The sequence below is a fragment of the Pinus tabuliformis genome, chromosome 3_1 (assembly GCF_031772625.1).
Source record: "Pinus tabuliformis cultivar Carrire ecotype Pingquan chromosome 3_1, CPIR1, whole genome shotgun sequence".
Classification (NCBI taxonomy): Eukaryota; Viridiplantae; Streptophyta; class Pinopsida; order Pinales; family Pinaceae; genus Pinus; species Pinus tabuliformis.
In genome coordinates, this window is record NC_142301.1 from 684,967,254 (window position 1) to 685,039,342 (window position 72,089).

Here is a 72,089-nt window from a genome sequence, read left to right on the forward strand (position 1 = left end):
CTAAAAATAGACTTGCGCCAAAAATAGCCTGCGGGCCCACTTAGTGAAGGCGACTCTTTTCACTAAGCTCCATCATCTTGTTGCACTCTCAACAAGCATTTCTTGTTGCACACTTTTCAACAAAATTTATCTTTAATAGTGAGCTTGTTGAGCTTTGTATAATCTGAACACATGCGCCATGATCCATCCTTCATGTGCACCAATACTACTAGAGCAGAGAAAGAACTTTGACTAGGTTGAATTATACCAACCTCTAGCATTTCTCCAAAAGAAAGACACATAAATCATTAGATAAATCGCTCTTCAAGAGGAATTCCTGACAAAGAAAGACACGGTGTTGTGAAAGAAGTCTTATCAGAAGTAAGCAATCGAAGGATTGAAGATGTTGGAACTCTATCACAGATCAAGTGTTGAAAAGTTCCGATAAGGGGGCTCTAATATTGGTCTAGCACCACGGTCGCAAAGAATCAAAGAACCAAATGCACAGAGTTGGGGCTGAGCACCAAGAGCTATGGGCTATATCGGAAGTGTTAATATCACAACTCTAAAGTGAAATCCCCAATTTGAAACTTATGATGAGAGGGCTTTGATATTTGGCTAGCACATGGTCAAGAATAACTTAAAGAACAAAGGGCGTCAAGCACTTAACAAAGGAAAAATAGCCCCTGCAAGATCAAAAATGTTGTAGCACCTCAAGGCTAAGTAATAGGTCAAAACCCATGGTCCTATTGTGAGAAATGAGGGAAGGGTTAAGCGGAAGGAGCTCATCATATTGCAAGTCAGTAACTAGAAGATTATAATACTACACCACCATGAAGATTGCAACATGGAATCACTCTAATAAGGAAGTAAATGTCTTTAAAGAGCATATCGGTCAACATCTACAAAGTTGAATGCAGGAACAGAGGTGTTGGTCTCAGGAGTAATGGCGACCGTCAGATATCATTGGGTCAAGGAAACAAGGACCATGATATTTGGGAAGGAGTGTTGGATCTTCCTTGAGGCCATATGAGAGTTGACTTCTTACAACGGAGTTCCATGTAGTCAGGCGATGAAGGACTACAAGGTCAATTATTGTTTCTACAGTGTGGAAAGAAACAGACAGGAGACGCAATAATATAAAGGAAGGCCATGCCTGAGTACTGTTGAGAATCCTAGTTGAGTGTGCGAGTGGACTGAGAATTCATTCTCAGTATGGAGAAACTATCAAGTGCCCACTCTCATGGTTAATGTAGTGTAAGAGATCAAGTCGGATGTGGTAGAAAAATGGTAGAGACATGTTTAGTTACACTTGCGCAATGTGAATGCAAAACAAGGTGGCAACATCAATCGGGGGAGCACCAATGGAACAAAATCCAAGAACTCAGATGAGATAAAGTGGAGGAAGCATCATAGCTTCAAGTGAGCTAAGTGGAAAAGCTCTGAGAAAGTGGATTGTTGTGTAAGGCTAAGAGGGAGCTAGTTTTGTGGAGAAGGTCGAGAATTCCTATGTAGAGGTAAGATAACTCGAGAGTTGCACTATCATGAGTAAAGGTAGAAGTTTCTTATGCGCTCTGTGGGTAAGGAGGAAGTTTCCTGTGTGCTGCTATGAGCAAGACCGAAGTTGTATGTGCTGCATGAGAAAGGACGAAGTCACCTGTGTTGTTGAGAAGGGTCATAGTTGTTTGTGTTGTATGAGAAAGACCGAAGGTGGATGCGCAAAAAAGAAGGTCGAGAGCTGTGTGCGCTATGGAGAGAAAAAGGCCAAGAGTTGAGTGTCTGCTAATGAAGAGCAGAGAATAGAGATGTGTGGACTATTATGAGTAATTTTTGTTGAAGTAGATCAGTGGGATGTTGAAGAGTGAGCGGAGCAAGAAGAGAACAAAGTTGAGACTGGGCAGAGTGGCTGCCAATGATAGAGAACATACAGTTCCTATTTGAGTGTGGGTTGGTGCTTCCATCTCTAGTGGGTACTTGATAAACCTTGGGGGTTGGTGCCTCTTGCAAGTTGGCTTGCAAAAATCCAAGGCTTTACAAGCTGGTTCTTGCAAAAAAATTTGAGGTCGATGCCTCACATGGTGCTATTGGTAAGCTTGACAAGTTTCTACAAAGAGAGGGAGTTGGTGTTTCCTACTAGTTGGTGCTAGCAAATAATCAAAGGGAGTTCCTGCTTCTTGTGAGTGGGTGATCAAAAAATAGATTGATGTAATAGAGTAAATGCTCTTATTTACATCAATAAGAACAACAAGCTTTGGTTGGTTTTTTACCAAAAGGGTTTCCAAGTAAAACCTTGTGTCTCATGTGTATGATGCTGATGGTGTGTGCTTGAATTTTGATTTCGTATTGTTGCTTATTACATGAATGGTTTCCAAGTTTGAATCAGAAAATTAAATTCGCAGAAAACATTAAAATTCACCTTAATAGTCATTCATCTCCACTCTTAGTATTATCATTTGTTTCCAACATTCTAGTATTCTACAAACTTATAAATAATTAAAGGTTAAAACCAATGATAGTTACTGCAATAATTATATCAACCTTTTATACAGTTTTCAAAGTGAAATACTTTCTGAAAAGACATAACTTCTATGTATATTTTATTTTTTTGGGTGCACCTTTGACATCAATCCCAACCCAATTATTAAAGAAATGATATATACTACATAAATATTGCTCTAATCACTTCCACCACCATGTTATCCCATGTGAATATCTATTTATAGGTTATAATTATGTTAATTATATCACGCAAACTAAATTTGTAATGCAATTACAAATAATATCGCAAAGTTATATTTCTCTCATAATTAAATTTAACAAATTAATTTTTTTCTCATCATTGCAATCTACTTTTAAACTCATGTGGAATGGAGTGAATTAGTTTATGCCTAACCAGTTTAAAAATAAAAATAACATTATGAATTTAAAATAATTTATAATGGTTCCATAATTTTAGCATGATTTAAATTAATGATATCCCATAACATTACAATATAAATTTGTCCATCAATCCAATCCATTATATTATGATGTAACATTATTCCAATAGTGTAATGTAATTAATGGAGTCATTATGATGTGTTCAGTCTCCAAACTCTATAAAGTAATCGATGCAGTCATCAATAAAGTATAAGTTACCAATAATATGGTATGATGGACCTGTTCAATTTATAACAATATAATCATTTTATAGAAATTGATGTACACATTACAACCAATTGCTATTTAGCTAAGAAGATGTTATCTAGAACAAAATACAAGTACAAGTGCAAGATCACTTATCATATTTCATGGTCTTCATAGGAAGATATATATGTAGCATTTTAATGGCTTTGATAAGTTATCATTTGCTGCTGAGAAGCACATGTATATATAAATATTATAACTTGAAAAGAGAGTGGTTTCTTCTATGTATATGCAAACTATAACTATATATGAACCAACAAATTCAATTTTCAATAAGGATTTTCATTAATTTGATATGGTCCAACTTGCAATTAAAATCCATTCCCTATCAATGCAACATTAATAAATCATCTATCACCTTCTTATCAAAACTAAGAATGAGTTGCAAGTAAACTGTGAGAATGTGGATGCCTCAAAGGCATCTAGTTAAGTTCGGTCCTTAAGCTTTGCTACAAAACGCAATTGCCGAAATATTGAAATATTTAAGGAGTTTTTGTTTATTTCATAAGAAACTCAGTTTCATGCAGAAATTGTCTATTGTTGAGTGTCAATCATAGAGATGTCTATATGATTATTTCAATGTCTAAGTAGAGTTGTTGAATATGCAACATGGGTGTAAGTCCTCATCTTTGTCAAACTTATTTCAAAGCAAGGATGGTACATAGGTAGAAATAATTGGTTAATGTATTTTGGATGATGGGAGTTTTTTTATAAAAGGAAATACCTCCTTCATTGATGGTCTCTTTTGAGGGGAAGCAGAAGCACAATTCAAAACAATCCCCATAGATTTTGAGATTTCTTCCTTTTCCTTCAACGTTTGGTCCAAGGGTAGTATATATTATGTGAAAAAGGCAATGCTTGTCATCAAGAAGGTTTTCACCCATGCTACAAAATCTTTATTTGAGGGTGACTTCCAAGTAAGAATCTCTAGGAAAATAACCTGAGAGGAATAAAAATCCCACTTTTAGTTGGCTTTGAGAGCTTTCAATGCCTCTAAGGCTTGGTAAGGAGATACAAAGTTCTTTGATGTGCTTGGACTACCAACAACGCATGTGTTGTCTATAGGCTATCATGGGAGCCATTGGAACACTTAATCCTTCAAAATATACCTTCATGGTTCCCTAGGTGGATGGCAGAGCTACTATAATTTGACATTGGCAGTGTCCAGTAAAATATCATATGTTATACTTTTTCTTTCTATCATCTAAATAATTAAATGAATTGATAATTTAATACTTATATGTGACAAAAGGAATTTTTTTATGTTATTTGGAATGTGTTGAAAATTCGAACACACACAAACACGCACACACACAAATATATTTATTTTCTTTGATGGTTTCTTTTTTATGCCCGAGAACAAATTTATTTCACTGATTCTTCATCTATACATATGTACTTATGTTGAGTGATGGATCAATAACGCATTATTTATTATCTGTTTTGTACTATCCTTCCTTATGTGGTTATAGGTACAATTTTCCCACTCTTTAACACTGTCATAGATGGAGATTTCGGACAACAAATACATTGACATTTCAAGGCAACATTCATGTTAAATTGAATAGTTTTTTCCTGATATTGAGCATAGATGGGCTATTTTCAATGGTAGTGAGCCACAATGGATGAAAGTTAGTTTTACCAAGAGTAAAAGTGGGATGTTTCGGTTTGAATTAATGGAAATAATGTGTTCACATTAAAATCCCATGCAGCCAAAAATATCCAGGTTGGTGAAGACTTTGTCCCAATGTTGCTAGCTACTAGCAAATTCCTTTTATTTAAGAGGAGAGAGAAACATCATTTGATTTCACAATAAAATTCGCGAGTCATGACCATTGAGTTTTTAACATTGAATATCACACTAGTAAAATCAAAGGATGACTGATGGAACGATATAAATGCTCTTGATGCTTCATGGGTGATACAAGAAGTTAGAATCCCCTTGACATCAACATTTGTGAGTGTTTTTTCTAGTCTAAAATATGTTATTTTTATTCCATGTCAAACCCCAAAAGTATGTTGCTTGGCTTAATATTTCCATGAAAATATTTTCTTTCGTGTAAATCAACCAAAGAACCTAGGCCTCTAGCTACTCCCATTGCAATTTTAATTCTGGCCAACAATGGTAGATAAAAGGTATAGTTTGATGACCTTCCTACAAGATTGGAGTGATATAATGTTAGTCAATGTCCATGTGAAAGGATCTAAAAACGATAGGCCACTAAAAACTTTAGAAGTTGAATAAGATGATCAAGGTAAGCATGCAACATGAGGAAAATAAAAATTCAAACCCTACATGATAATCAGATCCATTTTGCAATGATTTTAGAGAATTGGATTTGGTTATCCATAATGTTGAAATTGAAAAGGAATCAACACCCTTTGATAAGAAAGGAAATAATTATACTCAACCTCAGGGAACTCAATGGAAAAAATGACAAATATCTGATTTAAATGAATCACAAAGAACCTCGTGAACGAAAAGATAAATATCCATCTTAAAGATAAAGGATAAATGAAATAAACTACACATAACTTGGAAAAAAAAACAGTTGGCATATATTCTAAAGAAGAGAAAGCCAAGATCGACTCTTCAGAATCCAGAATCTAAAAAAGAATCATTGATGTTGTTTTTATTAATAAATTCTTATATGGAGAAGAAAATATGAAGAATCCCCAATAATTTGGCAGATCATAGAAATTTGATTCATATTCCTAAACTTCTCATTTTCACTTTGAAGTATATGTTTCTTGAAGTTGAACCAAAATCTATATTCTAGCTCTCGCTTATGTAGAGATGGGAATCTTGTATAGTTTTTATTTTGTTCCTTGATGTAGCAATATTCATTCACATCTATGATGCTTATTCCATAAAAAACCTGCAACTTTCACTTTCCTTCATTTTCTCATTCCTCGTGTTTGTATCCTTCAAAAAAAAATGGAAAAGACTATTCAAAGTATATAGTTTCATAATGGGTCATTGTAATAGGCAAGGAGAAATCAACATCACTGGTGATGGCTTCAATTTTAGGGACTTGTACAGAGACCATGGGATACTTTGTGTATAGCACTACAACTTATTTGGAATAATAATCAAATGCCACCAAGGTTAGTCAATAACAAACTTGCATATATAGTTCCAAGTGTTAGCTTGATTGGAAGGTTCTTTCGTGCAAATGTTTAAGGAGACTGGTCTTGAGATCAAATATCATTGAATATTTTATAGTTACCAGTAGTGGCTAAACAAGGGAAGAGGGGAAGAGAGTGGAATCCATAAAGAACTCATAATGTGTAGGAAAATGAAAGACTATATTTGTCGAAAAATCCCATTGCAGAAACGAATTCAATATCTCCTGCAGACTTACACAAAACAAAAAAAAAGAGTATAGGAGAAGCCACCATAATAGGAATTTTCCAAGCTTCCATTTGGAAGGTAGTCATAAACCAACATTTTTTCCTCTATACCCCAATAGAAGTATTCGAGGTGAACAATGTTGGGATGTTTACCTTTATCGATTTCTTTAGTTTCCGCTTCAAAATCTTTGTACCTTTACAAACCGCCATTACTAAGTCGCCTTACTACAAAAGTTAGTCCATCTTCTAGAATTACCTTATACAATATAATATAACCACTAGCACCCAAAATATATGGGGAGGCTCTAAGTATCTTATCTAATTCCAAGTCAAGATCTCCATTTAATGTCAGAAAAGTTTCTTATTGATCTCCATTGCTCGATACACTTCCATCTTAGCTCTCATCAACTTTTTTAAGGCAGAGCCACCCAACCCTACCCAAACTCAAAGAACAGTCTCCATTGTAGTCAAATAGAGTATTCCTGGAATTGGTCCCATCCTATGACTCATTATTTCTTATCGTTCTCTAGTAATGGTACATAAAAATTGCGCAAAGGAGGCTCATCCCTCGAAAATCACCAACTAAAATGGAAATTATGGTGCCTTTCCTTAAACCCTTACTTTGGTTGATAACAGGCATGTCTACAATTGTTGAAGGTGAGATGATTTTTGGAGGATTTGAGAGTGTTGAAGGAATTGAACATAAATTTGTCAGTAGGTGACTACAAAGACCTGGATTACCAACAAAAGAATCATTTTTCTGATGCAAAAGAGATACAAATTATGGAATGGGTCTAGCTACATTATTGTTGGAAAGGTCTATACTTTCATTCATTGGAAGATGCCCTAAATTTATAGGCATCATACAAGAAATTTTGTTTCTAGACAAGTTAAGAGAGAAATACATATTTGATAAGTTTCCAAGATCAATACAGATAGATTCATTAAGTAGATTTGAAAAGAAATCAAACAATTCAAGAGCTTTTACATGTGATCTGAATCCTTTCAGTATAGGTCTTGAAAAACAGTTATTTTTCAAAATGACATCTCTTAGTTCTGTCAATGTTGTGATGTTTTTTGGGATGATTCCTGTGAGGGAATTTACTGAATTGTCAAGGTATTGTAAATATTTAAGCTTCTCTATGCTTGAAGGAAAGGTTCTAGATATTGAATTATTGGCCAAACCAATATTTTGAATGTGTTTTTCTTGGAAGATCTCATAGAGAATCACTCCATTGGTCTCACTGCTAAAAATGTCGAGGTGGTGAAGGTATTGAATGCAGAATGAAGTGGAATAAAAATAAAAAATTAGAATAAAAATTGTTAAAATATTTGAGGTCGAATCTTATGATCGAACTCAGTGGAAGATAGAACAATTAATATGGTCTTAACGCAATCACCATTTCTATTATGGTGAACCCTGCATGAAAGAGAGAAGATGAAGAATGTTGACAAGGTTAATCCTCTCTGCAGATAAACATGATCCCTCTAGCCTAATGAGTGGGTCTAGCAACTGAAGTGATAATCAAATAGATATCTTCCTAGATTATAATTGAAAAGTAGAACGAGAGAGATAACCTACCTCGTTCTGATGTTATTCTGATTTCCTTCGTTGAGAGCCTCGAACCGCTTGTATCATGAACTTGTTCTTGCTTCTCTCAGCACTTATGTACTTGCACAAGTGGTCAAGAGATAACAAAGCATGCCAAAACCAATAGAAAATCCAACAATAACATACATATTTGATCAAGGAATTCCAAGCTAATGCATACATGAACATATATATTTTGGGAAGATGAATGAACTGTTGTATATTATTTAAAGAATAAAGGCAAGATTACAACCATATCCTTGATTTTGAAAGGATCCACTTGAGTGGTAATTCAATTCCAAGCCAAGAAACTCTCCAAACACTCCTCCAAGTCTAATGAATAGCCTCTAAGCACAAGCTCAACATAGTGGTGCAAATGGACATAGACCAACCATTTTGGAATGGGAGAGGAGGAATCTAATAGTTGGGAGAGGGAATTAGGACTCCAGCAAAGATAGGATTAGGCCTGCATCTCAAGGAGGTAGCTAATAGGGATGATACCAAGAGGTCAAATTAAGAGGATTCAACCTCATCTATGTGAAACCACCTCCAACTCGCCGCTCTGGAAGCTTCTAGATCAAGAAGTTTCTCATCCTCTTTGGGAAAATTCCATTTTTGAGACCATCGCGGGTATCTAAGGGAATGAAGCGATGCCATCGATCTCTTAATAAGGTGCAACATTTGACCATCGCAGTTTTGAGCTTCATAAGAGAGATGACCCTCATGTTAGGGTTTTAAGAGCTATTTCTTCAGGAAAGATATAGTATGTCAAAGGGAATTGTAGGAGGCGTGACAAAATATTGTGTAACAAATAGTTTCCTAGTCATTTATGTACCTGTGACGTATGTTTACATACATTAAGTCCAATACAAGAGTGCCAATAAATTAACCTAAAATAACAAGACACAGGGGTCCTTAGTTCTAGGGTTTTAACTAAATTTTATGAGAAAACCCTAAAATGGAATCAAAGAATATAAATTAAAAATTCTACCCAAAAATAGCTTTGTGGCTTACAAACCTAGGGACAAAAGGGTTATAGTTAGTATTATAACTACAAGAACCGAAGTAGATGATAAGTTTTTGAAAACATAAATAACTTGGTTAGGTAAGACCAATAAACAAAACAACCAAAATTATAACCAAAAGGGGAATGAATCTTACCTGAGAAGAGATGAAGTCACTTAGATGGAGCTCAACCTAGTCATATAAAGGTAAAAACCCCAAAAACCTTTACGAACCCCTGTAGAAATACTAGATAGAGGGAAAACCCCTCTAGTAAATAAGTGGGGTGTAAAATCCCATTAAATATGAAAAAAATCAAAGTGGAAAAAGAAAGAATGATGGCATGGGTAAAAGTTATAACAACCAAACTTGAAGTAAGTCTGAAAAACTTACCACTAAGGACACATTAAAAGAATTATGGGTAGGGGGTAAGAAGGTGTAATAAATCTAAAAACCCTCATGTTAAAAACCTTGACGGTAATGAATTTCTTAAACAGATTGTAACCAGTCTTACTACCAGGAAGGGAGATTGTGTATTCACTGCAAAGTTTAATCTAGAAAAGAGGATGGCCGAAGCCACAATCTGAACACAACATTTTGTGTTTATCTACCCACGAAGAGTGAACCACCTTTTCAAGTATCAAGGGAAAGGATAAAGCCTAAGTGGAAGGGAAATATCCACCTTATCCACCTTCATAAGACAAAAATTGGAAGTCCACCACACTAATTTTAAAGACCTACAAAACATGTAGATAATTCATAACCAAAAAGGATTAAGACAAAAGAAATAAATTTTCTGTCTATGGTACAAAAAAATGCATGGAGGCAACCTAATAGAAAAACGCTTATCGAAACTAAGCTGTCAGGAACAATCATTTACATTTTGTTCACGCCATGTGGGAGTATGGCTGAAAAACATTTCACATTGGAGGTAAAACAAGCTATTACATAGAAACATAGTGTTAATTTGTACCTTAGCTTAGTGCAACAGAGCTTGCTAGCAGCAAATGGAAAGTGATATGAAGAGACCATTGAACAAAGAAGTTTAGCTTGCTCAACATCTCCTTCTTTTGAACCTTCGAACATCGTTGAGCTTTAGTTCATCTTTTTGGCAATAGAAGAGGAGGTTAGGATAACCTTCTAACATGCACTCGAAGCATGTCTGTCTAGTGAGAGAACAAGAACATGGATTGAAATAGCAGAACAAGTGATGGGAGACAACCACATGGAAATTCATAATTGGAAGAAGGAAGACGAAAATAAACACCTACCATTGGCTTGGGTGAATAGTGTCTCCTCAACCCAATGCCGCAGAGGAAAATGCTAAATGACATAATTAAATACTATGTAGTGGTCTTAGTATTGGTATTTTTCAGTCTTCTCTAAATTACTTCTATGTTCATAATATGTGTGGATCTAATGGACATTAAGTGATGAAAATAAAACTACTACAACTAATGATATAGGGTATAGAGATTGTTGTATTTGAAACTAATTCATATTTAACAATTTCTATATACCATTCCTAAAATATTAGTAGTTAAAGTGAATATCAATAGTTAAATACTACCTAAAAAGGTGAATATTAATCGTCTTTTGATCTCCCTAAATCACTAAAATTCCCATAATATCTGTAGATCTAATAGGCATTGGATGTAGAGAAGAAAACCATGAACTTGATGAGTAGGTAGACTCTAAAACCACAAAAAAACTAATATTATAATGCTTTCCCACACCTATCGGGTGTAGTTGAGCGGAAATGAAAGTGGATCACTATTTTTAAAAAACAGATGGAAGCGATAATGCCAAAGCTTGCATATTCCTTTTGGAGATGGAGGTGGGAGTGCCAAAGGTTGCATATTCCTTTTTCTTCAACTGTTATAGGTTGTCGTTATTCAAATATGTAGCGCAATGGTATTGGCTTTCAACTACAAGGTAAGTTTGTTAGCAAATCTGTTAGTAGCAATGCTCTCACAAAAATTAAAAATCGAATCCTTTTAAATTTTCAAGTAAACTTGTTTGTAAATGTGTGTTTTTTAAGGGGAGTATTAAGTAATCAAATGGTGTTTTTAGTTGTAATTAATTTGGTGATACAATTTTAAGAAAAATGTTATTTTTTTATTTAAAATGTGTTTTGATTACATAAATGAGTTCAACATCTTGAAAATTTGGGGAGCACTTAAAATTTGAAAATTAAATAGCTTATACTTACGATTCTTAAGCATCTCTATGGAATTTTAACAAAATTAACTTTAGAAAAAAGGTTATTTTGTCTATCAATTAGAGGATATTGTTTTTTTTTGTCAGTAGAGCGTTTCCTACTCGGGTGGAAAAGGTACAGGTTTCATACCCTCATCACACAAGTACCACTATAACCTCTACGTTACGAGGTATACCTTGTAGACAAGAATAAGTCTAGGTATTTGAATCTTGAATCTCTTGGTACATAACACATACTTCCCCATTGAAGTGTCATAAAAAAATTATGCTTTTTCAACAGTGCTCTTGACACGTAACTACTATTCATAAACCTCTGACACGTAGCTACTAGTCATAAACATCCTCTTCGTAAATAAGGTCACAAACAATACTATTTGAACCATTGATCAATTAGTTTTCACACATTTTACATTACTTCGATCAGCAATTGAGTTGCCGAAATACTTGCTTAACTATAACAATTATAATTATTAAATTTATGGTTTTTTTATATAATTTAATTTAACTTTTATTTTCATATATATCTGAGTATGGAAAATTTAGAAAGTGAACATTACCATGTGTTCACATTTAATGGTCTTTGAATTATCTTTTAGGTCATACTCATTTGAATGACCTTTTAGGAGTTTGAGAATGGTTAAACCTGTGTTTTATGTTTCCAAATTATATAATGTTCAAAGTTGTATATGCTTTAAAGTAACCTAAAACATTTAATATAATTCACTTTTATTTTTATATGCAAATATAAAATGAGGGAGGACAACATATTCATGGTGTGGATAATTCAATTTCCAAACCTACATTTTAATTATTATTTTTATCATATTATAATTCTTAACAAACTTGCGATAATACCCTGTCAACTCGAAAAGTCCTCGCAGATGCTTTATGGATGTGGGGATTTTCCATTCCTTAATGGATTTAATTTTTGTAGGGTCTACCTTAACATCTTCATGAGATAAAATATGACCCAGAAATTCCACCTCTTGTACGCCAAAGAAACATTTGGAGGTTTTTGCATATAATTATTTCTCCTTCAATAGTTTGAGCATTGTGTCAACATGTTGAACATGATCCTTCCAAGACTTATTGTAGGTTAATTTATCATCAGAAAATACTAACAAAACTTTTCTAAGGAAGGGTTTGAAAATGGAATTCATCAAACCTTGAAATGTAGAAGGTGCACTGGTAAGGCCAAAAGGAATGACCAAAAATTCATAATGATCCTCATGAGTTCTAAACGTTGCTTTCGGAATGTCTTTAGTCTTCATTGTGATTTGCTGATATCCTAAATGAAGATCCAACTTGGTGAAGTAAATTGCTCCATGTAATTCATCAAATAATTCCTCAATGAAAAGAATGGGAAATTTATCTTTAATAATGAGCTTATTGAGCTCCCTATAATCCGGACGCGTGAACCATGATCCATCCTTCTTGTGCACCAATACTATTAGAGCAGAGAAATAACTTTGACTAGGTTGAATTGTATGAGCTTCTAGCAATTCTGCGACCATATGTTCAATTTCATGCTTTTGGTCATATGGATATTTGTAAGGCTTGATGTTTGGAGGAACACTTCTTGGAATCAAATAAATACCATGATCAGGATCACGAATACATGGGAAGCCTTTTGGAGTCTCAGATCTAGAGAAATAGATGATTTCGATGTGGGAACCTCTCATGAACATAATTGTGCAATTACACCCCAGTTTTCTTTCCTTAAAAGCTTTGTCATACTGTTAGAGATAATTATATTTCTTAGTTTCCCTACAATACCCATTAATTCAACTTCCTTTCCTTCTAAAAAAAATTCAAGAAAATTTCTTGAAATTAAAAGCTATCTTACCCAAAGATTTTTGTCATTGGACTCCTAGTACAACATCAGCACCGCCCATTGGAATGGAAAGCATTGAACTATTAAATAAATATTCTCCCATGGATAGCTTCATATTATGCCACTTTCTAGAGCGATTTATGGTTCCTCTATTTGCAACCATCAATTCACACTCTGGTGCTGGATATAGGAAGCAATTCAATTCCTTGGCTATCTTACAATGAATCAACACTATTACCTTTTTATTCTTAATATGTCCTTCTATATTGAGGGTTTTTGGAGTGGTAATTCCTTCCAATGCATTACAAGATATGGTCAAATTCATTTCTTCTTTCTCTAGGGTTGGTTCCTGGTGCATATCCTCTTATTTTGACATTTCTTGTTCTTTTTCTTCCTCCTCTTCAGAATCTATGTAAAATAATTTTTTCTCATCACACTTATGACCTTTAGTGTATTTGCTATAACAACTGTAACAAAGCATTTTTACTCTTTTTACTTCCAATTGTTGTTTTGTCAACTTTGTGGGTTGTGGAAAGCTAGGGGAAACAACACTTCCATATTTAAGCTTTGTAGGTTTTAACCCCGTACAGAAATTACCTTCATACGAATTCTAGAACACAAAAAATAAACAATGCAAGAGCATAATGCATAAAACACATATACACAGAGATTTTCCCTTGGATCCCAAAATCGAGACTACGAGCTTGATTTTTCATTTTATTCCTTTCAATGTTACAATACATATTTATACATGTCGAATCATTCAATACCATGGACCGAAAACCATCGCATCCAAAACCATGGACCGAAAACCATCCCGTCCAAAACCATGTGCGAAAAACATGCACAAAACCATAGGTAGGTCTGCCCAACCTAATATAGGGTCCAAAACCACAGACCCAATAGAGAGAGGTTACCTGCACCCCTCAAACCCCCTGTGATACCCCCCACTACGCAATCGCTGCAACGAAGGGGGGGCTCTGCCGCCCTTCTAACCCCTCGATTAACTACGTGGGCTAGTTGTGGAAAGAATATAACACAACCCAACATTCTTATGAGTGGTATGCTTCCTTGTTTCCATAATTTTTCTTTCAAATTTTCTTGCCAACCTGAATCCGTTCTCCAATGAATCAGGTTCCCAAAGGCAAACCTCGTGTTGGATCTTATCATTGAAAGTCTCGATGAACACATCAATCCTATGCTCCTATAGAATATCTTTTCCCCGTCTATTCAAAATTTGGAAGTCCTAAATGTGCTCCACCATTGAACCCTTTTGTTTGAGATTTATCAATTGGCTAAAGAAGGTGTTTCTTTTTGTATCCTCATAATGTGCTATCATTTCCTCCATAAAAATTTCCCAAGTGACAATTTGTTTACGAGAGAAAATCCATCGATACCATACAAACTGATTGGGTTCCAAATATAAAGTTGCAATGCCTATCTTTTGCGTGTTTTTCACATTATGGAGATCGAAATTTTGCTCCATCTATAGTATCCATGTTGCGGGATCCTTTCTATCAAGCTTCCTCATATCAATATTTGGAACATGGTCAGTCTTCAATCTAGCGTTAGGTTCTATGAAATCATGATTAACATATCTTTTGTTCTCATCATGAGTTTCATCTACTACCTTTTCGCCATAAGGAAGCACTTCTTGTAGCAACTTTTCTATACCTCCTTTCACACCTTCCATGTATTTCTTCAAATATTCAATGCTTCCTATTGGTTTTTCTTCTGAACCATCCATCTTAGCTTCCATGCCATCCATATTAGCTTCCATGTCTTTCTTTAAACCATCCATCTTAGCTTTTGTTACTTTTTGTGAGAGTGAATTTTTTTGCACTTGGTCTCGTAATTTTTATATATCATGTTGCATTTCCTCCTCTTCTTCATGAGTCATGGTAGATATTTCAGGTTTCTTACTAGGTGTTTCTATTTTCTTTTCTCAGGGCATCAATTAATGATAATTATGCTTCACTATTTGCTTTGAATCACTTCAAACTAATTTTTCAAACCAAACTTATGCAATTTTTAGAAAAAGACTACACACCTTTTTTCGCTTTGTAGGAGCTCGATATTGAATATGTTGTATCTCTATAATTTAATATCTCCAAGGTTTGAAATTATAGCCTGTGGTGGCCATCTGAGTCCTCTTTCCAACCCCACAATTTCTATCAAGATTGGATTCTTCAAGAAATAGCTATGCCATATCTCTAAGGATGACCTGATTATAAACTGGTTCAGTAGAGAAAACTTGTACGATGTGCCACGTCTCACTCTTTCGACCTTCGGACCTAAAAATGATACACAAGTTGTAATGAATAGTGTATAAGCACAAGCTCGGCGTAGGGGTGCAAATGGACATAGACCAACCATTTGGGAATGGGAGAGGGAGTTAGGACTCCTCCAAAGATAGGATTAGGTCCACATCTCAAGGAGGTAGCTCATAGGGATGAGACCAAGAGGTAAAATTAGGAGGATTTGACCTCATCTATGTGAAACCACCTCCATCTCACTACTTTGGAAGCTTCTAGATCACAAAGATTCTCATCGTCTTTGGGAAAAATCCCTTTGTGAGACCATCGCAAGTGTGCAATGGAAAAGAGCGATGTCATCGTTGGGTTAACAAGGTGCAATAGGTGACCATCATCGCTTTGAGCTTCATAAGAGTGATGACCCTCATTTTAGGATTTTAAGAGCTATTTCTTCAGGGAAAGATCTAGATATTTTCCAAGAAAAGTTAATGGAGGGATTTGAACTGTATACATGGATGAGTATATTGTATAATGATCATGTTTTGGGAACTTAGGGATATGTCAGAGGGAAGTTTAGGAGGCATGACAAAATATTGTTTAATAGATTCCCCCTAAAGCATGAAGACAAAATCAGGAGTGATTGCTGAGATGTTTTACTATATTTTGGAAAGGGCGAGGACACGCACTGTCAGGAGACCTACAAATCAAGGACGCATATACATATACATATCTGAGATCAAGACATGAATCAATGGCATGGACGCAACAATCTGGATGATGAAGATTGTATGAAAAGATCCATGGTATGGGTGCATCCATATAGATAACAAGGATCATCATAAATATAAAGTCTCACAATATGGTCAGAAGTAGAAACATGTGTACAATCATGAATGACATATAGCTCCATGTAGCCTAAGTCATAAAAGACAAGACTCAAGATCTTGCACTCCATCCTGATCTGATCAATGCATGAATCCTAACATGTGAATAAACGTGTTGAAGTTGAACATGCTAGAAAACCACCTCATTACCGTCAAATGATGTGGACCCTTAATAGGTATGAGAGAAACCACCAATAATGAAAATGGCTCTCAAGGTGCAACAATACAATCTACGAATTTGATAATGAAGTTGAGGTCGAACACTCATGGAATCACCCGATAGAAAGTCAATAATGAAGGCTTGTCGTCAAATGCAAAGAACTGGCCATTAAGGCATGCTAACTCTAAGGTACTGAAAGGGAGTTCCGAAGTCATCTTCCTAGATAAAGAGCTGAATTTGATAGGAAGTGACCCATCGAAGGAGGGAAATAATGAATCCCTCATCATCGATATGAAACAAGAAACAAAGTGGAATAATATTAAGGACTGTAGTAATAAACCAAACAATGTATAGGAAAATAACTGCAGATTGGACTTCTCTTGAACATATTAGCAATGCAACTCTAGAGTGTGGCAACATTTTACTCAACATAGGACTAAAGATCATGATGAGTGAATGGAATAGTCAAACGAGAGGAAAAATGGATCACCCAAACCTGGGAGGACAAGTGACTAAGAGAGGATATCCCAAACCCGACACGATAGCAGAAGAGTGTCATGTTCAAGAGCAACATGATGCCTATATAAAGGATGTCTCATCTTCATTTCCCCCTAATATTTCTAGCGAGTACCCCAATTATTTTTATCACAAGCTTGAAGGGGATAGTATAGCTTTGTCATGTAAGTTCATTCTTTGAATGAATCCATCCTAGTAAGTTTTACGAGCCCTAGAAAGGAGAAGCGCGGTCTCATCATGGTGACAATTCTTTCGTTGTAAAGTTTTAATGAGTTCGATTTAAGAATAACTCAGTATCTTTTTCATATTTAGAGAGTTTGAAAAAGAAACGGAAAAGAAAAGTCCATCATGTCCCTTTTTGTAATTTGTCCATCAAATTCGAAAAGGTAGAAAAAAATATTCGAGGCAACCTCTTGACCATGTCGACCAAGGTGTACCTTTTCCATAAGTAGTCAATCTCAGCCCAAAAAAGGGGTAAACGTATACTAAGGTGATATCGTTTCATTTACTTTAACTATTTCAAAACGACAAGTACTTGACAATCTTTTAAATTTTTGAGAGTCAAAAAATAGTTGAAAGATGACTCGAGGGGGGTTCCTTTTTCGTTTATTTAATGATTCAGAAAAGAGATAAAATAAAACTCGCCAGAATCGGCCAATAATGACCATTGCTAATATTGAAGGCACCTGTAACGGCACAAGAAACACACCCATCACTGATATCGAGAGAAAATATTAAAATATTACGAAAATATTGACAAAATGACTTTTAAGACTTATAAATAGGAAAAAGAAGTTTCATTTTTTACCATTTTACCAAACTGAGCTATGAAAGATCATTTTGTGCCCTAATTCTCTTGATTTTCCTGTGGCTACTGCGAGAGATCTAGGGTGTCATTTCAGAAACCGTCTCCAATAGGTAAGAGCCTCACCCCTTCTCTTGCATTTTATCACTTTTTATGCATTTTAAATGGTAATTTTGATGCTAGAAAGGAGGCTTCCAAAAATTTATGGTGTCAGTGACCATCACAGGTATGGTCGTCGGACCCGCAATGGTCGCTCTTAAGCCTAAAGGCTCACGCGATGCCATCACACTATTTGTAAAAACAGGCGTGATGGTGTCAAGGGCATTTTTTTGAGAAATAAAACTCTCTTTTAAGCTAATGATTTTGACCCATGAAAAAGGCATTAACAAGTGTTGAATGTTGTTTTGGAGGGGAATATGGTCTTGGAGTGGAAAGAAAGAGGCCATGAGGTTGAAGACCATCAAGAAGCTCAAGATCCTAAATGCATAAATGCTCTGAGGACTTGGGGGCTGCTAAAATTATTGAGGACCACAGGGTTAATGGCTTAGATGGAATGGATACCATATCTGATCAGTCTCTTGGATGTATATTGAGAGGCATTCATCACCAAATGCCATTAAATATAATTGGAGGAGATGGATATATACTTCATCACAAGACTGTCCCGACGAGGGGATTTAGTTTAACTCTTTGGATCTTGGCAAGGAGGTGAGAGTACGAGGGGTTTAGTCTAGAGGTATTTTCCTAGTGCCGAAATAACCAATGGAGGTAAGGTGAATATAGCGAAAATCACCAACAACCTTGCATGAGGCTTCAAAATCCCAATTCCAATATGCTAGCGCATGTTTGACACCCACCGTCTTCAAATGGTGTGGAGGCCTTTTGGTAAAGATGAAATGAAAAATGACCAAGGGGAAGCATGGACGTCTGAAGCAATTTGGGTTCAGTTCTATACTAGTGACCTTCTTTTTGGAGTGAGTGCCCTTATTCTAGTATCAGTGGGAAGAGGTTCCACATCCTACCCCTCGAGATCCGAGACTCGTGAGATGGAGTGAGTGCATGCCTTGAGGAGGCATGGGTCAAAATATGCATTATCCACCACTGTTCTTCACTTGGGTAGAATGCCAACTGCCTATGGTAGATGACTATGCTTATGTTGGCACAGATTTTAGGTGGGGTCCAGATCTACCTCTGCCGCTAGGAAAATAGTGGACCGATGGAGGTAAGAACTTGTTTTTTGGATTTTTTCAAGTTTTATAATTTTTATATAGAAGTGTACAATGAAACTAAACTTGTGATAAATATGCAGATGTGGGACTAGAGAGACCACGAGGCATGTTGCCAATAGCACGGCAAGTTGCACAACAGATAGTGGGTGTAGAATACGAGGACGTGGAAAACCTCTTCGCTGAGATGGAGTGTAATTTGGAGGCAATAACTTGTGGAGTCCCAAAGTATGCCACTATTGATGATGTTGCACTGAGTTGTTAGAGGCACACAGTGGGGGTCTTTGTGAGACTGCATCGGCTTTTAGGTTGAGTGATCAAGGCAGTCTCGTGTTATCATGAGCACCGTATAGTTTGTTAGTTTATCTAGTCTTTTAGACATTTTGTAGTCTTTGAAAGCCAAGTGTCCCAAAAAACACTATTTTTTTATATTTTGATGTAAACACTTTGAAAGACATGATGTAAAGACATGATGTATATATATATATATATATATATATATATATATATATATATATATATTTATTTATATATATATATATATATATGCATGTTTTATTTCTACTTATGTGTTCATAATATGATTCCGTTTTATAAATGATGCAAATGGCTATCAATGCATTTAAATAACATGGAATATGTTGATATGTAATGTAATCAAAAGTTATTTCCAGCAATCTAACACGTAGATACATGCGCAATATTTGTGGATTTCTCATTGAGTAATGATTGTTTAATTGTAACACAACGAGCTATGAATCCAGCTTTACAACTAAATCCCTAATGCCAGGAACAACTGTTTTTAACAAGAGTTCAATAACTGCACTATATTTAGCAATATTATTGGTTGTTTGACCAAGGGAAATACCTTGTAAGTTAATTAGCTTTCCATTAAGCTCATAGAGTACCCATGCTACGGAAGACAGATTTCGTGTTCTACGACAAGAACCATCAGCAAAACCAATGTAATGGCTTGATGACATCTACAAACCAAGTGGAACACAGGGTAAGAAGAAAAATGCATGTCTGCAAAGCAATCAAGCATACAAAAAATGCACACTAATGAATTAACACACTAATGTACAAAATTTATTACATGAATTTCACACATAATACTTTAGATGAAGTCTATTTCTAGACTCGTGTGATCAATCAACATAGAAGAAAACTGGAGTTTCATCATTGACACGACTTGTAAGAATCAACTCAGCCAAATAATAGAAAAAAACTCATAAAAGGCTATGCCCCCATGCCCCTCAAGTGAGTGAGTGTTACGAGTCATAATATGAAAACCCCATTGCGATAATGGGGAAATGGTAGAGACTTGGTGAAAAATTATCATAAAAGGATGCAATAAAAACTTGAACTCATAACCAGGAAAGGATTTCCCTAGTTGAAATATTTTGACCATTTCAAGGTGAACTTAAATTCCAATGGATAGAGTTGCAGTGATGTTCCCCATATTACCCTCCTACAAGACTTTATGAACTAGGTCAAGTGTATGAAGTGGAGGTGTAGGATAATGGGAAACAGACACTTCAAGATAGGAAGTCATCTCATCGAGGCTAGGAAGAAAAGAAGAATGATGATGTAGACCGTTCCATTGAGTTTCATCCAGATACATGACCTTAACGATACTCTCATTAGTGGGGATGTCTCGTCCAGAGGATCCAGAGAATCCCAAGAACCAAGCCAGGGAGATGGCACGTACATGTTCAGGTTCATACTGAAAACAGTATGACTTTCTGAAGTGGCCATCGAAGCCAAGACAATTTCTTGATAACTTATCTCCAATGGAATTAAAGGCATGACATCGCCAAATCAATCAATTTGATTTTCGGTAGGGATAATACAAGGATCTGTAGAGACTGATATCATATTGATCGAATGAACATTCAGAGGTGGGAGAGTAAAAGTACCCATTAAAGCAGAGCCTTTGAAGAGACCTACCCCCATTCTCTCATAAGGAATCTTATTATTACCCACATAAGGAATGTTTATGTTTGATGAACCATAAGAAAAGAAGGAGAGTTGATCAACCTTGACAATTTTTCCTTCATGAGGAAAATGAAGTACGCAGAACAAGGAAGACACTACACAAGACATGGCGTGAGTCCAGCTTTGCCCAAGAAGAAGGTTGTAGTTGAGATTTGAATATACAACTTCTACTTCTAATTCAACAGTCTTCCCTTCTAATGTAATCGACAGGTGCATGATAATACCATATGGACATGAACCTATGCCATCAAAGGCTTCCAAAGTGTTAGGAGACAAGTTAAGAGAAGGAGAGCCAATGGCTTTCCAACACAAAACTGACATGATGTAGGTAGAGTCACCTTCATCAATAACCCTTCAATTAATCATCTTCCCTTTGATAAGAACCTGTATCAGAAATGAAATCTAACGCGGAAGATGAGGCACGTGGTTCTCTAGATCGAAAGTAATCAGACTTGAATCAGAAGGATCAATAACACCTATGGCAAAAAATAATGATTTCCACTGTGTTGGGCAGGATTGGAGAATCTCCAAAGTAGACATCGCCAAAGGGGCCTAAGCTAAATCCTCAACAATATTGTAATGTTGCGCAGCTCTAGCATTTAGATTAAAAGATGACTTCCGAAGAACACCTTTGGGAGGTGGTTAGATGATGAACTCACTATTAGGGTGCTCGATATGGAGCAAACCAGAACTTGATGGAGTGGAAGTAGAAGGAACATCAATATCTTCTTTCTCCATCCTCTTCTTAGGTGTTGTTTGATAGTCCTTAGTTCGAGTAGTGATTGAGAGAGGTGATGAACCTTGCATCATGAACACTTGAGAACCTGAGGAAGCAGAGGATTGAGGTTGGTCTATAAAATGTGTCTGTTGTGATGTAAAGGGTTCTTTTAAGATAATCGAAGTCCCTTTTAGCAAGCAACCAACTTTATATCATCAAGGACAATCCTTAGTGTAATGATCCTCCTCCCAAATGAGGTAAGGATACTTCATCTTTCTTCGAGAAGCATCATTAGGAGATGATTTAGGAGGGTCATGTTTAGGGGCATCAGCTTTGGCCTTACCTTTTCCCTTCTTTTTACCTTTAGAGGCCTAATCTGCTACAGTAGACTAGACAACATGTACCTTAGAGGTTTTATCAGGACTAGATGAATTTTTGGAGGCATTATTGGAACCTGTGTTTGAGACATATTTCTGCTTCAAGGAAGCCTTTACAGAAGCCTAAGACACGAAACCAATCACACCATCAATAGGCGGTCTATCTAGAGACTTTGATGCTGTCATATATGATGATGGTCTTGGAGCATCAGATAAAATCTCGTACAATGTGCTAGATTTCAAATAGACCAAGTCCAAATACTGGGCATGGGTGATAGCTTTCTCTTCAGTAACACATCCACCCATAGTTATGTCCTTAGCAATTTTGTTGATGAATGATTTTGTGAACCATTCTGTTAACAACTCATTAGCAATCTCAAACTTGATGAGGAGACACCTACATCTCCATTCATGGATATGATAAGAAATATGGGTCATGGTGTATTTCTTGAGGGACGTAAGAAAATGAATGTTAGTTTCATATCAAACAGGTAATTGGAAATGAGTGAGGAAAGCCATAGCAAGAGAATTGAAGTCACTCTAGGTACCTCGAGGAAATTTGATATACCATTTAGTGGCAGCACCTGTGAGAGTTCTCTAAAAGAGTCAAATACGAATAGAATCATTGACATAGGAATTGGAGGAGCACTAGAGGTGACATGCCATCATGTGGGCTTGCAGATCCTCAGATTTTCCATCGAATTTGGGGCAATCATTCGGAAATTTTTTTAGAATTGGAGGCTAGTAGGGAGAATGAAGAATTGGGTCATTCGTGAGCCTCAAGACATTGGGTAACTCCAGCTTAGCCAAAAAATACAATTGCGTTTTAAACGAGATAGAAGATCTTTAAGGAGACCCAAACTACAGATTCCAACCTTGCTGGTAAGGATGTTTCCCCCATAGTGGAGGATTTTTTCCATATGGAACATTATTTTGTCCCCACTGAGGGTTCCCTTGACCATAAGGTCGATTTGGTTGAGGGTAGACTTGAGATTGTCCTACCATAAGCCACTAATAAGCATTGTAAGAATCATATGGATTATAAGGTTGATGAAACTTTTGACCCTGGACATAAGGAGATTGTCCCTGCTGCTACAGGGGTTAACCTTGGCCTTACAAAGGTTGACCTTTATGATACAGATATAAATCTTGTTGCTGCCAAGGCTGAACTTGTTGTTGCAAAGGCTGACTTTGCTACTATAAAGGTTGACTTTGTTGCTGCAATGGTTGGCCTTGCGAGGACAAAGGTTGGCAGGACTACTAAACAATTTAAGTCTATGGCTACAAAGGCTACTGCAACTACGAAAAAGGTTTTCCCTACTAATGTAAGAGTTTTCCTTGCTAGATATAAGACTTTTCTGATCCATAATGTAGATATCACTCTTTCAGATTAATCACATCGCTAAGATTTGGTTGATGTTTCAAACCAACTAATGTGGTTCATCCTCAGGACAAGGATGAACCACATTAGGTGGTTCGAAATGTCGACCAAATCCTAATGATGTGATTAATATGAAAGACTGATATCTAAGTTGTCCTTGCTATTTTAATGCTTTCCCTTGCTACTACAAAGATTGCCATTACTGCTACGAAGGTTGCCCTTGCTGCTGCAAAGGTTGTCATTGTTGCTGCAAGGGTAGGTGGAAAGTTCCCGGGGTTATACCCTGAGGGTATTGATAGTTCCTTAATTGAATCAGGCCATATCCACCAGGAATAGTGAATTGACCACATTGAACATAAGGTCCAGCTTGAGGAACGTAAGATGGATTAACCAAGGCTTACAACCATATGGGACATAAGCCTGTTGGAAAGGAACCTAGGCAATATAAGGCTATTGATATTGGATGTTACCTGACCCGAATGGACCAACAAGGTTAGGAATAGCACCATAATAAGGTTGATTAACTCCAACCATGTGAGTTTGTAATCCACTCACATTGGTTTCACCTGACATAAGAGTAGTATTCAAATCTTTCCCCCCAGACGACAACACATTCTATCCAATTGATGGAGGTGTAGAAGACCTTATCGATACCTAACCTAAGTGAGTTAGTTGAGCCAAAAGAGTCACTTGAAACAACGAGATAGGTTGTGATGGAATGGTAGGTTGAACAAGAACTAAGATGACTGCAGTTTGTACATTAGTTCGAGAGTTCATGTTCGGAATGAACATACATGATGTAGGCATAGAATTAGAAGACCAGATGGGGTTTTGATACAATTTTGAGGAACTAGGAGTACCCGATACTAACTAAGCTAAAGTGGTATAACCATGTGGCAACATGGGTCCACTAATTTTAAGATAAGTGAGAGACAAGACTCTTCCCATATAAGGAAAGCATTATGGAAGGAATTCATATCCTTTCTCATCATCCACGTCAGGAGTATGGATAGCAGAACTTTCCAAATGACCTGGAGAGGAGATTAGAATTTCACCTTCTGAGTCCATAGATGGAAACAATTGGTTACAAGGAACGCAAGATGTACAAGGAGATCACTCTAAAGGAATACTAGGCCCGTCATATGGACTGTAAGGACGCTGAGGAGATATCACAACAAGATTGAATAATGGATTCAATAGGTGAACCGCAAGTGCTTGTGGACTTTCAGGAGTCTGCGGGCTCTCAGTGGTCTGAATAACATTATCAAAGGAATCTAGATCAGATTCTTGAGGTGACCAGGAATCTGAATGGAGGAGGACAAGAAGACAAAGGCTGGATACTCAGAATAATTCCAAGTTCAAAACCTTGATCCTCAACTAACTGAGGAAGTTCCATATGAACTCCTTGGGAGGACCCTTCAGTATCAAACAATGAATGGGAAGCATGAGATGCACTCAATGGTTCAGCCACGATGACTTTCTCTCAACAACAAAAAAGGAAAGGAAATCCATTTAGGGATTTTAACAATCTTGAAATTAACACGGAATTACTCAATTTTGGTTTAAGAAGAAGTTTCTTGGGTTCGACATGTTTATCGTAGGAAGTTATTTTTAGAAACAAAAACTCTTCCTTTTCATATTTTAAGAGTCAAGAAAATGCCAAAAAGGTGACTCTAGTCGCTTTCAATAGTTTTTGATCTTGAAAGGGCAAGTTTCTCGATCATCTATTCAAATTTAAAGAGTTAGAAAATATCGAAATGACTGCTCAGGTGAATCTATGTAAAAGGAGTACCAAGTAACCGTGAATTGCAATATACACCTCAGCAAATAAATTTACCAACGACATGATGTACGTACAGGCAATCTACTTGAATTTTGTGTTAATTCTATCATGTTTACAGGGCAGTACACTCAGCTTCCTATGGATAAAGGTTTGCAACCTATGGGGGTCTCCCTTTATATACGTGACGGTACAAGGAGCACAAGTTCATGCTAGGATTGTTTAATGCCGAAGAGAACGCCAAATGAAAAGTGTTAAAGAGGTTGTAACACACCTCTAGCCTATACCACTAAATGTGAATGTTAATGTTTCAAATGCTCCTTAGATTAATTCATAGATTTTAAAGTTTACCTTGGAATTATGTTTCAATTTCAAGGCCTTAACGATGCTGCATGTTCCTAAAATGCAAACTAGATGATGAAATGAAATTCTTCAATTCGATGAAAGCTATCTATGTTGGGAAGAAGATCACTCAAATCATGCATCAAAGTAAATGAAAAATGGCAACCATGACAATATTCATATGATAAGAAAATGTGATGCCAAAACAAACCTTAAAGAAAAATTTCCTTAAGATATAATGATGATTTTTTTCTCTTTTTTCGAAATGCAACTATCATAAAATAGTGAAAAAGTAAAAGAGAATTCAAGCAAGCCAACAAATATGAAAATCTCCTTCACATCAATGATTTGAATGCAACACAAAATTCTTCAAAAAATATGAATTGAATAACACTTTCACTTTCACTTTTCGAAACGCAAAATGCATAGAAAACACTTGTTTTTCAAAGAGAATGTAAGAAACTTCCACACTATCTACTAATGAAAACAACTTAAGACACAAGAACCAAAAGTGATCTACGAAGGATGTCTGAACACACAAAGACTCTTCAACACAGCTAATTTATCTCTTATAACTGATGAAAAGACCAACGAGTGGACGAAGGTTGATCTAGAAGACCTAGAAACCCTAAAAGGTTAATCAAACTCCAAGAACTCTCAAACCAAGTTAAAAGGTGATTGCAATTATACAACAAGAAAATAAACCAATATCATACTGGTAAATCACTAGGAGAAGGGAAATATAGTTGAAAATAACAAAAGAAACTCTAATTTTCTTAATTTTCTACAATCATCGCACTTGTCAGGAGTAAAATAGCGATCATCGCTACTACAATAAACAAAATCATGATGTCATTGTGACTGTCAAGGTCAAACCCATGATGGTCAGGAAAAACAAAAAAGAAACTCAAAATCTTCAAGAACAACTCAAATCAACAACCTTCAAGCATCTACGAGACAATGACATTGATCGCAGACAAACAATGAAGTTTAAAAATGAATGGTTGATCAAACTTGTCAAAAGACAAGGTGAAGGAATGGAAGGAAATGGTCATAAGCTCCCCAGTGAAGTCGCCACTTGTTTGACAAGTTTAATCCTCTACGTGGATAGAGACAATCCCTATAACCCAATGAGTGGGTCTAGCAACTAAAGGGACAATCAACTAGACATATTCCTAGATTATAATTGAAGAGTGGAATGAGAGAGATAACCTACCTCGTTATGATGTTATCCTGATTTCCTTTGTTGAGAGCCTCGAACTACTTTTGTCACAATTTTTTTCTTTCTTCTCTTAGTGCTTATGTAGCTACACAAGTGGTTGAGAGACAACAAAGCATTCCAAAACCAATAGAAAATCCAACAATAACCTACTTAGGATGACCAAGGAAGATGAACCATTAGTTGTATATTATTTAAAGAATAAGGGAAAGCTTACAACCATAACATTGATGTTGAAAGGATCTCTTTGAGTGGTAATCCAAGTCCAAGCCAACAAACCCTCCAAACACTCCTCCAAGTCTAATGAATAGCCTCTAAGCACAAGCTCAACATAGGGGTGTAAATGGACATAGCCCAACCATTTGGGAATGGAGAGGAGGAATTGATAGGTTGGGAGAGGGAGTTAGGACTCCTTCAAAGATAGGATTATGCCCACATCTCAAGGAGGTAGCTGATAGGGATGAGACCAAGAGGTCAAATTAGGAGGATTGGTCCTCATCTATGTGAAACCACCTCCAGCTCGCTGCTCTAGAAGCTTCTAGATCACGAAGCTTCTCATTCTCTTTGGAAAAATTTCCTTGTTGAGACCATCACAGGTATGCAAGGGAATAGACTGATGCCATTGCTATCTTAACAAGGTGCAATAAGTAACCATCGCGGTCTTGAGCTTCATAAGAACGATGATCCTCATTTTAGGGTTTTAAGAGAAATTTCTTGAGGGAAAGCTCTAGATATTTTCAAAGAAAATTTAAAGGAGGGATCTGAACTATATACGTGGATTAGTATACTATATAATTATCATGTTTCAGACACTTCAGGGTTTTTCATAGGGAAGTGCAGGAGGCATGACAAAATAATGTGTAACAAAGAGTTTCCTAGTCATTTATGTACCTGTGACATAGGTTTACATATAGTAAGTCCAAAAGAAGAGTGCTAATAAATTAACCTAAAATAACAAGACACAAGGATCCTTAGATAGAGGGTTTTAACTAAATTTTACAAGAAAACTCTGAAATGGAATCAAAGAAGATAAATTAAAAATTCTACCCAAAAATATGTTTGTGGCTCACAAACCTAGGGATAAAAGGGTTATAGTTAGTATTATAACTACAAGAACCAAAGCAGACGACAAGTTTTTGAAAACATGAAGAACTTGGTTAGGTAAGACAAATAAACAAAATAACCAAAATTATAACCAAAAGGGAAAGAGTCTTACCTGAGAAGAGAAGAAGCCCCTCAGATGGAGCTCATGCTAGTCATATAAAGGTAAAAACCCAAAAAGTAATTACGAACCCTTGTAGAAATAATAGATAGAAGGAGAACCCCTCATGTAAATAAGTGGGGTGTAAAAGCCGATTAACTACGAAAAAAAGTGAAGGGTAAAAAGAAAAAATGATAGCATGAGTAAAAGTCGCAATAACCAAAATTGAAGGAAGTCGGAAAACCTTACCACTAAAGAAACATAAAAAGAACTATGGGTAGGGGGTAAAAAGGTGTAATAACCCTAAAAACCCTCATGTTAAAAACCTCGACAGTAACTAATTTCTTAAATAGATTGTAACCAATCTTACTACCATGAAGGAAGATTGTGTATTCACTGCCAAGTTTAATATAGAAAAGGGGATGGTTGAAGCCACAATCTGAACCCAATATTGTGTGTTTACCTACCCATGAAGAATGAACCACCTTGTCAAGTATCAAGGGAAAGGATATAGCCTAAGTGGAAGGGAAATAGCCACCTTATTACGCATTGTAATGTTAAGTCATGTCAAGTGTAAGTCAAGTGTCAATAGTGGATGTAACAATCATACAATTGGTGAAGAGTCATTAGGGTAGTTGAACAGTCACAAAGGGGAATGTCAAGGGCCACCCCACCCTTTGCTATAAATAGTCCCTCATAACTCATTGTATAGGCTTTTGGTTAGCCAAGCTTCTGATAAGACTATCTTAGAGAGAGCTTGGACAATATTGTAATGCGCCTTGGATTCTCTACTGCACGAAGCTAGTACATATCTTTGGAGGAGCAAGTGGATGTGGCTATAAATTTCCACTATTGGGGCTAGTGGGTTTGCATGGTGTTAGAGCCTAGATTTACCTCAGGCTGAAAAGGTAAGATTCTAGGTCCACATCAAACCACACTCAGCCTCGTAACTAACACTACAAGGAGAGGAGAGGGCTCTCTCCTAGTCAATCTCAGCAAAAGATAATCGATGGGGCTTGAGATGACTGAAATACAAAATAATTTTAGGCTAGGTATGAAGTGCAAAGGTTTTATTTAATTTTTTGGGAGTTTTGTTGGAATCAACGGAAAGGCAAATTTGGGTTCGGGGATGAGGCCAAACTTTCACAGAGTTCTAGTTGGGGCAAGGTAGGTAGTAGTTTTGATGCTTTAAATTAAATGAATGGATGGAAAAGACTGCTGAGGAGCTAAAGAGGGCAAGAGGGTACGAAGAATCCTCTTCAAATTGAGGAAAACATTGAAAATTAAACAAACTAACAAGCAGAGCACAACAATCTAATGAATTCTACCTTTTGTCACTCATTTGTTTAATTCAGAAGCATAGAGAAGGAAAATGGCATACATAAAACATTAATGAACTTACAATTACATGAATAAAAACACCATAAAAACACACAGCCACAAGGATCCCAACAAGTGCTACAAAACCCTGGTCTTTCCTTTGCCAAAAAATGCAGAAATGAGATGTACAATGGAGTCGAAGCAATCCCAAGTGTCCAACCCTGAAAATGACTGAGAAATTACATGATATAGACTAGTCTAACTTCTTCAAATGCCTCTAGGGGTCGAGCTCGTAATTCTAGGAGTTGTTTCACCCATATCTAAATAAGGAACTAAAAAGTAGGCAATGAAACAACTTGCCTCTATATGCTAGGAAACTGATTCATTCATTTAGTTTTCACTTTTTAGTGAATGAATCCTCTAGAAAAAGTAAAAATGTGCCAATGTTACATCATGGTCATCAAATTACATCACGGAAGATCAAGAGTAACAACAACAAGTAAAACTAGTCAAAACTGGGCAAATTTCTGAGCTGAAGAGTGAAAATGAGGCCAAATTTCTCTATGCGTTGCGCCCAAATTCTCTATGCATTGTGCCACTTTGGAGCTGATTTTGGGGCACTTTCCAAAGTCCAAATTGATCTCATGATAGCTCGTTGGAAATCCGTACCTGTCTACTTTCCAACCAAAGTGGAATATCTAGATTTGGTGTCAACTTTCCGCTCCAAATGTCCAATGTCCCAAGACTGCTTCCTATGTGTCAAAATAGGGGCAGTGTGATCATTTTTTGAGTGTTTTCTGACCTTTTGAGGGCTCAAAACCTGCCCAAATTTCTTGTCCATAGGGAGGAAAACATAATTTATCATGAAAAATCTAGAAATGCAATTTTTTTTGGATTTGGATCCCTCTAGCGAAAGCGAGCGCCACATGGCACGGCGCATAGGGAGGAAAACCCTGTTTTTAAGTGCAAAAAATTTTCAAAACGCAAAAATTGCTCCAAATTTCTTGAAATTTGGGCTAGACCTTCTTCATCAAGAGCTATGATGGGCCAAGGATGCCTTGGCCAATATCTAGAGTCGATAATGCTGCTTTTTCCTCTTTTTCCTTTTTGATGCCTTCCTTAGTTTTGCCTTTAAATTTCTTATTCGTCCCTTGCAAACCTTGTTCCGCACCATGTAGTGGAAAGCCATGTGTCTCAGCAATTCTTTGTCCCTAACAACTTTGTCCAGTAGTTTCTCTAAGTGGATGTTGACTCTCTCGAGCCAAGACTCCCGATCATCATTAATCTCTTGCTCCAATGAAGTGAATTTAATCCTCCTCCTTTGGGCAGCCTGGCGATTCTCCCTGATGCGTTGTAATTCCATAATCACCTAATGATCTTCAAGCTGCTTATTCATTTGCTCCAACTATTTTATAATCCACTTAGCCCTCTCCAAGTGGAGGGACAAGGCTTTGATCTCTGTTTGCTACTCCTGGATGATATCTCTAAGGTTGGCACTTTGCAGGACCATGTCTGTATCGTCATCCTGAATGAGAATGAAGTCGGTCTCTCGTTCACCTGAAGGCCCCTCATCTTGCATTGGTCTCTTTCCTTTGTCCTGTACCTGTGGTGCCGATGTCGGAAGCGAGGCCCCTTCCACCGCAGGTGGAGATAACACTCGCTTTGCTGCTGCAAATAACTCTGTAGTGCCCTTCTGATAAGTAATGAATACTAGCATAGTAGAAGTGTGAGTCTCATGACATTTTTGCTTATAAGAAGGTCCACCTATCTCATGTCCAGCCTCTCAAGATCCCTGTGAAACTCTGAAAAAGTCACGAGAGATAAAATCATCCCAAGTGATGCCCTGTAATCAAAGCTGATGAACCACCACAATCTTGATGAGAGCAAAATGATAAACAATATTAAGTTGCTGCTGAGGGGTCTTGTGCTGCACAAGGGTGGTCATCCTTTCTATGTTTTGGCATATGAAATAAGGAATGTTCATCATCCGTACTCGAGTGAAATGCATCAGCAGCTTGATGTGATAGGCATACAAGTGGGAGAACCGTCCCTCACAGCTGAAATACTTCATGATCAGTTTCATTAAAGACACATATTCATCTTTGAGGTACCAAAATGGAAACACTCTCTTGAGCTATCTCAAAAAGCCAGGCTTGATGTACGGTTCATAGTGCTTTCGGTCAATGTTCTCCCTCTTGTTCCATGGTTCTCCAATGTTTGGTATGCCGGTTTCTAATGAAATAGAATGTGGTGTTAGTGTGAAAGTGACAACAGCTAAAGTGGCTTGATCACCATGTAAATGCAATACAGACAAACGAGCCAACTCATCATGAAATTGAACATTAGCAACCTTCTCACAAAACTCATAACATGACTGATGCTGGAAACAAAAGATGGCATTAGGGCAGGCCTGTAATTTAGTAAGGGTGGTTGGTTCTTCTCTGATATGTCTGCCACCTCTATGAGGCCTCCTGGGTGCATGTCCCTCCGTGGGTGAGTCACTTTGGGTCTCCACTTCATAATCATATGAATGATCGGATGACATAACTGCTGGTAAACAAATTGCCCTGGAGAAATAGATGCTGATGTATGAAAACTATGTTGGACTGCCTTTTGGTGATGTGCTTGACCTCTGCTACCAAGGGAACAAACAGTGAAATGAGGGGCTGCAAAGGGAGGGGAAAATAGTGAGGGATTAGGGACTGTTGGGATAGATTTAGTTAGGGGTATATGGGATGGTTTGAGAGTTTATGTATAGGACTAGGGTTTAGGATTTCACATTAGGAAAATTGGGGAAGGGAACCTGGGATAGGGGATGAATGAATTTGAGGGTAGTGGAACTTAGGGAATAATGAAAACAAGGGACAAGTGAGATGAGGGAGTGAATTTGGTGACAAAATAGGGAATTGAAACCCTAGCATAAATTTTCCTTGAGGTATTTTAAAAGGTAAGGTTTGATGTTTTTTGTTTTAACCATTACCATCCATCAACCACCATACTCTAGCACAAGCTTGGACGAAACACAAAGATGGAGGCTCTACCTGGCAGATACGTGCGAGTTATTGGCAATTTGGAGCAATTGTTAGCAGTTTTGGGCCTTTCGTTGTGTCTGCCACGCAACACACCCAATGTGCTGCACCTCCCCAGTGCATCGCACCTGTGTAAAATAACACTGCGTATTCATGCCCAGTGCACCGTGCCTCACCAGTGCGCCGCGCCTCCTGCTCAGTGCGCCGCGCCGGCCGATTTTCACCCAAATTCACCCAATTTCTCACTTGCCCATCAAATTTGCTCTATCTTACTTCTATTTTGCAAATGAGCTTATCACATGAAGACATTGCTTATAAACCAAGAGCTTTTGAAATTTTAGCTCATGAAACCCACTTTCCTAATGTTTTTTCTTTGGCACTTTTCACTTTCTAATACAAGCTCTGTTTTTGTTGTTTCCTTTGATTTTTGACTTAAATGATGAACCTCTTGGCAATTTTTTGCAGGGATGTTAGCATTGGATTTTGGCAAAGGAAGACCAAGGCTACAACTGAAATATCCAAGAACTGAAAATTTTGAAATTTACATGGCAATATATTACAAAAGACGAAATGTCGAATTTTCTTCAAAACAGAGTTTTGAAGAAAAGTCAAAGTCCAGCGATATGATGATGAAATGTTTGAAATAAAAACTTTTTTATACCTCCCTCTGGCCTGCTGGCATTATTGGACACTTTGAAGACTGAATTCGCTAAACCCTAGATGTAATGACTGAGATGATCCTTTGTTGACCAAGAGACGAAATATTGACTGCCATTGATTGGACAATGATCTTTATGGACCTTGATGAAAAGACCTGAGCCAACAAGTACAAGACGGGAGGGGAATGATTGACAAGGCCCTTCCGTCAGATTATTGCATGCCCCTAGTGGAATGCAGATGATCGAGCTGAATGAGACACCTAAAATGAAATGCAATAAGAAAAATGATCTCTGACGGAGGGATGCAAAGACCGACACTAACATTGGCTCCAATGGGCATGGTGGCTCCTAGGAGGTGCCAAGAAAGGAAAATATCTGGAAGAGATAGACTGTGCCTTCTTCCATTGGGCTATGGAGTCCATTATTTTGACAAATTAACAAAAGACTCTTGACTTATTGATTGACTGATACTTAACTCAAACCGACTGAATTATGAAACCAAAATGACTGAAAAACTGACTCGACAAACTGAACCCAAAACTGATATCTTCCTTCAGAATTATAGCCTTCACTTCGGGCCCCAGACTGAAGAAAAGATCACAGCACATACTTGCAATGAAACTGAAATAAAATGGTGTATACAGTGACATTGTAAACAACAGAAACAACTCAGAAATGATACCGCTTGAGCAGTCGACCATTGACCAGCCCTCTTAGACAATCTTCCCCATTCATCTCCTTTAGAAGAAAAGCATTATGACCCCAATATTCTCCAATCTTAAAGGGACCTTTCCAGAGATTTTCAAACTTACCATGCTTACCCTTTTCCTCATTCCTTGCATCCCACTTTAGCACCATGTCATCCAACTGAAATTTTTCCGCCTTTGCTTTTCTATCATAAATTTTCTTAATTCTCTCCTGCAACTTAAAAGTGTTTTGAAAACTTCTTCTCTCATCTGCTACAAATGGATCATTTGATTTAGTCTTCTCTGCATAGGATCGTCTTCACTACCAGCCTCCTGAAGAAGTTTGACTACCGGGGCTGCGAGAGAGGTAGGAAACACTGTATCAACTCCATAAACTAGCTCAAAGGGGGACATACCAATGGATTTCTTCTGACTTACTCGATCTGCCCAAAGTGCATTGACCAACTTCTTATGCCAACTCTTCTTGTTTATTTCTAGCAACCTTTTAATGATGTTGACCAAAGATTTGTTGGAACACTCCGCCAATCCATTTCCTTGTGGATGATAAGCAGTTGAGTGCCCCAAAATGATTTTATACTTATTACAAAACTCAATCATATTTTTTGATTTGAAAGCTGCTACATTATCAGTGATTAACTTATTCGGGCAACCAAAATGAGACAAAATATTATTCTCAAGGAATGAAATTATTACCGCATCCGTAGCTTGTCTAGCGGGAACTGCTTCTATCCATTTCGTGAAATAATCTATCATCGTGAGGATCCATCGATGTTGACCTAAAGAAGCAGGATGAATTTCACCAATGAAATCCAAACCCCACTGCTAAAAAGGGGCACTCACCTCAATGGGCTTAAGCGGCAAAGGCAATAATTTCTGCTTTCCTTCAAAAATTTGACATTTATGATAGCTCTTGACAACCTTATATACATTATCAAACAATGTCAGCCATTAGTATCTCACTCGCAGAATTTTATTTGCGGTTGTTTTCCAAAAAAGGTGACCACCACAATCTCCTTTATGGAAATCCTCCATGACCTGCTTTCTCTTCTTCTTCCACCAAACAATTCAACAAAACACCACTAGGATCTTTCCAATAAAGTGCAGAATTCAAAATACAAAACTTAGAAGCCTTTAACTTGAGAGTTCTACCTTTGTTTCTAGCCATACCAGGTGGTGGGGACAAATTTTGAAACACATATATGATATCTGAATACCACGGCAAAAGAACAAATATTTCAGATACTTGAAGTGACGAACCTTCCTCATTCTCGTCGGACATAGCAACAATCAGTTTTATGTCTAAGACATGTAAATTCGATTCAGCCATTAACTTTGCCAATCCTTGTCCTTTAACAAGCTTTGTGGGTTTTATCTCCACATCATACTCCAGAAAAGCTGCAATCCACTTGCCTCGTCTTCCTTCTGGATCTATTTGAACCAAAATATCTTTGACAACAATGTTAGGAACATAAGCCAAAATATGAGAATGCAGAATATATACCCGAAACTCTTTCAATGCTTTTACAAGTACAAGGGCTTGCTTTTAAATGATGTTGTACTCCAAGGTTGCATCTCTTATAGTTTAGCTGACAAAAGCAATTGGTCTTTCGTGCTCATCTTTTTTCTGCATTAATACAGCTGCCATAGTATGCTCCGAAGCAAATGAAAACAGTATAAAATCTTGAGTGTAATTTGGGCTGATTAGAACTGGAGCTGAAGAGAGAGCCAATTTTACTAGATTGGAAGATTTTACAGCCTCTTCGGTCCACTTCACTTGGCTGTCCTTCTTAAGCATGTTTGTAATCTCTCTTAGGTGTTCAGTGAGATTAGGCACAAAGCAACGTAAAAAATTCATCTTACCATTAAAAGATTAAATCTCCTTCTTGTTTTGGGGAAGGTCAATTTTCTGAATCGCCTCTACATGTGCTGGATCAATACGAATGCCATCTTTTGAGATAATTTTTCCAAGTAGTTTGCCTTCATCCATGGCAAACAAGCTCTTCTTCAGATTCAGCGACACACCATATTTTCTACACTTTTGAAAGACAATTTTCAAATGATACATGTGATCTTCATCTGAATTGGAAAACACCGTCAAATCGTCAAGGTACAAAACCAAAAAGGCATCCTTCTCATTTGCGAAATCCATATCCATTGTCCGCTGAAATGTGGCACTGCATTCTTCAAACCGAAAGGCATTTTAGCGTAATGAAAATTCCCCCACGGAGTGGTGAACACTGTTTTGTCTCGGTCATCTTCATGGACTAAAATTTGGTTATATCCCGAATAACCATCGAGTTGTGGCATACGAGATGCTCCAACTACTCGCTGAAGTATGTGCTCCAAATTTGGCAACAGATAATTGTCCTTCAATGAAACTTTATTGAGATTCCTAAAATCAATGCACAAACGAATCTCACCTGTCTTCTTTCGTATGGGCACCAAATTAGAGATCCAATCAGAAAATTTGATGGGAACAATGATTCCTGATTTGTACAACCTGTTTACCTCCTTCTCAATTGATGGTAGCAGTTTTGGATTTAGCCTTCTCAACTTCTGTCTGAAAGGTTTCTGATTAGGCTTAATAGGAATAGTGTGTTGAATTATATTGGTATCATATGTCTTCAAGTCAGAATAGTCCCAAGCAAACACATCAGCAAAGGATGACAAAAAACTGATATATTTGGCCTTTACCTTTTGTGGCAATGCTTTGGACAACTTTACCATCTTTGGATTTTCAGTTGTTCCAATATTCACCTCTTCGACTCCCTTCTCTGTTGGCTGCAATGTTGGTTTGTGGGCTATGTCGTCATGATCAAAGAGTTCTTCTAAAAGTATTAAGCCTTTAGGAATAATATTATCCTTAAGGTGCAACACTTCCATTTGATTGATCTGCACATCATCTTTACCATCATCATGTTCCACATCAATTGAGGTATCTTTAAACTTACCCTTGTTTTGTAGAAAATCATCAATCTCCTCATCATCTTGGAAAACTTGCCAATATCTTTGATTGTCTAGGACAGTCTGACGATGTTTCACATGGATTTTGAATTTATTACTTGAGTTCATAGGAATCTTCAAATTACTCGCTACCTTAGCAAGTGCATTTGCAATGGTATTTTGAATACGAGGCACACATGTGAGGGTATAATCTAAAAACAACTTCAGGATAACTAGAACTTCATTCCGGTATGCCTGCATCCGAGGATTCTTTGCCTAATATTCGCCTTTGACTTTCTTAATCACCAATTGGAGTCACCATATACAACAATCCTTTTAGCATTCAGCTTTCTTAGAATTTTTAGGCCAGCAATCAAAGCTTCGTACTCAGCCTCATTGTTTGAACAATCAAAAGCTAGCTTGTAAGAACATACCCGCACATTACTAGGCATTTTGTTCGAAGCAGACAAAGGACTATGTACCCAGATACAAATTCCAGCACCATCATTTCGCACTGCTCCATCAAAATCCATTGTCCAAAAACCATCTTCCTCTTCTTCTAAGTGCTGAAACTCTGTTAGATCTGTTTTTTCTGCTTGCTGTCCATTATCTTTATCTGATTGCTGAATGGAATTTTTCTGTTCTTGTCTTTCTTTCTTCAAAACTTCTCTAAAATTCTCTGATATTTCTGAAATATCATCTGCTACAACTAACTGACTATTGATATCATTGAAACTATCTGAATACAAAACAAAAGACTCTAAATTTGTATGTACATAATTAATCGGATGATTAATCAGTTTCTCCTTACTTGTAATCATGTATTTCATTTTTTGTTCCTGATACAGTTTTCTCATTTGGCCAAACACAGGAATCATTTCATAGGAGAAATCTAGTTGTAGTGTCCCTTTCATTTTTCTCCCCAGGACCTGGAAATAAGCATACCAAATCGGGGCGGAATGTCTACCACAACAACATCCATCAAAACATTCTTCATTGGAATTTGATCCAAACTTACAACCAAGTCTTTAATGAGCCCAATACATGTCACCCTGCTAGAATCAAATGAATGAAGATCATGGTATTTCCTAGTGTCATCCAAACCCAACTTCTCCATGATAGCCTTCGTCATAAGATTGTGAGAACCGTCGGAGTCAAACATAGCATTATGCCACACATACTCATGCAATCTCAGACTGATATAAAAATGTGGCACATCACTGTCTGGAGACTCACCATTTAATGCTGGTCCAAAAATCAGTTCAAGTTGATCATCTTCCACACTCACCATATTAGACATTGGGTCAAAATTAAAAATTTTAGAGACTTGACCTCTATAATTATTATTCCTCATTAGTTTGGTCAAGGGAATGGATACCTTCAATTTAGAAATTTCATTTTCTAAACTAAAAGCAGAAGTATTTTCTACCTCTTTGGCTAGAACATCCTTTCTTTCAGCTTTATCCTTTGATACAATTGGCTGATTTACTCTTATATTTGCTGGTGGAGACTTTCTAGGAGTAGGATCAGCAATTTCTTTTCCTTTATTTGGTACAATAGGTGGCTCATTCTTAGATGCTAGAACTTCCTTTCTCTTCTGGATTGGATTGATGGGGACATTTTTGTTTCTAAGTGAATATTGACGTTACTGGGTGGACAAAGCATTCATATAACCTCTCTGATACTCATCCGACTCTTCTTCAAGGGCTGTGTCATTCGCCAAGATAAAATCCTCATCCTTCTATGCAGCTGAATTTCCTGCATACTCATCATCTTCAGTGATAAAGGTGGGCATAAAATCAGGCGTAAAGAAGTGATTTTCTTCTCCTATTACATTGTCCTCATCATCAGATTCGGGACCAACAAAATTCTGCTGAGGAGGTGTCTTTACTTGCTGCTGTTGTGATGCCTGTTCTTGTGCTCGCTGCTCACGTTGTTTGATCCTGAACTGTGGCTGCTGCTAGCCACAGAAATTAGGATTTTGAATCTGCGGTTCAGGCTTATCAAGTGTTAATCTTTCAATCATATTTTCTACCTTGTGAAGCACTTGGTCTGAGGTAGAAGCTTCTTCCTTTATTCAGACTCTCTTCTCGGCTTTCGGTCTGGCTCTCTTGTCATTCAAATTTGCCTCAACACTAATAGCAATTTTCTGCATTTCTTCTAAAGTAGCCGGATCTATCTCTCTTAATTGATAAGCCATGTCCGAATCAAAACCATCTGGGAACTTAAGCAAAGCTGACTTTCTAGATGGCCTTAAATCATCAGGAATTGCATTATAAACCGCATTGAATCTAATACAATAATCTTGCACGGACTCACCGACATTCTGCTTGATCTTGGTATATTCAGAAGTGATTTGAAGAGGATCTTTCTTTACTTCCCACTGATCCAAGAACTGTCTTTAAAGCTCTTCTAATGTGGGAATACTTCTAGTTGCCAAAGCTCTGAACAATTTTCTTACTTCACCGCCGAAAGATTGCACGAATAATCTCCAGGTCACGTTTTCTGCATCAATGTCATGAAGATCAAAGAAATCTGTCATTCTGTCCACATGTTGCTGAGTTGTGGTACCATGGGGAGTGCCATCAAACAAAGGAATTTTACTCTGATAATCTACGGGCATGTCATCGAAAACTTGAGGCAACGCAAGAGGTGCAAAACGAGCAACCATTGCTCTTGGTGGATTTGCAATCAGTCTTGGTGATGTTGGGGGAGTAGGTGGAGACGATGTGTGAGGTGTATGAGGAGGTGTATGTGGAGGTGAAACAATCTTGGGTATTTTAGGAGTAGAAGGAGTATATGGAGGTGATACGACTATAGATTTCTGATCAGATATAGTAGGTTGTGGGGGAAGGTAGAAATGAAAGGAGGTTCGATGGGAATTCTTGAACTAGATGCAATTGTGGATGACCCAAGGGTTACAGAAGCAATCTCTAAGAAATCAGCAATATTAGAAGTCGTAATTGAAGTCTGGAGCTGGTTGAAAATGTAATCATCAATAGATTTATTGGCCCTTTCAGTTTCTATATTTCGAAAAAACTCAGGATTTAAGATAGTGGAAGCAACAACGCTTTTAGATTTGGTTTCAAACAAAGACAACTCAAACTGCTCATCAAATTCTTGATCCTCAAGATACTCAAAATCAACAGGACATGACTAAGCTTTGAACATGGGAATGATAGAGCTTCCTTGGCGGACGATTCTTGGAATAAGATTGGGATTTTTGTAGACAGGAGGGGGATCAGGATCCAGATTTTCTTTGGTATGTCTTCTGGAAGCGAGTGTGTTTTTATTTCAAGAAATCAACTGGACATAAACAGCTTTTTCAGCCTATCAAATTCTAAACTGATCATCCAAGGCTTAGAATTCTCAAATATACTGAGGTGTTCTGTAAGTTACATACTCTGTTTATAAGACTAGACCAGAGATTGACTGAAGTAGCATTTATCTACTTGTGCTAATGCAAAGCAAAAGCGTTTTGAAGGCTCCCTGGCTAATCTTCAGGCTCCGTCTGTAATTTATAAGACGAAGAATACCAACAAACAAATAATTTAATTCCCAAGTATGGTCACCACTATGTTAGAGCCTAGATTTACCTCAGGCTGAAAAGGTAAGATTCTAGGTCCACATCAAACCATGCTCAGCCTCGTAGCTAGCCCTATGAGGACAGGAGAGGGCTCTCTCCAAGTCAATCTCAGCAAAAAATAATCGATGGGGCTTGAGATGACTGAAATATAAACTAATTTTATGCTAGTTATGAAGTGTAAAGATTTGATTTGATTTTTTGGGAGTTTTGTTGGAATCAAGGGAAAGGCAAATTTGGGTTCGGGGATGAGGCCAAATTTTTGCAGAGTTCCAGTTGGGGCAAGGTAGGTAGTAGTTTTGATGCTTTAGATTAAATGAATGGATGGAAAAGACCGCTGAGGAGCTGAAGAGGGCAAGAGGGTACCAAGAATCCTCTTCAAATAGAAGAAAACATTGAAAATTAAACAAACTAATAGGTAGAGCACAACAAGCTAATGAATTCTACCTTTTGTCACTCATTTGTTTAATTCAGAAGCAAAGAGAAGGGAAATGGCATACATAAAACATCAATGAACTTAAAATTACATGAAGGAAAACACCATCAAAACACAGATCCACAAGGATCCCAACAAGTGTTGCAAAACCCTGGTCTTTCCTTTGCTAAAAAGGCAGAAATTAGATGTACAATGGAGTCCAAGCAATCCCAAGTGTCCAACCCTGAAAATTACTAAGAAATTACATGATATAGACAAGTATAACTTCTTCCCATGCCTCTAGGGGTCGAGCTCATCATTCTAGGAGTTGTTTCAACCATATTTAAACAAGGAACTGAAAAATAGGCAATGAAACAACTTGCCTCTATATGCTAGGAAACTGATTCATTCATTTAGTTTTCACTTTTTAGTGAATGAATCCTCTAGAACAAGTAAAAATGTGCCAATAATACATCATGGTCATCAAATTACATCATGGAAGATCAAGAGTAACATCAAAAAGTAAAACTAGTCAAAACTGGGCGAATTTCTGAACTAAAGAGTGAAAATGAAGCCAAATTTCTCTATGCGCCGCACCCAAATTCTCTATGTGTCACACCACTTTGGAGCTGATTTTGAGGCACTTCCCGAAGTCCAAATTGAGCTCATGATAGAGCGTTGGAAATACCCACCTGTCTACTTTCCAATCCAAGTGGAATTTCTGGATTTTCTATCGATTTACCCCTTCAAATTACCAATCTCCCAAGACTACTTCCTCTGTGTCAAAATAGGGGCAGTGTGGTCATTTTTTGAGTGTTTTTTGACCTTTTGAGGGTTCAAAACCTGCCCAAATTTCTTGGCCATAGGTAGGAAAACATAATTTATCATGAAAAATCTAGAAATGCAATTTTTTTTGGATTTGGAGCCCTCTAGTGAAAGCGAGCACCACGTGGCACGGCGCATAGGGAGGAAAACCCTGTTTTTTAGTGCAAAAAATTTTCAAAATGCAAAAATTGCTCCAAATTTCTTGAAATTTGGGCTGGACCTTCTTTATCAAGAGGTATGATGGGCCAAGGATGCCTCAGCCAATATCGAGAGTCGATCATGCTCCTTTTGCCTCTTTTGTCTTTTTGATGCCTTCCTTAGTTTTGCGTTTAAATTTCTTATTCATGCCTTGCAAACCTTGTTCCGCGCCATGTAGTGGAAAGCCTTGTGTCTTAGAAATTCTTTGTCCCTATCGGCGTTTTCCAGTACTCTCTCTAAGTGGATGTTGAATCTCTCGAGCCAAGACTCCTGGTCATCATTAATCTCTTGCTCCAATGATGTGAATTCAATCCTCCTCCTTTGGGCAGCTTGACGATTCTCCCTGATGTGTTGTAATTCCATAATCACCTGCTAATCTTCAAGTTTCTTATTCCTTTGCTCCAAGTATTTTATAATCCACTTAGCCCTATCCAAGTTGAGGGACAAGGCTTTGATCTCTCTCTACTGCTCCTGGATGATATCTCTAAAGTTGGCACTTTGCGGGCCCATGTCTGTATCGTCATCCTGAATGAGAATGAAGTCGGTCCCTCGTTCACCTGAAGGCCCTCATCCTGCATTGGCCTCTTGACTTTTTCCTGCACCTGTGGTGCCAATGTCGTAAGCGAGGCCCCTTCCACCCTAGGTGGATATAACACTTGCTTTGTTACTGAAAATAACTGTCTAGCGCCCTTCTGATAAGTAATGAATACTAACATAGTAGCAGTGTGAGTCTCATGACCTTCATGCTGATAAGAAGGTCCACCTGTCTCATGTCCAGCCTCTCGAGATCCCTGTGAAACTTTGAAAAAGTCACGAGAGATCAAATCATCCCAAGTGATGCCCTGTAATCAAAGCTGATGAACCACCACAATCTTGATGAGAGCAAAATCATAAACATTGTTAAGCTGCTGCTGAGCGGTCTTGTGCTGCACAAGGGTGGTCATCCTTTCCATGTTTCGGCATATGAAATAAGGAATGTTCATCATCCATACCCGAGTGAAATGCATCAGCAGCCTGATGTGATAGGCATACAAGCAGGAGAATCATCCCTCATAGTTGAAATACTTCATGATCAGTTTCATTAATGGCACATATTCATCTTTTGAGGTACCAAAATGGAAACACTCTCTTGAGCTGTCTCAAAAAGTTGGGCTTGATGTACGGTTCATAGTGCTGCCAGTCAATTTTCTGCCTCTTGTTCCATTATTCTCCAATGTTTGGTATGCCGGTTGCTAATGAAATGGAATATGGTGTTAGTGTGAAAGTGACACCAGCTAAAGTGGCCTGATCACCATGTAAATGCAGTAAAAACAGACGAGCCAACCTATGATGAAACTGAACATTAGCAACCTTCTCACAAAACTCATAACATGACTAATGCTGGAAACAAAAGATAGCAGGAGGGTAGGCCTGTAATTCCGTGAGGGTGGTTGCTTCTTCTCTGATATGTCTGCCACCTCTATAAGGTATCCTGGGTGCATGTCCCTTTGTGGGTGAGCCACTTTGGGTCTCCACTTCATAATCATATGAATGATCAGATGACATAATTGTTGGTAAACAAATTGCCCTGGAGAAATAGATCCTGATGTATGAAATATGTGTTCGACTGCCTTTTGGTGATGTGCTTGACCTATGCTACCAAGGGAACAACAATGAAATGAGGGGCTGCAAAGGGAGGGGAAAATAGTGAGAGATTAGGGATTGTTGGGATAGATTTAGTTAGGGGAATATGGGATGGTTTGAGAGTTTATGTATAGGATTAGGGTTTAGGATTTCACATTAGGAAAATTGGGAAAGGGAACTTGGGATAGGGGATGAATGAATTTAAGGGGTAGTGGAACTTAGGGAATAATGAAAACAAGGGACAAGTGAGATGAGGGAGTGAATTTGGTGACAAAAAAGGGAATTGAAACCCTAGCACTAATTTTCGTTGAGGTATTTTAAAAGGTAGGGTTTGATGTTTTTTGTTTTAACCATTACCATCCATCAACCACCATACCCTAGCACAAACTTGGACGAAACACAAAGATGGAGGCTCTACCTGGCAGATCCGTGCGAGTTATTGGAAATTTGGAGAAATTGTTAGTAGTTTTAGGCCTTTAGTTTTGTGCATCGCGTAGCACGCCCAATACGCCACACCTGTGTAAAATAACACTGCGTATTCACGCCCAGTGCATCGCGCCTCCTGCTCAGTGCGCCGCGCCGGCCGATTTTCGCCCAAATTCACCCAATTTCTCACTTGCCCATCAAATTTGCTCTATCTTACTTCTCTTTTGCAAATGAGCTTATCACATGAAGACATTTCTTATAAACCAAGAGATTTTGAAATTTTAGCTCATGAAACCCACTTTCCTAATGTTTTTGCTTTGACACTTTTCACTTTCTAATACAAACTCTGTTTTCATTGTTTCCTTTGATTTTTGACTTAAATGATGAACCTCTTGGCAATTTTTTGCAGGGATGATGGCATTGGATTTCGGCAAAGGATGACCAGGGCTGCATCTAAAATATCCAAGAACTGAAAATTTTGAAATTTACATGGCAATATATTACAAAAGATGAAATGTCGAATTTTCTTCAAAACAAAGTTTTGAAGAAAAGTCATAGTCCAGCAATATGATGATGAAATGTTTGAAATAAAAACTTGTTTAGAACCTCCCTATGGCCTGTTGGCATTATTGGACACTTTCAAGACTAAATTCGCTAAACCCTAGACCTAATGACTGAGATGATCCTTTGCTGACCAAGAGACCAAATATTGACTGCCATTGATTGGAAAATGATTTTTATGGACCTTGATGAAAGGACCTGAGCTAGCAGGTACAAGACATGAGGGGAATGAGTGACAAGGCCCTTCCATCAGCTTATGGCATGCCCCTAATGGAATGCAGATGATCGACCTGAATGAGACACCTAAAATGAAATGCAATAAGAGAAATGATCTCTGACGGAGGGATGCAAAGACCGACTCTAACACATGGATGTATTGTATGATTGGAACTTACACTTATTTATATAATAAGAGCCAACATGTTTTCATGCATATGTTGTTATTGTAGTTGGATTGTTCTAATTTCTTTAGCAATGTATGTTGTTTAACTTATGCGGTTGTGTATGAAATATTTTGTATGCAATTATATGAATCTTGTTGCAGATGTGTTGTTGGTTTAATTATCACTTTTCATTTCCCAGTGACCTACATTCCATCTTATGATGTATCTTTGCTTGTGCATTCCCTTCCTCGTTGAGTATTGTTACAGGTTGCCAAGGGGCACACTCATCTCACTACCCATGTGTTAGAACCTCTCATACACCCTCCTTGAATCACTACAGGGGTCACACCCTTGATAATGAAAAAGTTATCTTAATTGCCTCTGCGCAACATCGCAGTCAAGGCATTTCTTTACGATCCACTATTGGGACTCCTACACCAAATAGTCTGAGGTCTAATTGGGACTTCTTACAGGGGAGATCCCCTTGACATGTTAGCGGGTCTAGCACCATCAATATTTCTGGTGCTAGAAGGAGGGCCATATGACAGGATTTGTCCTCTCATCCAGTTTTGACCCTTTGCATACCTTTCATGGCTTCTTTCACTTTTCTCCCTCCACGATGCTTTTTGAATCATGAATATGTCTCCATCACGGGGATTTTTTAGATATCTTGTCCACTTACACATATGATGGTGAAAGCGAAGTGGCCTGGCTTGAGTACTTACATCAATTTATTTCCATGCTTCATGAGGAAGATGGGTGTTCTAACGAACAGGACATCTTGTTGCTTGCACACACACTTCGCCAATCTCCACGTCGATGTTTGCTCAGCCTACTGACTGACAGCATGCATGCACTTGAGCACTTTTGTGATCTTATTGAAGAAACTTTCTATCATTTTGATCCAGACCATCTTGACCAGAAACTGTTATAGCAATGGAAGGCTCCACATGAGTCAGTTATTGATTTTTGGCAGTGCTTCTGTGACTTGCAATTTCAAGCTCTGAGGAGCCAAATGAAATTTTCCTATCTTTGGGACCAGTTTGAGTATTTGCCTTAAGAAGTCTTCTTGCCCCAAGAATAAGCTTGAGATCAAGCCTCACTCAACATTCTTCGGTGAGGGAGCTATGCAATCTCATGTGGATGTGGTCATTATCTCGAATGACTATCCTCCTTTCTATCATTCAACAGCTCCACCACTGCTGAGTGATATTGAAGATCATGCTCACACACTTGTTCATCTTTCACATCTTGCGAACATCACTTCACTCAATTTTTGCACAGATTTGGTTGTGAGTCCATCAAGTTCTCATATGCATTATGTTCTATGACCTCCGTCTTCACACTTGGGTGTTCCTCCAGATGGAGCTTTCTTGTGTTCGTCCATTTTGGACTCTTCACTTGTTCTAAACAAGGAACAACTTGTTGATGGAGTTGGTGTAGCACAACCAACATGCACTCCCATTCATGAAGCGTATGAGTGGGATCTTGAGCATCAACTCTCGGCGAAGGATAATTCGCTTCCGTCTAAGCCCCTTCTGTTCTTTCATGATATCTTCAATGAACATGCCATCCATGATTTTTCATGTGTGTCCTCATCCACGAAACCACCCATTATTGATCACTCGTAGGACTGAATGGATGTTGGTCCATCATTCGACAATGGAGAGGATAAGCTATTAATTGAAAATCCACTTGATCTTTCATCTGTCTTTTATGGAAACACAGAGGATGAGTTTGTCTGCTTTTCATCTACCCCTCTGTTTGATTCATCTGATCATGAGGATGTTGACGAAATCATTGATTTTTCTGATCATGGCGATCGTGATCCATTTGTTTTCGTATTTGATCAGGATCATGCCTCTATCACAGTTGATCTTTTGAAGCCACCAGTTTATGATTATCTATTTGATGATGAAGTTGAAACACCCAAGTCTGTCGAGGCACTTCATCCCGAGCTGATGGTTATGTCAAGCACTTTGTCCCTTAGGGTTAGTCTCACTTCTGGTTAGGAAATTGTTCAATCACCCAAGGCTCCTCATCACTCATCTGTATGCATTGAAGATCCATATCAGACATATATCATACTTCCTCCACTCGAGAAGCACGATCCGATTGCTTATGCATTGGAGAAATCTTACATTGCAAGAACTTGTTTGCAACTCAAGTTATCTTTGTTTCTTTCGTTTACTTGCATGTCTCAGTCGAGAGTGTGCTTATGATTCAAAGTTCCACACAGTGTCACAAAACACCATGATAAGTCCATAGACTGCTTGTCATGCACTTGCACTCACTTATGTCTTGTGGGAACTGTTAAACATGAAGTATGGTTGTCTTCATTGTTGTATCTTTCTTGCTTGTTAGTTTGCACAACTGGGATGCTCGCGGACCAAGCCTTCACCAACATGGGTCAACCAATGCACCGATGGCTACATTGAAAATATCACTTCACGTGATTAGGCCCATGCACCATTAGTCTAGGCGTAGGAGTAGTGTTTTCTTTCAGTTTTTTGCTTGCATGATTGTTTGCTTACTCGCATTGTTTGTTTGTTTGTCTTCTTGCTTTTTTTCTTACTTTATTTTCTTTCACTTTCACTTCCACTCTTTCTTTTCTTTGTTGTTTGTTATTTCACTTGTTTCGTTCATATAGTTTGCTTGTTTCGTTCATAGGTTAGTTTCACATGAAACAATGTATGACTCTTGAAATGAGATGGCTGAAGTAAAAGAGGGCTTGTACAGCGATCATTACTTGGTTATCTGGCATCTTCCCTTCGTATGAATAACTTGTTACTTTTAGTCCATGATACACCAAAGGAAAATATGTATTGTTCAAAGTGAACCTTGGTGAAAACACAATGCTTGCATGCTAAATAGTGTCACCTTCTCTAGTCGGTTTTTTTTAGGTTAACCCTTCTCATCTCAGTCAGGTAGAGTAAGGTGAGGGGGAAAACCTTAATAGGTGCATAAGAGATATAATAAAATACTTCTCTGCTGGAACAACCTCTTCTGCTCTCAATAAGTTGAGATCCATCTTTTTCCTTTGAAATGAATAAGTTCTATGCACATATGAAAAAACGAAAAAAAATAAAAAATAAAAAATAAAAATGAAAATGAATAAGGCGAAAGAAGAGAAAGGCTTCCTGTGCATGGAGTTGATGCAAGTATTTTATGGAACCAGCTCACAAAAAGATAGAAAAGATAGATGAACGTTCTATAAATCAACCTCTTCAAGGGGGCAACCTCCTTTACATTACACAAATGAATAATTCTTGGATGATACAAATGACAAGACCTCCCTTCTATATATAGGAGTCTAAGGGGTCATACTATAATCAGATCCGACATAACAATAATAATGCAAGGGCACAATAATAACAATAGTGGGCTTCTATGGGGCACAATAGTAACAATATGGGGACTACATGGGTAAACAATAAAATAAGGGGGTTGTACTAATAACAATAAGGGGTTACACTAGTAGTATAGGGGTCTAACATGCCCCTCTCCTTCAAAAAGTGTTTTCCTCAACACTTGAGCATTTCTTGCTGCTTCTATATAAAATTTTTGTCCTCCCATGTGGGATCTTCAGTGGGTAAGTTCTTCCACTTGATGAGATACTCTGAAATTGGTCGATTTTGTAGCTATCGCGTTCTTGCTTTTGTGACTACTCTAGGTTCCAATATGATTTTTCCTTCCTCTTCAAGTTCTCACAATATTGTTTGAATTGGGATCTTCTGCAACTTTTGAATGAGTGGCCGCACTTCTTCGTCCTTCTTCCATTCATCCCTTGCTTCATTTATCCAATCTGGTTGGATAATAGAAATACCATAAAACAATGCTTCCACATCCTCATCCTTTCTTGAGAGTGCATCTGCAACAAAATTTTGCTTCCCTTTCCTATAAATGATGTCAAAGTCATAACCCAACATATTTGTGACCCATTTTTTCTGTTCTTCTAAAGATAATATTTTTTCTGAAAAGTATTTAAGACTATTATGATCCATTTTTACCTTGAAGTGTCTTCCCATTAGGTAATGTCGCCATTTCTTAAGTGCATGTAGTATTGCCAACATTTCCTTCTCATAAATAGCTTGCTTGAGATGTAGTCGTAAAAATTTCCAATCACCTACATCAAAACATTTTTCACTGTGATGTTGATCTACCCGTTGTTTCATTTGATTATGCACCAAAGTGGCGTTATCCTTTAAAAGTTGCAGAACTTGTTGTTGATGCTTGATGTGATCTTTCACTACTTGAACATTTTTCTTCTTGATATGTCCTTCTATCTTTAGAGTTTGAGGAGTGGTAATTTCTTCCAATTCTTTACAAGATATGGTCGGATTTTTTTCTTGATGCTCGATGTTATCTTTCACTTCTTGAACATTTTTCTTCTTGATATGTCCTTCTATCTTGGTAGTTTGAGGAGTGGTAATTCCGGCCAATGCATTAAAAGATATGGTTGGATTCATTTCTTCTGTCTCAATGTGGTCTTTCGCTTCTTGAACCTTTTTCTTCTTGATATGTCCTTCTAACTTGAGAGTCTGAGAAGTGGTAATTTTTTCCAATGCTTTACAAGATATGGTCGGATTCATTTCTTCTTTCTCTGGGGTTGGTTCCTAGTGTATATACTCTTCTTTTGACGTTTTTTGATCCTTTTCTTCCTCCTCTCCACAATCTATGTAAAATAATTTCTTCTCCGCACACTTATGACCTTAAGTGTATTTGCTATCACAATTGTAACAACACGTTTTTACTCTTTTTTCTTCCAATTGTTGTTATGTCAACCTTGTCAGTTGTGGAAGGCTATGGGCAACAACACTTCCATATTTATGGTTATGAGTGGAATTCTTCCTTCTTTTCCATAGTTTTGCTTTCAAATTTTCTTGCCAACCTGAATGCCTTCTCTAATGAATCAGGTTTCCAAAGGCGAACCTCATGTCAAATAACCAGCTCACGGAAAGATAGAAAAGATAGATCAACGCCTTAGAAATAAGCCTCGTCGAGGGGGTAACCTCCTTTACACTACAAAAATGAACAATTATTCTTTCTCTGGGGTTGGTTCCTGGTGTATATCCTCTTCTTTTGATATTTCTTGATCCTTTTGTCCGTCCTCTTCATAATCTATGTAAAATAATTTCTTCTCAACACACTTATGACCTTTAGTGCATTTGCTATCACAATTATAACAAAGCCCTTTTTCTCTTTTTTCTTCCAATTGTTGCGGTGTCGCCCTTGTAGGTTGTGGAAGGCTAGGAGAAACAACACTTCCATGTTTATAGTTGTGAGGGGTAGAATTCCTTGTTTCCACAATTTCACTTTCAAATTTTCTTGCCAACTTGAATGCCTTCTCCAATGAATCAGGTTCCCAAAGACAAACCTCATGTTGAATGTTATCCTTTAACGTCCCTATGAAGACATCAATCCTTTTCTTCTCTGGAATATGATTTACCCTTATATTCAATTTTTTGAAATCCTCAATGTGCTCTAACATTGAACACTTTTTTTTAAGATTTATCAATTGGCTAAAGAAGGTGTTACTCTTTGTATCCTCGTAATGTGCTATCATTTCTTCTGTGAAAATTGACCAAGAGACAAATGCTCTACGAGAACACAACCCTTTATACCATTAAAATTGATCTGGTTCTAGATATGAAGATGTAAGATGTACCTTTTGTAATAGTTGAACCTCATGTAGATCAAAATATTGCTCCATCTGTAGTATCCAATTTATCAGATCCTTGCCATCAAACTTCCTCATATTGCCTTTTCTTGATTTTAGGAGCTCAATCTTGAAACTACTGTAATTCTATAATTTCGGATCTCCAAGTTCTGAAATTTCGTCCTACAATAGCTCTCTGAGTCGTCTTTCTAACCTCAAAATTCTGATCAATATTGTATTATGTAGGGAAGCATTATATTAAATCTCCCACGATGACCTGATTATAAACTCGTTCAGTAGATTGAACTTGTACGAAGTGCCTTCTGTCACTTTTTCATCCTTAGGACCTGAACTAGATAAACAAAAAACTATAATCCATCCTCTTTCTGCAGCTTCTTACAAAATTTCAATTTGATGCTCAAAGATAAAGTTATGACGATTTTCCCAAGGTCACCTATTGAGGATGTAATTCAAGAGGCTGCAAAAGCCCTAAATGTCTCAGATTATATCTCTGAAAATACATCGAGACAATATTTGAAATTTGGACACAAGCTTCACCAAGATTATTATTCAAATGGGTTTTAATTTCAGAGTCTGAACCTTCGTAGATAAAATATTATAGCAAAAAGTTCATGACGACCTATTTGAGATGAAATTTTGGAGCTTGCAAAAACCCTAAATTCCTCAGATCATATCTCCAAAAATATAGTGAGATAATAGCTCAAATTCAGACACACGGTTCAAATCGATTTCTTCTCAAATGGGTTTTTTTTTTAGCTTCTGAAACTTCATAGCAAAAAAGTTATAGTGAAAATTGCACAATGACCTACTTGGAGCAGCGAAACACTAGAATCCACAACTTTGATACCAAATGTTATGAAACCAGCTCACAAAAAGATAGAAAAGATTGATGAACACCTTAGAAATCAGCCTCTTCGAGGGGGGAACCTACTTTACATTACACAAATGAATAATTCTTCGATGATACAAATGACAATACCTCCCTTCTATATATAGGAGTCTAAGGGGTCATAATATAATCAGAGTCGACATAACAATAATAATGTAAGGGCACAATAATAACAATAGTGGGCTTGTATGGGGCACAATAGTAACAATATGGGAACTATATGGGTACAACAATATAATAAGGGGGTTGTACTAATAACAATAATGGGTTACACTAGTAGTATAGGGGCCTAACAAGGTAACTCCACCAGGGTACTTACCATGTTTCGTTGGTAGAAGTGCCATGTTTGTGTTCCCATGTGACTCTGTCGGGGTATAGTCCAGGCCTGCTGGAAGCAGAGCAAAACCAGAGATGAAACTAAGACTCTGACGACCATACTCCTTGTGCATCAAACCCCTCAACCCCAATTGAAACAATCGTGTTTCCTTGGATTGGAATGTGACGCAGGAGGTTGATTAAAATAAGGTGGTAGTCTTAAAAATAGACTATTGGTTACTTTATAACCAATCATATGCGTTCAAGTGGATTCTGTAAGTGGACTACTTTATCTTGATGGTCCCACTTTTCTACTAAACACGTCAGTCCCATGTTGGCTTTCCCTTTTTAAGCATGCACTTCACTCTACGTCGTTGATCTCTTGTCTCCAGATCTAATGGTAATCACTCACCCCGATCAACAAAACAATTCGGTGATCACTCTACGTCATTGTTATCCTCTCTCTAGATCTAATGGTCATCAATCACCCTGATCAACAAAACAACCCAGTGATCCTCCACTGTTGATCAAAGTTCACTTGATCCAAAGGGTAATAGTGATATCAGGTGAGCCACTTTCATGGGGATTACCTGCCTGATAAAGCAGTTTTCTCTCTCCACTAGAGTGCTATGTGTCGGTTGGTTAATGGAAATGGGTGACCACCCTGAATTACCGCTTACCACGTTTCGTTTGCTCGATAACCACCTTCACTAATAAAACTAGCTTTTCCAATACAACCCATGTGAATTAAATCAAACTTAAATAAAATGCTTAATAAATGTTTTAACGCTTAATTCCAAGATTACCCAATAATACTAAATGGCTGGATTAATGATAAACACATAAACACTGAGATTTACGGTTAAAGTTTGAAAGCAGAGAAAATACCCAGTTAAGTTTCATAACATAGCTACACAAAGGTAAACAAGAGTCTACACCAGGATTAACACACAAATGCACACTGAATCAATTTCTTTAATATAATAGAAGTTATAGAGTCTTGGCCCTATCAACTCAATTACAAAAATTAATTTGACCTCTGTCTCAATCTTAAAAACCTACCTATCACTCAAACTCTCGCCTCTCACTCAATTCTTAATCATCTCAGCTAATCTCTTCCCATTACATTTTCTTCTCTTTTATGAATCAAATCCTATTCTAACTGCACTAACAACTCGATTTCTATTTTAATCAATCTAACAATCAAATCTCCATTTTTAAGCTCTATTACACACCTATGCTAACAACTTACCCCTTAGTCTAAAATAATATGATTTTCTAATTATTAGAATAATGAAGTAAAGATCGTTTTGGATGGATCCAACCCTCTCTGCCAAAATTGACTTTTGACCACTCAGGTCAATGAAATTCAACTCATTTAGCCACAACATGTGAACAAACCATCACATTGCTGGCTAATTTCAAGTGCTCTTGCATCAAACTCCTAGGGAAGAAAAGAATCCTCCCTCAGACTTTTAGGGTTTACTCCATACTTCTGCAACTTTATTGTTGTCAACTAACTAGTATCCTCCATTGGTTGTCCTTTACATTTGACTAGATAATGAAAATAAACATGTCCTCTGGTTCTTTTGGCTACTCTTTTATCCAAAAAAACTTCCACCTCTTTCTTAACTGTGTTTGGCATTTGTTCTTCCCAGTTCAAAGTTTGAACTTCATCTTTTGTAGTTTCCTTCTATAGCTCTGTGTCTGTCTCTTTGCATGGATACAAATCTCCAACATTGAGGATAGGTGATATTCCAATCCCTTCTAGAAATTCACTTTCATAAGCATTAGTTGAAAACTTTTTTACAGTTCTACATGGTCCTATCTTTTTCATTTTTAGTTTATCGTAAGTCTTAGCAGGAAATTTTTCTTTTCTGAAATACACCATCGCTGAATCTCCCACTTGGAATTATTTCTCTCTTCTTTTCATATCTACTCCTTGCTTATATTTTCCACTGCTTTCCTGCAATATGCCTTTGACATCTTCTTATAGTTTCTGCATCTGCTCTGCAAACCCTTCAACTTTTGCACTTCTTGTCTCCTGTTTACCCAAATTTCTGAGCTCATACACACCTCTTGGATTCATCCCAAAAACAATCTAAAATGGACTCATTCTAGTACTTCGGTTTGGAGTGTCATTATAAGCAAACTCAACCTGAGCTAGTGCTAAATCCCACTACTTAGGATTTTGATACAGAAAACTTCTCAATATTTTCCCCAAGCTTTTGTTTACCACTTCAGTCTATCCATTTGTTTGAGGATGGTATGATGAACTAAAACTGAGGTTGGCACCTAGTTTCTTCCAAAGAGTTCTCCAGAAATTCCCTACAAACTTTGTATCTCTATTAGACACAATACTTACAGGAAGTCCATGTAATCTTACAATTTCTGAAAAAATAGATTAGGAATATGTGTTGCATCACTAGTCTTCTTACATGCGACGAAATGTGCCATATTGGAAAATCTATCTACCACAACATAAATGGAATCATTCCCCCTTTGAATTTTAGGTCACCCCAAAACAAAATCCATGCTAAGTGCATCCCATGGTCAATCTGGTATTGGCAATGGCTAGTACAATTCTGTATTCTGGCTTCTCCCTTTAGCATGCTGACATATCCTCCACTTCTCAACAAATCTCTTAACATTAGTCTGCATCTTTTGCCAATAGTGAAAAGCATTTACCTGAACAAAGGTTTTGTCTTGTCCAAAGTGACTAGATAATCCTCCACTGTGTTTCTACTTTAATATGTTTTCCCTCATAGAACATTTGGGAATGCACAACTTATTGCCTTTAAATAATAAACCTCCTTGGATAAGATAATCTAACCACTTACTTCTGTTATGAACTATTGGATTTTGTACTATTGTATAAATGTCTTTGAAATCTACATCATCTTTATACATTTCAACCATTTCTTCAAATCCTACAACACCAAATTTTAATTCTTGCACAATGAAATTAGCATCCTTAAAGCATCAACAACTTTGTTCAACTTACCACTTGTGTGTTTTATCACAAAAGTAAAGCTCTGCAAAAAATCTACCCACTTGGCATGTTTCTGGTTCAATTTTGGTTGGTTATCTATGAACTATAATGCATGATTGTCAGAATACAATATAAACTCCTTGTGTAGCAAATAATGTCTCCATTTTTTTAAGACTTTTACAATAGCATCAAATTCTTTATCATAAGAAGAATACTTCTTCTCAGCTTCATTTAATTTCTCAATGAGGTATGCTATTGGTCTCTGCTCTTGACTCAAAACTACTCCAATTGAAACTCCACTAGCTTCTATTTCAACTTGAAATATGTTTTCTAAATCAGGTAAAGCTAAAATTGGTTTCTCTGTGATTTTCCTCTCACTTAAAATTCAAGTCTGCTTCTTCTGTCCACTTGAATGGCTGATTAGTCTCCTTGATTGTTTCAAGAATTGGTGCACAAATCTGACTAAAACCTCTGATAAATTTCCTATAAAAACTTGCAAGACCATGAAAACTTCTTACCTCAAATATATTCCTTGTAATAAGCCAGTTCCAAAGTTCTTGGAATTTCTCTTGATCCATTTTCAACCCTTCTCTAGAAACTAAAAATCCCAAGTAAACTAATTCTTCTTTCATGAAACTACTTTTCTTCAGATTTATCAGTAGTTTCTCTTTCTCCAAAGTCCTTAAAATCGATTTAAGATGCTCTAGATGTTCTTCTTTACTTCTACTAAAAACTAGAATATCATCAAGATAAACAATAACAAACTTTCCTACATATTCCTTGAAGACTTCATTCATCAATCTCACGAACGTGCTAGGTGCATTAGTGAGTCCAAAAGGCATCACTAACCAATCATAAAACCCACTTTTTGTTTTAAATGCAGTCTTATATTCATATCCTTCTATAATTATTATTTGATGATATCCACTCTTCAGATCTATTTTAGTAAAATACTTTGACCCACTCAAACAATCCATCAGATAATCCATGAGTGGTAAAGGAAACATATACCTGGTAGTGATCTTGTTTATTGCTCTGGAATCTGTACACATATGCCATTCACCTCCTTTCTTTGGACTGAGTACTGTTGGTGCAGCATATGGACTAAGACTTTCTCTGATTAGTCCCTTATCCATTAGTTCTTGCACTTGTTTTCCAACTTGTGCATTCCCTTGAGGAGTTAATCTGTATGCTACTTTGTTTCGCAAACTTGCTCCTGGTATTAGATCAATATGATGACTAATACTCCTGATTGGTGGCAATGCATTTGGCAACTCATCCACAATAATATCAGCAAAATCATTCAACAGAGTTTTGATTTCTTTAGGTAAATCATCTAAGTTTGTGGAAGTCAAAATTACCTTAGGTCTCCCTATGATAGAAAAATTCATTTCTTCACCTTTTCCAACCTCTTTTAATGGGTCCTTTCCACTCATCAGCATAACACTATTTCCAGGTGCTCATTTGTCAGCTTCATCATTCAATGGCAACAATGTATGTTTATTTCCATCCTTCTCCAGATTATAACTATTTTTCCTCCCATCATGAATAGCTTTCTAATCAAACTGCCAAGTTCTTCCCAACAATACACGGCATACATCCATTGGCATTACATCCAACAATATCACATCTTTCTAAGTACCAATTTGTATCTCTACCTTGCATTGTTTTGTCACAATAATCTGATGTCCTCTCTACAACCATGACACTTTGTAAGGAATAGGGTGTACTATCTTCACTAATCCTAGCTTGTCCACCATATCTATAGAAACAAGGTTATCAGTGCTTCCACTGTCAATTATCACTTTACAAAATTTACCTTTGAATTTGCATGTAGTTTTAAATAAACTCTTCCTCTGAGCTGGTTCTCTAGTCTCTTTCTTTGCCTTAAGCAATACCCTTTTCAACAATAGGGGTTCTCCTACTTCAAGGGATTCTTCGTTGTCTATAATTTTAGGTGTATCTTCCTTTGCCTCAGCCATAATCACATTCCTCTGACTTGTTGTTCTATTATGGAGACAATCGCATGGTCCATGTCCCCATTCTCCACATGTGTAACACTGAATATCTCTTCCTTGACCTCTTCCTCCAGGTGAAAATCTTCCTCTATTAAAATCTCCCCTAGTGGTCTACTACTTGAACTTCCTGCTTCATTTTGATGTTGCTATAACCTTGGTTTCATAGTTCCTTTATCTCTTACTGAAATTTTCCCTCTATTCCTCTGATTTTGTTTTCTCAACATCTTCTCTTCTCCCTTCAAACCTGCTTGATAGGCATCTTCAATGGTCTTCAGACTCAGCAAGATGATCTCATCCTGTATGTCATATATTAAGCCATTGATATATCTAGCTAGCTTCTCCATGTCATGCTCTACATGTCTTGCTCTAATACTCAATCCATAAAACTCTTCTGTACATTCTTTAACATACATTCCTTTTTGCCTTAAATTCTGTAATTGTTTGAAAATATTTCACTCATAATCTTTTGGCATAAATTTAGCTTTCATTTTACTCACCGTTTTATCCCATTGCTTGATCTTGGACTTTCCTTTTCTTGTTATGGATGTTTGTAGTTCATCCAACCATATATCTTCATGACCCTTCAATCTGGTAACTGCAAATTTCACCTTCTTTTTGTCATCAACCTCCTGATAGATAAAATATTTGTCCAATGAACTGATCCAATCCATTATCTCTTCTTCATTGAGACTCCCTTCATACATAGGAATTTCCACCTTTGTTTTTCCACCTACTTTATCCAACATCTTGATAACTTTGGTAGTCTCATTTTCCTTCTCTTCTTCTTCCTCAGAAGATTCTTCGGTAGCACTGGCAACTCCTTCATCAGGTGTTCTCCTTTGAGAAGTCTCCATTGTGTCCATCCTTGTACGTAGAGTCTGGATCTCTTCCAGTAGAACTGCATTTGCTTCAAGTCTTCCTCGACCTATCCTAGCTCCCCTCCTCGGTGGCATGATTACTGTAGTCAACCTCAATCTTTGTGCTCTGATACCAAAATGACGTAGGAGGTTAATCAAAATAAGGTGGTAGTCTTAAAAATAGACTATTGGTTACTTTATAACCAATCAGATGCATTCAAGTGGATTCTGTACATGGCTTAATTTATCATGAGGGTCCCACTTTTCTACTAAACATGTCGATCCCACATTGGATTTCCCTTTTTAAATAGGTGCTTCACTCTACGTCATTGATATCATCTCTCCAGATCTGACGTTCATCACTCACCCCAATCAACAAAACAATTCGGTGATCAATCTATGTCGTTGATCTCCTCTCTGTAGATCTAATGGTCATCACTCACCCCAATCAACAAAACAATCCGGTGATCCTCCACCGTTGATCAAAGCACACTTGATCCAATGGTTAATAGTGATATTGAGTGAGCCACTTGCACGGGAATTACCCACCTGATAAAGCAGTTTTCTCTCTCCACCTGAGTGCTATGTGTCGGTTGGTTAATGGAATCGGGTGACCACCTTGAATTACCACTTACCACTTTTCCTTGACCAGATAACCACCTTCGCTGATAAATCTCGCTTTTCCAATACAACCGATGTGCATTAAACCAAACTTAGATAAAGCGATTAATAAATGTTTTAATGCTTAATTCCAATATTAACCATTAATACTAAATGACCGCCATTAATAATAAACATATAAACACTGAGATTTATGATTAAAGTGTGAAAACAAAGAAAATACCCGGTTAAGTTTCAGAACGCAGCTACACAGAGGTAAACGAGAGCCTACACCAGGATTAACACACAGATGTACACTGAATCAATTTATTCAATATAATAGAAGTTACAAAGTTCTGGCCCTCTTGGCTCAATTACAACAATTTATTTGACCTTCGTCTCAATCTCAAAACCCTACCTATCACTCAAACTCTCGCCTCTCACTCAATTCTCAATCATCTCAGCTAATCTCTTCCCATTAAATTTTCTTCTATTTTATGAGTCAAATCCTATGCTAACTGCACTAACAACTCGATCTCTATTTAATTAATCTAACAATCAAATCTCTATTTTTAATCTCTATTACACACCTATGCTAATAACTTATCCCTTAGTCTAAAATAATACCATTTTCTAATTATTACAATAATGAAGTAAAGATCATTTTCGAGAGATCCAACCCTCTCTACCAAAACTGACTTTTGACCACTCAAGTCAATGAAATTCAACTCATTTAGCCACAACATGTGAACAAACCATCACATTGCTAGCTAAGTCCAGATGCTCCTGCATCAAAATGTGTGTCAATCAACCAAGAGCTTGGCAGATGCTACATTTAACAATCAAGCTAGTGTGAACCCAAGATGAGCTGAGAATTGAACAATACTTCCGGAGGTGTTAGAGTTTCTTTTCACAAACAAGGTCCATTCAAAGAGCTGGATTTTTACCAGTGTGTTGCCAAGTGTTGTAGCGGCTATAACCACCCTCCAAAATTTTTCCTTATCCCGTTTTGGAGCCTCCTTACCAACCTTTCACAGCACCGTGTCTTTCTTTGTCAGGTACACAAGCATGCTAGAGGTTGGTATCTTCAATCCTTCGATTGTTACTTCTGAGACCAACACATAAATCATTAGATAAATCGCTCTTCAATAGGAATTCCTTTTAGAGAAGAATTTCAGGGGATTAAACAGAGAAAATAGTTCTGACGGGGAGCAGGAATGTCAGAATTAACAATCAAGCTCCAACAGCGAGGAGATTCCAAAAATGCTCCAATGGAGGCAATCACAGCTTCTATTGTGACTCAGATTCACACGTCAAATAGCTACTGGACCAGCACACATGCTCTCTCTTTGACCCAATGAATCAAATTTGAACCTTGATTGTGACCTCCAACGTACTTCACAAAAGAATGCGCAATTCGAGTGGAGATTTCAGGTGATGCAACTCAGAATCTAAGAAATAACCGTTGCTCTGCTCACTAACAGGTTATAATGAGGTGCAGGGATGACAAATACGAATATGAGGGAGAACACTCATGGTAAATCACAGCACTGTTATACCAGTGCTTGTGATAGGCCGCAGGTAGGAATACAATGCCTAGTTGCAGATCTGATGCGCTCAGCTAAAATAAATGGTCAGGTAATGAAGACTAGGCCACCATTATTCAAAGCAGCTTAGACCAGTTGCTAAACCGTGAGAAAACTACACAGGCCACACATCATGGCTTCGATACCATGTTAAACGCACATGGGAAACATAGAATAGGAAAGATAAATCATGTGAGTTCATTTTTTTATTAACAATAGATATACATTTATAGTACAAATATGTGACTCTTGGGTTTCAGATCCCAAGGTCTCTTGGACTCCTTTTGTCCATTCGACTTCCACACTAACCCACTTAGGATTAGGTGTCCAACAACAAGGAAGATGAGAGGAAGTTGACAAGGACATTAGGTTGTCGTAGAACATCATAAAGTGTGTCCATATGGATGAACATGGAATGGGAATTAAGGTCATAAAGTCATAAAGGTCACAAAGGTGCATCAAAATATTTTTGGAGTGTCCCAAAGGTAAATATACAAGTTTTGTCTCCTATAAAATAAAATATACATTTATTGTGGTGATAGTATCCGCAAGATTCTTAGAACTAGTGGTATAGTGTTTGGCAATGAATGAGTAAGCAAGAAAAGGGGGAAATAATCTAACAAATATGGTTATAGTATGCATCAAATTCCCCATCCTTGAATGAAATGGTGGTTTACATAGGGCTCATGAGAGAATATGGGATGGAGGGTAGATTGGCATGGTCAGAAAATGAGAGAAGGGTTTTATCTACTAAAGGAATATGGGATGGAGGTTATGTATAAGTTTAGGGAGGCTTTTAGCTTTTTTGACAAGGATGGAGGTGGATGTATCACAACAAAGGAGCTCAAGACAATAATGCATTCTTTGGATCGAAACCCCAATGTATATTGGAAGTGGTCCAAATGTTTTATATTCAATAATCCAGTCTCGAATACAATAAACCAAAAAAGAGTAGTTATAATCTACCTATAAATGCAACATATTAAATACACCATTCCAAAATGATTTTTCTGAGGAGAATTAAAGAAATAGATGATTCTGGCTATCCATCGCCTCCATAAATAGTAAAAAACAACCTGGCCCACTCTATCCTTTACAGCACATTGTCTCATGCCAAGATGAAGCCGAAAATATACATTTACTGATATTCTTGAGGAGAGCGAAAATATGAAGCCAATATACAAAGATTCTCTGAAGGACTACTCAAACTAGAGTCAACTTGCCTCCTAGGGAGAGCCACCTCTGTGCCCATGATAAAAGTTTACAGTGGATTTTCTCTATAAGTCAACTCCAATCCTTAATTCCATAACAATTAGGTTGGAGCATAAATCTAAGATTTTCAAAATCTGCATCCAATGCAATGGATATAACACCAAAAATATGATAAATCTCCAGTACCAATGCATCATCTCGGTAAGAAGAAATCATATGAGATTTACTATTATTCACAAGGAGTGCAGATATTGATCAAAAGAGGTCAATCTACCAAATAGTAACACATCATCGACAAATATCAAAGGAGTAGTTATGACTTGTCTACTACACGATTACATTTAATCCATCGACCTCCACACCTACAACCAAAATTACTGCCCTTGTGAATTTTGTGACTGATTCTTCCACAATCCAATATTTTATCCTCAACATCTTCTTCTTGCAAAAGTTTTCATAGATACTTTTAAGTAGGGATATTGTCTACTAACAAATATTCTGTAATTTGCCTCCACCATCCTTTTAGAAATTATGGTGTAGAGTTGCAACTACTTATGAAGTTTTAATCAAAATCACAAGACACAAACCTACTCTATTGCTCTCTCGAAGTTAATTCCCAATTTAGATTAAAAATTTCATACATGCAATAAGAAATAACACACATGCACACATAATTTTTCCCGAGGAAAGAAATATGCTAAAAAACCCAATCTCTACTTGCATTAATATGATGAATAGAAATGTATTGCAATTTATTTGCTCAACTGAGCACAACCTGCAAGTGAATAACCTGTCTCTCGTCTCACTGAGAAGCTATAACCAAAACTTAGTAAATTTCTACCTCTGTTTGAGCCAATATTTCCTTGCGCAATTCCTTGAGAAATTAGGCCACTATTATTTAGGAATTTTTACAAAATGGATTGTTAAATTCCCAGGATTGATCATGTGACTACATGCAACACCGGTACACTCAAGGCTAGTCTACAATTGATGTTACATTGCCTTGGAATCTCCACCATATTTGGGTAACTCGAATTCTCTGTGCACTAGATATTTTGGGTTGATTGACCAATTAATTGGATGATCACTGAGTTTGACTAAAGTCCCACTGCACAATTGGCCTTCCACTAGTATGGGCTCAGAAATGTTCCATGATAATTGCTTATTCTTGGGGCTTGTTTTTCAAGGCAAAGTCCAACATTCACTCTAGACTAACTATGATCATCAATAACCACTTGGTGGATGCTAGTAGTCAACCAGTAAACCAACCACACAAGAATTTGAAACCGAATAGGTCAAAATGAAAATTAAGTATGTTAACGCAAGAGTTAAATAAGAACTTGAATTTAGTTACTCGTGTCTACTAGGGAGATATTTCCATTAAAGGAAATCGTAACACAAGAAACAACACAACAAAGTATAAGTGATCTGAATGATGTTGTTACCAAATATGTATGTGAAGGACTCAGAAATTTATAGTGATCATGGGAATGATAGATCTCGAACAGAGCATAATGATGTTGTTAGGGAGGGATATATCATTTTGGAGGGATGGATTTAATTTCTAAAAGGGTCTCAACTCAATATACCGAGTTGGATGGATTGTTTGTCTAAGATACATTGAGATTGGTTAAATTCAGCTTATCGGGTTCATGAGGGTAGGAGAGGGAGGAGAAATAGAGATGGGAAGCTTAACAGTCATCCAGAAGGAAAATATATGCCTGCATTTAAAGGTAAAGGGAATGCTAGGGGGGTAATTTGATTCAAATAAAGGATGAATTATGCTTCCCTGAATGACATCATGAGACTGTGTTTAAGATTCACCATTCTGAAAATAAGAGAAGACTAGAGTGTAAGCACAAGAGAGAAGCTAAACATATTGTGGGTTGTGAAGAGGGCCAAGAAGGCCCTTTCTAGTTCTTCCTCTTTTATATTGGAGACAAAATATTTAAGAGTGTTTATAAGATAACAATAAATATGAGATGGATTGTGAAGCATATGCTGGCAGGGGTGTTGTTGGACCGTCACAGTGGAAGAAATAATCTAATGGATAAAATGAATGTCTACTGAAAAAGAAAATTTCAATGTTGAGGTGCAACTTCGGAGGGGTAGCTGATGGTTCCCTAAGCTAGGTCAAGTGCTTGCAATGGATTAAAGATCAACTTTTGTTGCAAAGTCTCATGAGGAATATGATTATGCAATAACTGCACTTGAAAAATTGGAAGTCAAAGTTTAGGACTCATTATAAAGAAGCGGTTCAAACAGTAAGCACTAAGTTTTGAATGGGATCTAAAATTTGGCTTTCTCAAAATTGAATGAAGTTGGAACCACTCTGAAACAACTCAAAACAATTAATGTTAATATTAAAAATTTAAGTAAAATCTGACATTATCCTTATCTTTCCTTTTCAAAAAGGGAAGATAAGGAGAATATCAACTTTTACTTTAACTTTAAAAATTAAATATTACCATTAATTACGAGGGTTAGGTTTTGTAGGGCCCTCGATTTAATAATTTTTTTTTCCTTTTCAGTATTTTTTATTAAAAATTATTATTTGGTGGTCATTAGTTATGTTGCACTGCATTCTTCAGAATTGGTCAGTTTATTAGAGAACTAGTGAATTTGGGGTTTTAAGGTGAGTTCAATACTAGACCAAGCTTAGCCAATCTGAATCACCAAACTAGACTAGTACAACTCTAAAACCATTGGGACCAACCAATTCCACTAGTTCTAGGCTAGTTCCAATAAGAGTTTTCCCTTCTCATCTTCCTCTGAAGTCGTTTTGTTGGATCCTTTCAGGAATGGTGATTTTGAAAGTGCCATAAACTGTCGAATTGTTGTGAGCACCTAAAATCATAAGTAGTTAAGCCTTGGCAAACAAAAATTTACAAGGACCTAGTACAGACATCCCAAAAGATATTTAGTGAGGATGTGCATGCAAGGAACTCTTACAGACCTCCCAAGATACTTAGTGAGGACGTGCATGACCAAAAAGCATAAAAAAAATCCACCCTTAGAAGCCATGCCCAAAACATTGAAGTGTGGTGAAAAACAAATTGTTGGTAGGCTACTAATGCTACCAACAATCATTCTCTCTTTAATTTCACAAGAATCTCCTAATCAAGCTACCTCCTCCACTATCATTATAGCAAGTTCTTGCAACTGTGTGAGCTACAAGAAATTAAAACTACTTTCGAATCTCCACCAATTTTAGGGGACTTGACTTCTCTTCATGCCCCAACTATTTTGGGTTGATTGATTAGTTAACTAGATCATCACTGAGTTTGACTGAAGTCCCACTGCTTAAATGACCTTCCACTAGTTCCTCCAAAAGTTAGAACTAGTTTAACTGACAACAACCTGAGATAATTGACCTTTATTGCCACAAGTTAGCAATTGGATATGCGAAACTGAACTCTAACTCCTCCAACTCAAATTTATTGTGTAAACTAGGTGACACAAGCCATGTCACACAAGTTAACATCATCCAAGTTGTCTATTGATGTGGAAATTTGAATTTTTCCAATTTAATCAAGGAAAAATCAAATTGAAAATTTCTTGCTGCATTATTCAACACATAGTTCATTGGAATGTATTACTTTCACTATGAACTTGGCATAGTTCACTTGTTAAGTTCATAAGGTTTTGGGCTGATGTGGTTCTATGTGTTGTGTATATAAATAATAGGTGTCCAACGCTTGCTATTAGAAACAAGACTCCCTATGAAATGTGGTATGGCCACATTCCTTCGGTGAGGCATCTCAAGGTTTTTGGTTCCTCGTATTATGCCTTCATACCTAAGGAACATATAAAAAACTCAGTGCAAGGACTCACAAATGTATCTTCTTTGTGTACTCATACCTCCAAAGCATACCATCTCTATGATGAAGTGAATAAGAAGTTTATAATATCTAAAGATGTGATCTTTCTTGAGTCTTCCATGATTGACAATGTTGTTGAGTGGTAGCTTAATTGTTTGGATATATTCGAACATGAAAAGTATTTTCAAGAGTTTGATAGTGAGATTCCTCATCTCCTTCTCTTAGCTCTATAATTTCTATGAAGAGCCTTGAAGAAATCAGGTTGAAGGAAATTCCTTCACCTGCTTTGTCAGGAAAGAGCTAAGAGACTATTGGCAGTAGGTAGCCAAATCTGACAAGCGGTGAGGGTACATGCAAGATTCAAAGCAAGGCTTAATGCAAAGGAGTAATGCAGAGGAGTGTACTGACTACATACATATCATCAAACATCTTTCATCCCACTTAGTATGCCTTGCATCGTGCCTAGTTAGTCATAATATCATGTTGGTCACAACCTTAGTAGCTTAAATAAACAAGTGGTAATACTCTTCATCTTCTAAGCTATGTAATAAACAAGTGAAAGGGAGCAATACACGTAGATCAAACACATGGAATGAATTTTAGTTCTTGCAACCATGAATGTCATTCAAGACAGAATAATATGACAATGATAAACAAACTTTTAAGCTACATTAAGAGGTGTATTCCAAAAGACATGCTTTGTTTTCCATACCTAGCCTCCAAAGGGTTATGCATCAGATGGAGCCTTCATGCGGTCCTAATATTCTATCATAGCTTGGGTTTCTTGGTCTGCTTATTTTTCTCCTCAGCTCCTTGAGAGTTATCTATCATGTCATCTTTCTTCGGTGCCTGTGAGAAACATAATTGTGTAGTTTCAACGGGTAGTGATTGTTGCGGGATGAGGCCTTGGTAGGACACATTTACACAGTTTTAGGATGTAAGGCACTACTTGGGACGAGGCCCTAGGAGGACACATCTATGCAATTTTAGGATGCAAGGCAGACTCGGTAGTCAAGGGACAAAACTGCATAGTTTTGGAGACAGTGGGTTCTAGCTGAGGGAAGGACATTGGAGGAAACCACTGTGCATTTTTGAATGGTAAGGGAGGTTGGGATCTGCGCATTGCACAGTTCGAACAAGCAACATAAAATCTTGAGGGTTACATATGTGAAGTGTGTAGTTCAGGAAAGTTGGATGAGGCTAGGTTGCTAAGGAAGCTCTGAAATTTAGCTAAGTGTGGGATTAGTGGAACTTATGTGAATACTGATAAAACTTCACTACGGTCACACACTTGAAAACTTATCGATACAACATAGACCATCCAGAACATATAACACATATTTCACTTAATGCAACAACCTTTGTGGTAGCTTACGGCAAGTACGGCTTCGATTATAGACTTTCGGAGGATAAAGGTGAAACTTGTGTAAGAGTGTGTGAAATGAGTGTTAAACATGTCTGATTCTCATAAATATTTCCCCTTGAAGCAAAACAAACCTCCCTTTGCATGACAAACAATTACCCCCATGCCCAAAGATGACACATTCTATGTAAAGATAAAAGCATAAACGACTCTTAAGATCGAAAAGGGAAGCTTGAGATCATCAACTTACCAATAAGTGACTAAGGAACGATTGATCACAATATCCATAGTAGGCTCTGAAATTTAAGTGCAGGCCAAAATTTTGGAGGGTGTTGCAACCTCTACAACAGAGCCTTCACCTTCTTCCTAGCTTCGCTTTCAACTAGTGTCTTGAATTCTACGAACTCAGAGAATGTCTCATCTTTATTCCACGTGAAGAAGATCCAACACTTCCATGAGAAGTCATCAATAAAAGTGATAAAATATTTGTGTCTGACAGTGTAGGTTGTCGAGAAAGGTCCATAAACATCATAGTGGATCCTTTCTAGGACTGGATGTTCTTTGTTGTCCTGATCATGGAATGTGGATTTTATGTACTTTTGTAATGTACATCCTTTTCATATATCCTATTTCTTAAGTGCTCCTTTAGAGAGGCGAGTGGTTATTTGTTCTATAATATTCGAGGTACCATGATACAAATGACCAAGTATTTTGTGCCAAAGTTCATCGACATCGTGACCTTCACTTTCTCTGCCTTAGTGCTTAATGTAGCACATTCTTCCACATCTAGCTTATACAGGTTCTTCATACGAACCCCGATCTGCTTCACCTGCCTCGTGGCTATGTGTCTCAGGAATGCTTTTTCTTTGTTGAATATCACCTCACAACCATGGTAAACCAACCACTCAGTGAATGCCAGTAGACAAACACCTAATCCTTTAACTTTACATTTTCTTACTATCGCCTCATATTGAAATTTTGAAGACAAAATATTTCTTTTCTCTTAAAAAATTGTCTTAAAATCCCCCTTCGTGTAGTAGTGCCAAATGCAACAATAAACAAGTTGTCTCTAATCGTATCAGCATATATGAAAGGGACAGAAGAGGAATTGACGTCCAAGAAATCTTGTCAGTAAAACTTGTCACGTTCTTCTTAGTCGACTACCCCCACAAAACAAAGAGCCCAACTAATCGTTGTCTTTATATAAGATAATGTGAATGGTAAGTAAAATAACAACCTCGGTATAGGCGCAAGACAATAGTTGTCTACAACCTGGCTGACTTAGGGCGCACTGTCACAGTCAATTTTTCAGTTGTAATTAGATAATATCATCTTAAATTGATATGTTTGTGTCTTAATTGTTAATTGTATTAAACATAGGTTTGATCTAAAATGGTCATTGTATTAAATATAAAGATTTGTCTTAAAATATTTTTGTCTCAAAATGCTTTTGTCTTAAATATAAAGTTTTGTCTTAAAATAATTGTCTTAAATTGTTTTCGTCTGAAAATAATTTTGTCTTAAACTATTTTTGTCTTAGATATAAAGTTTTGTTTTTAAATTTTTCTCTCAAACAACTTTTGTCTTAAATATAAAGTTTTTTCTCAAAATATTTTCGTCTTAAATTATTTTTGTCTTAAATATAAAGTTTTGCCTTAAAATATTTTTGTCTCAAACTACTTTTATCTTAAAATATTTTTGTCTTAAACTACTTTTGTCTTAAATATAAAGTTTTGTCTTAAAATATTTTCGTCTCAACATATTTTTTGTCTTAAAGTTTATATTTAAGACAAATCAATTGATATTAATTTTTAATGTAAAATAAGTAAAATAAAAAATGATTTTTTAAAACAAAAGATTTCTTTTGTCTAAAAGTGCCCTTGGTGTAGTAGTGTCATATTGGTATCAAAATTGAATAAATTTTGCTTTGTTATTTGTCGAAAGAATTGTGTGTTATTGTGTGGATTTATAGTGACTTATTTTTGTGTGGATTTACTGTGACTTATTTGGTTTGTATTTAATTGTTGTGGAAATTTGATTTTTCCCTACTTGTATTAAAGTTGAGTAATTTCGCTTTGTCGTTTGCTAAAGTAGAGCCAATATTCTGAGTCGTCGTAGCCGCAAATAAAGCACACCCTGCGAAACAGCTACCCAATTCGGAAGAAAACACCACCAGTTGCCACTGCCGTGAACCGCCCTGCTGCAAACCCTAACCTTTGTCAATCCTGAGGAGTCCTATCCGACCTCATTTGGTCTATAGGTCGGAGAAAAATGAACATGTGGAAAGCATGTAAGGAATTCACAAAAGGTTTATAAAGAAGGATGAAATATACGCAATTCAAAGGCACAAGGAATTGTGAGAACTATTTGAAGATCAAAAAATAATCAAATTTTGATATTTAGTGGTTAAGGATTCGATAGTTGGTACATGTAAGGGATGGTCGAATCCATGTGATACAAATTTTCTGAAGGACTTTTAATAATTTAGACATGTCGTTGGGATCTTTTTATTTTTTGGGTTTTTTTAAATTGAAAGAGTAAGAATAAGGGAAAAAGATAGTGGACAATAAAAAAGAATAGTTCTATTTTTGGGTAGATATTGAAGGAATGTGTAATTATGATATTGCATTAAAAAAATAAAATAAATAAATAAATATAAAATTATTTTTTAAAGGTGTTTTTTTCATTGTTAGTGTTGGCGTTGTAAGGTGTAAGGTGATTAAGTTTTATTAAGAGTTATCAACATGTATTTTTTAGCTTTTTTTTTCTTGCACAGTTTCTTAATTTTATTGGAAAAAATTAAGATTTTTGGGCTATTAAGATGAGAATTAGACTAGGTGTAAAAGACCTATAGATATTATGATTAATGGATTTGAATGATCTTCAAGCCAAGTAGTCTATAAGGCTATGACACAATATGAAATGGATCAATTTATAGCTAACAAGAATGATCATGCTAAAAACATTGTTTCTCATTCAATGAGGCTCCGATGACAACCTTTTTTCCACGAGGGCAACAACAACGATGTCCAAGAAAGTTTGGGATATTTAAGAGATGGCATAAAGTGAAATGAGGAACAACAATGATCAACAGAGTGTTGCAATTGTTGCTGAAGTGAATTTTGTGGCAGAAGAACTAAATGATTTTAATATCATACAAGTAGTTGGACAAGTTGTGGAAGAGTCCACCAAACTAGAAGAAGGTATACAAAACATGGGGACTACAATTGTTGTAAACACCATAGAGAAATTTATTAAAGATATTGCAGAAGGACAAAATGATTCTTCCAGATCCAAAGTGTGAACATGGTGAAGAAATTGAATCCCACTATGTACATACATGTGTAGGATGAAATCGAAAATGAAACCTAGTAGTGAAAGTTGAATTTGATTATGATGCTGAATTAAATTTACTTGAAGAGTGGCTTGCAAAACCCAAGTAAGTTGGAGATGGAAATAAGAATGGAAAAGCTATCATAAATATAGCATAAGGAGGAAAAAAAAATATGAAGGCAACCATCTAAATTGTTGAAGATTTTGTGACAATAGAAGAGGAGATGAAAGAAAACCAAGATGATGTCACTTATAAAGGATGAAAGAAGAGTTCAACCATCAGTAGTGAGGTACAAGTCTATGCAGAGGAAACATTAGATAAAAATGATACTAAAGATTGAAAAAATATTGAAGAAAATAACCAAAATAAAGTTGGAGCTAAAGAAAAGAAAAAGTTTGTAGAACACAAAGTATGGAACAAAATAAGGAAAAAACTTGTACAACATAGAGTTGAGTTATTGAATAACTCGCATCAACATGCAATGACTAGTAAATGAGGTACAAGCTGATGCATAGGAAAAATTAGATAAAGATGATTGTAAAGATGAAAAAATATTGAATAAAAATACCAAAATGAAGTTGAAGCTAAATAACAAGAAAATGTATGTAGAATAAAGAGTCCGGAGCAAAAATAAGAAAAAACTTATGCAAACATAGAATTGAGAACAACATGGATCAATATATATAAATAAAACATGTTTTTGAATTAATGTCATATTTGTAAAGCCTAAAACAAGTTTTTGAATTAATCTCATGTTTGTAAAGCCTAACCTAAACTTAAACCAATAAAAACTATTTGTCATGATTAAGAAAGAGTTAGAATATGTTAAATATCCCAAGTTATCATGTATTTTCTGGTAGTTTAAGTAGAGTCTACATTATGGAATAATCCGGAAAACTAAACACTATTGGTCCTGATTAAAAGAGAGTGTTAAAATGTGTTAAATATTCCAGGTTATCATGTAATTTCTGGTAGTTTAAGAGAGTGTTAAAATGTGTTAAATATTGCAGGTTATCATGTAATTTCTGGTAGTTTAAGTGGAGAAAGCATGATGGAGAGAAGCGTTAGAATGTTTTAAATATTCCAAGTTATCATGGAATAATTAGCTATGCATTTCATGCGTATTTATTGTTCTATTCTCACACAATTCAAATTCAACAGCAGCAGCTTTATTGTGTATTAGGTGATTCTATTCTGAATTATTTGTGAATATTTAACTGTTGTACATCAAATCAGATCAGATCGGAAAGATCAAATCAGATCTGCACAAAGCTTAAACAAATTGATAAAGACAAACACCAAAAATATTTAGATTGTTACAACCGATAATCACAAAAGCAAAAATATTTAGATTGGTACAGACGAGTGTGTGAAGAGAAACAACCCGTTTTGGAAAAGAATTGAATGGAAGTGGTGTGGTTTTTCCATTGGAACATTAAAGCATACATTACCCATACAAATTAAACGGAAGGCTACATCCTGGAAGAATGAATGGCCAGGATCAATATTGGTTTGAAATGATGACCGATGGCCGTTATTAAAAATATGAACCTGCGGGCTGCTCTTCTCTCTGTTGAAACAGATTATTATATTTTGTTTATTGTATCTGAGAAAAATCTAGGCGAGGATTGGTTGTAATGGAAGAAGCCATTGAATTAAGTACCGGGAAGAATGACAATTTGGAAGAGGTTGATGCAGATTCTGTGTTGGATCGCCGAGAACTTATGACTGCGGCAGTGAGGGGTTTTTTAATTCTTGTACGTGGCCGGAGGCTGCGATGAGAAGGGGAGATAGCTGAGTTCAGATCAGCGGGGCCGTTGGGCTTGGGCACATGGTGGGCTATGGGGTCGATAGGTATAAATTTAGGAGAGGAACACATAGATATCTCGGGGATCTCCACTGTATCCAGGGCCGGCGGAGGTGATCTCCACTGAGGCAGCGGGCCTGTCAAGAACAACATCTCTAACAGCGGCCCCGCCTGCATGACGGCTTGCAACAACTTACCTCTCTCGGGCAAGGCGCTCACAGGTGTCTCTGGCATGTGGTCAGCTATGGCTTCCGGGGTGCAGCCGAGAATCGAAGGAGGAGGTGAGCTGACCGATTTGGGGGTTTGATGATGCGTCATATGGCGACCCAGTGAAGCTTCTGAGATTCCCAAAATTGTATTTGACGAGTGTATCAGGTCAGCGGCAGCTTCCGCCTTCTGTTGCTGCTGATAGAATTCGTAGTCAGTCGATTTATCTTCGACGAGAGAAGGGGGGTAGGGTTCGATCTCCTGCTGCTGCTTGAATTCTTGCCATTTGCCGAAACTTAGCTGCCGCTCTTGCTGGTCATATAACTGTTGAATTTGTGGCTCAATGAGATTCGAACAGTGGACATTTGAAGACGAAATCGGAGGTCTGTAAAGGTCGAAGTCTGCTCCGATGTTAAGATGCGGGAAATCGAAGTGATGGTAGGAAGTCGAACTCCAGCGGAGTTGGTCAACAAATGGAGGGCAGTTGTTGTCGGGGGAAGGATCGATGAGCGAAGTCGGGTGAGCCGACTGATGAGAGGAATTGTAATGCATAGTGGAGAGGTTTACTTCAAGGTCCCCGCCGGCCAGCATGGAGTCAGACCGCTGGGATCGATCGCGAGACGTGACGTTTTGCTCTATGTTGGAGTACTCCGCGGCCTCGATTTTCGCCAGCTGTTGTCGCGCTTCGTCCCGTTCTCTGCGAGTAGC

The 72,089-nt window shown here is 37.1% G+C and overlaps 1 pseudogene; it reads right to left on the reverse strand.

Moving 5' to 3' along the window:
• Positions 1-3,844: 3,844 nt before the first annotated feature.
• Positions 3,845-20,770, reverse strand: LOC149188967 (putative LRR receptor-like serine/threonine-protein kinase At4g37250; annotated as a pseudogene).
• Positions 20,771-72,089: the final 51,319 nt, after the last annotated feature.